Source organism: Thamnophis sirtalis, unplaced genomic scaffold (assembly GCF_051295495.1).
Source record: "Thamnophis sirtalis isolate CommonGarterSnake01/CBP01778 unplaced genomic scaffold, rThaSir2_p1.2 scaffold_3, whole genome shotgun sequence".
NCBI classification, from domain to species: domain Eukaryota; kingdom Metazoa; phylum Chordata; class Lepidosauria; order Squamata; family Natricidae; genus Thamnophis; species Thamnophis sirtalis.
In genome coordinates this window covers 153,036,139-153,096,425 of record NW_028261383.1, presented here as the reverse complement: position 1 = coordinate 153,096,425, position 60,287 = coordinate 153,036,139, and the positions used below count along the sequence as shown (strand labels likewise).

At 43.0% G+C, this 60,287-nt stretch overlaps 2 protein-coding genes across 6 annotated transcripts; both read left to right on the top strand.

Annotated features, from left to right (window-relative positions):
• The first annotated feature begins 5,935 nt into the window (after window positions 1-5,935).
• WNT10B (Wnt family member 10B) lies at window positions 5,936-27,621 on the top strand. 4 transcript variants are annotated; one of them, XM_087710477.1, is made up of 5 exons: window positions 5,936-5,999; window positions 7,985-8,147; window positions 17,840-18,102; window positions 22,438-22,790; window positions 26,115-27,621. In XM_087710477.1, exons 2-5 carry the CDS (start codon window positions 8,017-8,019, stop codon window positions 26,571-26,573), a joined length of 1,206 nt encoding a protein of 401 aa, XP_087566603.1. In that variant the 5' UTR covers window positions 5,936-5,999; window positions 7,985-8,016; the 3' UTR covers window positions 26,574-27,621. The 4 variants fall into 4 exon arrangements, with proteins under 4 accessions (XP_087566603.1, XP_013922415.1, XP_087566604.1 ...); XM_014066940.2 differs by lacking the exon at window positions 5,936-5,999 and adding an exon at window positions 6,384-6,503; XM_087710478.1 differs by lacking the exon at window positions 5,936-5,999 and adding an exon at window positions 6,526-6,737.
• Window positions 27,622-36,548: 8,927 nt separating this feature from the next.
• ARF3 (ARF GTPase 3) lies at window positions 36,549-49,244 on the top strand. Of its 2 annotated transcripts, none has more exons than XM_014066941.2 (5): window positions 36,549-36,696; window positions 39,770-39,974; window positions 41,497-41,607; window positions 43,400-43,524; window positions 47,397-49,244. In XM_014066941.2, the coding sequence occupies exons 2-5, from the start codon at window positions 39,827-39,829 to the stop codon at window positions 47,556-47,558; spliced, it is 546 nt and encodes a 181-aa protein (XP_013922416.1). In that variant the 5' UTR covers window positions 36,549-36,696; window positions 39,770-39,826; the 3' UTR covers window positions 47,559-49,244. The 2 variants fall into 2 exon arrangements, with proteins under 2 accessions (XP_013922416.1, XP_087566600.1); XM_087710474.1 differs by lacking the exon at window positions 36,549-36,696 and adding an exon at window positions 36,821-36,844.
• The last annotated feature ends 11,043 nt before the right edge of the window (window positions 49,245-60,287 follow it).

Here is a 60,287-nt window from a genome sequence, read left to right as displayed (position 1 = left end):
ATGACCCCAATGGTGGTATTTCATCATTTCCAGCCATGTGAAGCTCAGACGGAGTTTTTCTGGAAATTGCACACCTCCAGCCTTGTTCCAGATCTGTGGTGACTGTAAGAGAACCACATTTTTCCCCACTCAGTCTCCATTAGGAATTTCCTCCCCCACTTAGTCTCCACAGCAGGAAAAGCTTTCTGTGACAGAAATTCTCTATTAAAGAACTAAGGAGAGGGGAGTGACACAGGTAGTGCCACACTATGCAATAAGCCCCAAAGATCCTTCTAACACAGAGCAATCTTTGCCACAAAAGGCATCAAAACAATGCTCAAAAAATGATAAAATAGCAGTTTCTGTGGTCTACACACCACCTCTGGGAGTCAGTTTGGTGTACAGATAAGCCTTGCTCACTTGTTCACCAACCCAAAGTTACAAGACTGCTAAATGAGGAGATTTACGACCAATCCTCATAGTCATGACTGTTGCAGAATCCCCGTGGTCGCATGATTACAACGAGGATACTTGGCAATTGGCTGATGCAATTATAATGGTCACGGTGTTTCACAGTGATCATCATTTGCAATCTTCATTGGCAGCTTCCAATAAGCATTGTCAATGGGAAAGCCAGCAGGATGTCACAAATGACCATCAAGTGATGCTGTGCTTAACAACCATGCAGAAGTCACTTAACAATAGCTACTGGAATCACAAGGACTACCATTGTAAGTTGGCATAGTCCCATGGCATCGAGCTTTACAATCACATGGCTTAGCGATGAAGTTACTAGCCCCAATTATCAATGGTAAGCAAATCTAGACAGCATACTAAAAAGCAAAGACATTCACCCTGCCAACAAAAGCACGTATAATCACGGCTATGGTTTTCCCAGTTGCAATGTATGGCTGTGAAGGTTGGACCATAAGAAAGGCTGAGCGCCAAAGATTTGAGGCTTTTGAACTATGGTGCAGGAGAAGACTCTTGTGGACTGCAAGGCGATCAAACCGGTCAGTCCTTGAGGAGATCAACCCTGACTGCTCTTTAGAAGGCCAGATCCTGAAGATGAAACTCAAATACTTTGGCCACCTAATGAGAAGGAAGGACTCACCGGAGAAGAGCCCAATGTTGGGAAAGATTGAGGACAAAAGAAGAAGGGGACAGTGGAGAATGAGGTGGCTGGATGGAGTCACTGAAGCAGTGGGCGTGAGCTTAAATGGACTCCAGAGGATGATAGAGGACAGGAAGGGCTGGAGGAATGTTGTCCATGGAGTTGTGATGGGTCGGACATGACTTCGCAAGTAAAAACAACAAAGCAAGGTCTACCTGTAGTGGTTAAAGCATCAAGGTAGAAACCAGCAGATCATGTTTATAGTCCTGCCTTAGGTAGAAAGCCAGCTGGATGACATGGGGCCAGTCCTCAGTTCCGGGAAGGAGACCAAGGACAAAGCATTTACCAATCTTACCAAGAGAACTGCAGTCTTCTGGCAGTCTCCAGCAGTGAATATTGACTTGAAGGTGTGTGCACCCATATAAACTGAATAAATCCCACCACACATCATACTCACTAATCACAGATCCACCACTTACATTGAGATGTTCTCTACTCTATTTTTAATACCACATCTGGTTGTCCCTTGTTAGCTTCATTTCTACAGCAAAATTGAAGTCAGCCAAATCAGGTCTGGAAGAAAAGGGGATTTAAATCTTCCTTCTACAATCCTGATAGGAACTATCCTTTTCTTCCAGTCTTCCATACAGGATTGACAGAGAGCAAAATCCAACTGGATCTTGATTATGACCACAAAGATGAAACAAATTTAAGGCTCTCTGCGTTTGTTCCACTTCCAGCATGAATGTCCCTACCAGAGATGGGTCCCTACTGGTTCGGCCGAGTTCAGACAAGTAGGTAGTAACTCAGCCATCCACACACCCGAACCGGTTCTATTGTCGGCGGTGCCATCTTGATTTTTGGTTTTGTGCATGCACAGAACAATCTGCTTTGCAGAAATGTAATTTTTTCCCTTTTCTAACATTCTGCACATGTACAGAACTGTGTTGGTGTAAATATGCACGCGCATGGAGCAAAAATGTTTTTTGCAGCAACCCACCCCTGGTCCTTACCACTGGCAGCTACTTGTTAATGAAAAATCAACCATGTTGACTGACAGGATATATTTAATTTGGTCCCCCATTAGTTACTGGTTCAGGTCAGTTACTGGATAAACCACACCGCTGGACTGGTGCCACGTTCCAAGCCAAACTGGTTTACATCTAGAGAAGCAAGCCGTGAGCAAGCTGTGGTTTTAGGCCTGTTTCTTTATCACACAACTCTTTGAAGCAGCAAAATGGTTAAAGGGAGGGGGGTGGCCATAGTAATCCATGCAGGTGTTGGGGGGGGGGGGAATGTCAATACAACCAGAATGAGTTTATTTTATGAGAATGGTGATGGGAGGTACAGAAGAATACTGACAGACTTGAACATTGGGCGCTATCTAATAAAATGAAATTCAGTGGTGAAAAGAGTAAGGTTCTACATTTAGGCAAGAAAAACAAAATGCACAGTTACAGTATAGGTGATACCTTGCTCAATATTAGGAACTGTGAGAGGGATCTTGGAGTCCTAGTGGACAACCATTTAAATATGAGCCAGCAGTGTGCAGCAGCTGCCAAAAAAGCCAATATAGTTCTAGGCTGCATAAACAGAGGGATAGAATCAAGATCACACGAAGAGTTAATACCTCTTTATAATGCTTTGATAAGGCCACACTTGGAATACTGCACTCAGTTTTGGTCGCCACAATGTAAAACAGATATGGAGACTCTAGAGTGTAGAGAAGAGCAACAAAGATGATTAGGGAACTGGAGGCTAAAATGTTGCAGGAACTGGGTATGTCTTAGTTTAACGAAAAGAAGGACTAGGGGAGACATGACAGCAGTGTTCCAATATCTCAGGGGTTGCCACAAAGAAGAGGGAGTCACACTATTCTCCAAAGCACCTGAGGGTAGGACAAGAAGCAATGGGTGGAAACTAAGCAAGGAGAGAAGCAACTTAGAACTAAGGAGAAATTTCCTGACAGTTAGAACAATTAACCAGTGGAACAACTTGCCTCCAGAAGTTGTGAATGTTCCAACACTGGAAGTTTTTAAGATGTTGGATAGCCATTTGTCTAAAGTGGTATAGAGTTTCCTGTCTAAGCAGGGGGTTGGACTAGACCTCCAAGGTCTCTTCCAACTCTGTTATTCTATATTCTAGATATTCTGAATAGTGACACTACTGACCAATCTGTAAACAATCCAGAATACAGTCTTGGAAAACTCCACACCTGAGCCTTCAGCTCTGAAACTCAGCCCTGTATCTTTTTCCTGAGTCCAGGCAAAACATTCAAGAGTTGGGTCTTCTTCCCCGGTCCGGTATTTCTAACTCCTCGCTCGGTTTTACGGACCGAGCCTAGACCTGGCGCCTAAACTCTACAGGTCACCTACACCCGGGCAGAGGGCGAGCCCGTCCCGTCCGTCCCTCAAATAATCCCACCCTTGGAGCCTCACCTTTCCTCCCGACTGACTCACACATAATCATCCCCCGCAGCCAAGATAAGCGGGGGGGGGGGAGGGAGGACGGAGGAAGCAACCGCTGCGAGCGGCGCAATTGCAAATAACTGCCGCGCGCGCCGTTAAACAAGTACCCCGCTCCGCCCCTGCTTCAAATCTCACGCCGGGAAGGCCCCGGCTTGTGGGGAACCGGCACAGGCAAAGCCCACCAGCAAGCCTGGAGATTAATCGACCCCGCCTTGGAAAGTCCCTGTCTTGCAGATGAAGCGAGCAGGGCGGTTTTTCCCTTCACGCCAGCTCGACTGTTGTGGAGAGTGGAAGAGGGGGTGGGGGCGTCAGGAGCTCGTGTGGCCGGGGCACGCCCGGCCTCCAGCGGCCTGGAAACTTGAAGCGCATCCCGTGGGCAAAGTAAATAATAAAGCTGCCAACGGCGGAAAACATCCACCCGCGACGCAACGCTTTTCACGGTGCAATAATGCAAAACCTTTGCCTCTCCTTACTACTTAGGGTGGCTTCCTTGCTTAAGTCGCCTAAAATGATTTTAAAAGTGCTCGTTAGGCAGAGCTACATCCGAGCTGCACCCAGTGGTGGATTAAAGCTCACTGGCAAATCTTGGTGCCCCCCTCCTGTGTATAATGCTTTGGTACAAATCTTCATTGGGTTTTTTTTCCCCTCAACTTTGTGATGCCCCCTTTGGGCCTGGTGCCCTAAGCACGTGCTTAGTCTGCTTAATGGTTAATACACCACTGGCTGCACCTGTCCCACAGATAGGATGGGAGTCTATGGTGCTCTTGAGAGACGATGTTGGGGAGGGGGGAATTATATCTGGAGGGCGGGAGGAAAGCGGGCTAATTGGTTTAGGCTTCCATATTCTCATTTGCACGTGTACTAAAGATCCTCCAAATGCAGTATCGACTGTGGTGAAGTAGCGTTGCCTTCGCAAAAGAGTTTATACTTGCTTGTCACTTAACCAAAAGCAGGCAGCGCCTGGAGAGCCGGCTACTCTCGCTTTGCAAACCGATCGTGCCGGCGCTCTAGAAAGCAATAACTCGGCCGCCCAGCTAAAATCGCCGATTGGAGGCACCAGCTCTGAACGCGGGAGCTGTTTGCTCTTCCACTGTGCTTCGTCAGAACCAGGCCCACATGTCTGACGCCTAGTCTTGATACCCACGTGCCAGTTGAATAAATTCTTATTTAGGAGGCCACTTTTCCTCTCCCCTCCTTTCACCTCGACGACTGCACAATAGTCCTAAAGAGAAACGCTTTTCCCCTGGGTAAAATTCTTGCAATTCTATACAGTTAATATAAAACATTGGGAGCGCCAAAAATGATGTTTTTAAGTGCCCGGACAATAGAGTAATACTTCCAGCGGTGCAGAAGAGTGTAAGAAGACCTTCGCTTCGATCTTTTTTTTTTTTAAAGCAGAAATAAGAAAAGCGACTGAACAATTGCGGGACCCTCTCCTGCTTGTAAAGCGAGTGGGGGGGGGGGGTTGTTCGTGTCCTTTGCAAGTTTTGCTACGGTTTTTCCAGCAGAAAATCCTCGAATGCTCGAGAACAAGCAAGTCCTTCCTAGGTCCTTCGCAGCTTTTTTATCTGAAAAGACATTTGCAAGATTGCCCTTTTTTGTATTGAAAGCTAAAGGTTGCAAATTCCACCTAGCTGAGGTTCGACACGTTTTAAAAATTGAAGCTAAACGGCTCCGATACAGGCACATTAGATAAGTGTAGACGATCTGTGCTTACTCTCTATTTCATGGTGAGATTTTATACACAGCTTTTCGCGTGGGATGGGATTCCCAACGAACCAGAATTAGCACAGCATAGGTATATGAAGAGTTGTATATACAAATACAGTATTCCTGTGTATCCCGGTAAGGGTGGCTATATTCCTGGGCGCCTGGATGGCTATTGGAGGCTTGTTGCGCAATGAGCTGCGGTTCAGAATTTCATATCATGCTTTTATATTTCAGGCTGTTAAGATAACCATTTCTGTAACTTGGGTGTAATGAGGCAGCGAGGGAGCATTTAAGTACCAACCCCCTCCCCCTCCCCACGGGACGCGAGAGGCAGAACTCCCGGCTAAAACGTTGCGCATCCTTCGGAGCACCGTCGAAGCTGTTCTCCGCAGACGCGCAGCAAACTCTCCTTTGCTTTCTCAATGGCTCCTACTGGCCTGCTTGAAGGGGAGGGCATCGCAGGTCTCTCTGGGTTACTCTTGGGAGGGGAAAGGGGTAGACTAGATGGCCTTTTGATCTCGCCTCCCTTAGGCGACTTTGTGTGACTCCCCCGTTCAAGAGGGGAGGGGAAAGCCAGGGTGACCCACACGTGAACAGGGTGGGACCGTCGACAGAGACGAGGGGGGGGGGACTGCGAAGCAACCTCGAATAGGGGGAGCAGGGACTTGAAGCGGAGGATGAGCGTGCAAGTGTGTGGAAGTGAAGCGCTTGGATTCGGAGTGTAAAAGGTAAGCGGGCGAGTTGAGACGTGAGAAAGCCTAGGTAAAATCTGCGGAGGAAGCGTGCAGAAACCTCCCCCGCGAAAAGGGGGATCTGATGAGGACTAAGGTCTCTGAAGAAAGTGACACACACACACACACACACACACCCCAAGAGATCCCTACTGGGGGACAAGGGGCAGAGAGGCCGTTCGGCAGGAAGAGTGGGGTCCCGCGGCCGGCTTTGCGCTCGGGAAGGCTATAGGTGCCGAACGCTGCCCATGGGACCACGGCGGGACAGCGTTCACGCCCGTGGGTGTGGGCATTGCGCTCGAACCGCACCCGAAGGAATTGAACAGCTGCTTCCCGGCTTCGGCTGCCCCCGGATGGGGAGGGGAAAACCTCGCCCAGGAGAGGCTTTAGTGAACTGCGGAGCGAGCGAGCTAGAGAAGGGGCAGGTAGATGAGGAGGAGGAGAAAGAGATCGACCGGGACACGGGCGAAAGGGGAGGGCGTCTCCCTGGTTGCTGCGACGGTAAGCTTGGCGAGGCAGGGGCGCGCTTGTGCGTGGACAGTCGGGTAGAAGAAAGGGAAGAGGAGCGCGAGGATCGTTCGGTTACATCGGGCATTCTGGGTTGTGGAGGGGCGATCTACCCTGCGGGGGTGTCGGGAGAGATTTTCCAGCTTAAGCTGCGGTAAAGGGTTTGGGCACAAGGTCCCTGGAGGAAAGCAGCGATTGCGGGAGCCTCAAAGGAAGAAATAAAGACAGGTGGGTTTCCTGCCTGGGTTCATTGTTGGATTCCCATCCTCCCTCCCTCCCTCTCTCTCTCTCTCTCTCCCTCCCTCCCTCCCTCCCTCCTCTTCTGTCGGGTCACTTGTATCTTTAATAAGGTTGAACAGGCAGAAGTGCAACCGGTGCCCTTCTTTGTTGTACCCATCATATAGGAGATATTGGTATCTAGGGAATTTCTGACTGTCATCCAGAGTTCATTCAAGAAAAAAGTTTGGAAACCTTGACTCAGGGGCCATGGTGTGCATATGATTAGGGTTATAGATTGGGGACAGCCTGTCTCCCAAAGCTAGATGCAGCAGGGCACAAAGAAGAACGGGTGTCTTCTTCATTTTCTGCCTGTGAACATCTCAGGGCATCTGGTTGGCCATTGTGAGAAGCAAAGTGTGGGACTAAAATCAGTCTTGGTCCAATCTAGTTGGGCTCTTGGAGTCTTAAGGTCTTGTTTTTTTCAGTTGTTGGGAAGAGCTCTATCTACCATACTCCTTTTTTTCTTCCTTGGAAATATATATCCAGGCTAGTCTATGAAGCAGATGTGGTTTGAGTTGCATGAAAAAAGGGAGCTTCTGTCAGTAGCAATAACGATATTGCGTGTAGAAAGCAGTGTAGAAGCCATGATTTGACTTAAACTGGAGGGAATCCAATCCAGGAGGGTGAGGCTGGGCTATTTCCTTAAGGGCCCTCTTTATTATTTGTTTTCATGTTTATGAAAAGTTGCCATTGACAGCAAATGTTCTGAAAAGAAGACTCCATAAGATACTCACATACAGTTATATAATAGTCCCCCATTCCAATAACCTAAGAATAATCCATAAGACAATGACAGTTTTGGAAAAGGTTAATTTTTTGCTACATGTATATCCCCCTTCTGAAAATTAAAGGAGTGCCTATCTCTTCTTGTTTTATCCTCATAACATTGTTCAAAGTAGACTGGGGTAAACTCCATAAACATAACTTCTTGGTCCATTCAACCACTGTCCATTATTCTGTGCTATCTACCTTTATATACAATAACACTTTCAGTTGAATTAGCGTTTTCTTATGAATTAGCACAAAATAAGATAAACTAACCCAACATACCACATGAAAATATATAGAATTTTAAAACTAATCCAGCTTAATGTGTTTTCTAGATGTGGCCACCAGGTCTCTATATTGTATGTGAGCTCAGCCATTGATTCTAAACAACTTGCTTTCCACCTGGTTCTTAGCTTTCCCTTTTCCAGGTTCTTCACCCCCATCCCTCCTTGGCAGGGACATGAGGGAGAGGGCGTCATCCAACCACACTAGAGGACCAACCCAACGAATCCAGGTGGAGTACAGTATGGCCCCAAGGAACCCCCATGTGAATACTTGCCTTTTTGCTGCTTGCCTCTGCCTTTGGAGAGGGTAAGTAATATGACTGTTGGGAGTGGAGGTGCCTGTTCTGGAACAGGTGGCCTCAAGAGGATGTGGGTTTTGAAATCACTTGGAAGAACTTTGGGATCAGGGCAGGAGTACCAAAGAAGAGCAGTCTACTTTAAGCACATTTTCCCACCTTCCCCTCTCTACAGAGCCAATAATAGGGTGATAACAACCTCTGCGGCTATAGTCTCAGGCCAGTTTTGCTCTTTTATCCTTCCTCTGCCTGTTAAATATGAGCACAATTCCTAAATGCCAGAAAAATCTGGGTTTATAATTTAAATTGAGGGAAGCAGGAAGTAGGGCTCCCCAGAATGTGATCTTGAAGATTATTCTTGAAATGAGCTAATAGCCTCTGAGCATGCTACAGATAGCCCTCTAAACATGAGAAGGCTAGAGGGGGTGGGGGGGAATTGTAGGAAAGTAGATTGGATGACGATGCTCTTACCGTTTTTATTGTGGGAATAGTTAATAAATGTTAAGAAATGTGGAAGGTTGGTGGAATCCTCCAACCTTCTTAACAAATACCAATCGCATGCCTATCAGGGATGGGACACAGTTGGGTGAGGGAGAGTACATTTATCCACCTGCCATATTGTCAGGTGGATGACATCCATGAGCCAAGGATGGTTGCTAATGATGCTGAATGTAGGAAAAGAGTTGTATGTCATATTTCTTCATCTCAGGTGTTAGCAAGCAGCCATCATTAAGGGTGATTTTCATGTTGGCTACAATGGATGCTGTAACAGCCCTGTGTATAACAACTAGGGAAGTATTTCTGATATACATGTCTGGCGTCTTCTGCAAAGCCAAGAATTAGAATGAAGCTGAAATCGGTGTGTTGTGGCCCGCCAGTGGAGCTGGCAGCAGATTCGGACGGTGAGAAGGTTGGGGAGGAACATGGGCCAGTCTGGAGTCTGGAAAGACTCTGATGAAGGATCTGTGTCAAAGGCAGAGAGGGGCCCAGGGCCGTATGCCAGTTATCAGCTGCCTTCAGAGTCAGACATCAGTGAGGCAGACAGCTGGAGCCTGTTCCCAGTGTGCGCATGCGCAGAGTTGCCAGACAAAGGGAACAGCTAAAGAACAGGGGTCGACTTGAGAGTAAGGCCATAGGTGGATGAAGAATGACCCCTCCCAGAGGAAATAAAAGAGGAGCAAAAGAAGAGTAGAGTTTGCAGGATACAATTAATTCGCTTAATTGGTTCATGACTCCCCCAGACACCTTGCCAAATTTTGCATATATCGGCCTGGCAGCTCTCCAAGCCAGATAAGGTCTGTGACTGTAAATCCTCCCTTGAAAGATTTTGCTGGATGTGAATGAGCAGAATTCACAGCAAATTAATAAAAGGGGTTTTTTTTGGGACCAGGAGTTTGCTTTGTGCTCTTGGGAAGCCTAGGTCAGAACATAGTGCTCCAGTATTAAGTCAGGTATTTTTGTGAAACTTTCCAGGCTGCTCACCTTTATGCATTCATAGAGCCTTTCTCGCTCTAATGCCCCTCCCCCCCAGGTGCTGTACCCAAACTCTTATTATCTCTGACAGCCCAGTTACAGGTAGTGTTTGACTTATGACCACGATTGGAACCAGAATTTCCATTGCTAAATAAAGTGGTTGTTAAACAAGTCACACTAAATGTATGACCTTCCTTGCCAGTGTCATTAAGTGAAACTGTCATTGTTGTATGAAACCGGAAGTCATTAAGCTGATCCATGACTTGGGTTGTTGGAACCAAGGGCGTAAATGGTGATCACATCACCCTGGGATACTGCAACTATCATTCGTTCCCAAGGGCCCGAATTTTCATCATGTGATTGTAGGAAGACTGTGATAGTCGTGAGTGGGATGACCTGTCGTAAGTCACTTTTTTCAGCGCCATCATAAGTTTGAACTGACACTAAATGTATGGTGGTAAGTCAAGGACTACATGCATTGTGCTGGTCCAACACATTTAGCTAAAACATTTCAGATGGCCAAGCTAAGGATTGTAGAAAGTTCCTGCTTTGGGCCTTCGAATGCTAATCCAGTTCTAACACTAGAATAAAGGATCAATGGCCTAATGATCTGTTCCATAATTCGGGGCGCAAGCACCACTCTTCCCCTTTTACAGACCAAGGACCTCTGCTTCTGAGAGTTTTAAACCTTGTTGAAATTTGGAAATGGGTGGCATGGGGGTTTCCCCTTTCTGCTTCCTTCCTCTCTAATCTTGAAAACACAGCATTGCTTAAGATACTCTTTCCCAGCCTGTTAACCAGACAGGTAGCAAATGAGACGTGTGTAGCCTAAGCCACGCACATTTGGAAGATACCCATTGGGAAAAACCAAAGCTTTAAAGTTAACAGGGAGAAAGAGGCATAAGGCAACCATATCTGCATTGAGTCACCTGCTTGCCACTGTTGATTGACTAGACAAGGGGCACAACGCAGTGGCGCTTGAGAGATTCTCTACTGGAGTGTTTGTGTGAGTGGGTTTCAGAGAGAGAGAGGAATTTGAATGATCCTTTTCTGATTTTTTAGCTGTACAACTATTCAAGGGTCACCCTTGGCCTTTTTGTGGCACGTCAAGGGTTGCATTCCAAAAAGTGGGTAGATCTGGGATGGAATTCAATCTGCTTTAATTTAAACATTAACCATTTTTCCCTTTGCCCATAAAAAATACAATTTGGGAAAGTGTGGAGGGTTTCGGCCGGTGTGTGTGTGTGCACACGCAACTTTCAGACCAAAGCCATACCCTCAGCTGATGGCCTTCTCCCATCTCAGATGCTTTGAGGATACTCCCAGCTTCAGAGAAGAAAGAAGTCCTGCGATCCTTTGGAGATTTACGGGCTCATTGCAGCTTCTGTAGGCTTTAATTAATGTATGCAAGGACCGAAAGCTCCAAAACCCCTCCCTCCCTCCCTCCCCTTTTTTTTGAGAATCCAATCCAGTGCATCTCACAGCAGAAGTGGGATTCCAAAAATTTTACTACCAGTTTTGTGGGCATGGCTTGGTGGGCGTCGCAGAAGACGGATACTGTAAAATCCCCATTCCCTCCCCACCCCAGGGGAAGGTTACTGCAAAATCCCCATTTCCTCTTGATCAGCTGGGACTCCGGGAGGCAGAGAATTAATGGGGGCGGGGTCAATCAGAAGTGGTATTTACTGATTCTCCGAACTACTCAAAATGTCTGCTACCAGTTCTCCAGAAGTGGTCAGAACCTGCTGAATACCATCTCTGTCTCACAGCCCTAATAGAAAATACTAGGAGTGGATGTTTTCTACTCTGCAGAGGAGGAATAGAAGCCATCACACCACTCCCATAATTTATCATGTGATCACAAAAGCCTTGGGGAACTTAGCTCTGGTTTATGAGTAGCCACTGTAGTTTATGATGAGCCAGTTACAGCATAGTCCTCAGCTTGTTCAGTCAGATGCATGTTCCACTGGATTCAGACAGGTTTTATCCCCAAACTGTAAGAATGCAGTCTTCGGGTACAGGTCTGCTCCCTTAAGTTGAAACCTCACTGCTTAATGTAGTTTACTTTCCAAGAATGCAACCTGCTTTTTCGATTGGCTGCAGCTATGCTTCTCTTGCACCCCTACTATGAATGAGAAACACAGATATGGCATATTTTATATTCATATTCCTGTCCCCAGTGAAAAACTGTTTTTGAGAGGGCTGGTTTGATCAAGTGAGAAAGACTGAGGCAGTGTTTGGTCTTCAGGAGAATTTGTCTGTAGGCGTTAAGGCAGAAAGCATTTGTAGTTGTTGTGAGATACTTTCCTGGAAGACTATGTGTGATGGCAATAACACAGCATGCAAGAATTGGTAAAGCTATACATCCAATTGCTACGAGGATGTCCTGAGTCCATTGGGTGGTTGCTATGGTGGCCTCTTCTCATCAGGAAACCTGGCTCCATTCCCTTTTCCCACATTCATATGTCTGTGTCTCCCACTGCCTGGGCTACTCCCACTCTACTCCCTCTGCTGCAGAGACACCCTGCTTTAGATCTGGGAGGAGCGCTGCCTTTTGTCATGGGAACATCCTTCCACTCCCCCTCCCCCATTTTTGGGTGCTGAGCCTTGGGGGGATACTTTTGATCTCCAACCTTGCTTTTATCTAGTGCCAGAGGGGGCCCAGGTAGGGAGTTTCCCCCTGCAAACTCAACCACCCAGGTGCAGCCCTCTCCCTTAGGTGGTGGAGCCTGGCTGGATGGCCAGAAAGCTTTTTTTTTTTTTTTTAACAATTCTGCACACATGTTTGACAAAATGCACTTAGCCCGACTCTGTGTGGAGAGAGAAGCCTATGTGGAGTAAAAATTAAAATGCAGGAGATATGATTTTTCATTGCCTATTTCTCCCACACACTCCATCAGTTTGCCTTCTGCCCCTCTGTCAGAATATAAAACCATCTAGAAGGTTTTATAGTGGAGCCAGGGTTGGTGGCCAGGACATCTGCGTCCGCTTTTCTCTCATAGCAGAGAGAAGAGGAAAGTATGTATGTATGCATGCATGCATGTTGGATGTGGTGGCTCAGTAGCTAAGATGCTGAGCTTGTCGATCAGAAAGGTCGGCAGTTCACCGGTTTCAATCACTAGGGCCGAATAACGAAGTGAGATCCCATTACTTGTCCCAGCTTCTGCCAACCTAGCAGTTCGAAAGCATGGAAAAAATGCAAGTAGAAAAACAGGGACCACCTTTGGTGGGAAGGTAGCAGCGTTCCGTGCACCTTCGCCGTTTAGTCATGCCGGCCACATGACCCCAGAGACGTCTTCAGACAGCGCTGGCTCTTCAGCTTTGAAACGGAGATGTGCACCGCCCCCTAGAGTCAGGAACAACTAGCACATATGTGCTAGGGGAATCTTTACCTTTACCTATGCATGCATGTATGTCAGTGTTTCTCAACCTTGGCAACTTGAAGATGTCCGGACTTCAATTCCCAGAATTCCCCAGCCAGCGAATGCTGGCTGGGGAATTCTGAGAGTTGAAGTCCAGACATCTTCAAGTTGCCAAGGTTGAGAAACACTTATCTCTGTACTGTATGTGTGTGTATGTATATAATATGTGTGTGTGTACAGGTAGCCTTTGACCTACAACCATAACTGAGCCCAAAATTTCTGTTCCTAAGTGAAGCATTGGTTCAGTGAGTTTTGCTCCATTTTATGATCTTTCTTGCCACAGTTGTTAAGTGAACCACTGCAGTTGTTAAGCTAGTAACACAGTTATTAAGTGAATCTGGTTTCTCCATTGACTTTGCTTGCCAGAAGGTCACAAAAGGGGACCCCCGGGGTACTGTAACCATCATAAATATGAACCAGTTCTCAAGCGTCTGAATTTTGATCACATGACCATAGGGATGGTGCAATGATTGTAAGTGTCAAAAAAGTCCCTTTTTTTCCCCAGCACCGTTCTAACTTCAAAGGGTCACTAAGTGAACTGTTGTCAGTTGAGGACTAACTGCATTTAAATTTATTCGCCGAGCAACTCCAGTGGAGTTTCAGAACAGTTTAAGAGCCGAGGTGGCGCAGTGGTTAGGGTGCAGTACTGCAGCCACTTCAGCTGACTGCTAGTTCTGCAGCTCGGCGGTTCAAATCTCACCGGCTCAGGGTTGACTCAGCCTTCCATCCTTCCAAAGTGGATAAAATGAGGACCAGATTGTGGGGGCAATTTGCTGACTCTGTAAACCGCTTAGAGAGGGCTGAAAGCCCTATGAAGCGGTATATAAGTCTAACTGCTATTGCTGTTGCTATTAACTTCCTTCTTCAATTCTATCCTGGAAGTGGAGAATATATCTCCTATCTGAATTTGGTGAAAACACATGGAAAAGAAAGAATTGTGGTGCCTGGGAAAAGAGGTGGATATGGTGCCGCTCCAGCATTTTGTGTGGCATGTTACAAAGTACACTGGCAAGCCTTCCCTTGATTCACAAGCCTCTCCCTCTTTCTTGGTATTTAAGCCAGAGAGCCACTACCATTTCCTGCTGGGTTAGATTATTTATAATACATATAAATATCCTCTAATAAAACAAAGCGTAACACAACAAGCAGCTACTACCAGCTGTTACAGCTGGTCAATCAACCAATGGAACAGAAGTTGCCTTCAGAAGTTGTGGAAGCTTCATCACTGGAAACTTTCAAGAAGAGACTGGACTGCCATCTGTTAGAAATGGTGCAGGGTCTGCTTGGGTGGGGGGGTTGGACTAGATGACCTACAAGGTCCCTTCTAACTCTAATAATCTGTATCTGTATCACAAGCCGAGGTGGCGCATTGGTTAGAGCGCAGTACTGCAGGCCACTTCAGCTGACTGCTATCTGCAGTTCAGCAGTTCAAATCTCACCGGCTCAAGGTTGACTCAGCCTTCCATCCTTCCGAGGTGGGTGAAATGAGGACCCAGACTGTGGGGGCAATATGCTGACTCTGTAAACTGCTTAGGGAGGGCTGAAAGCCCTATGAAGTGGTATATAAGTCTAACTGCTAACTATTCTGTTGTGTTGACTGGTCTGGTGGTTAGGAATAATTTTACTTAGTCAGTGACTGGCTCCTTAATTGGAGATCTTGGGCATAGCCAAATGACCATATTAAAGTAATATTCATCAGTTACTGCTCTGGCAGAAAAGTATGTCACGGAATGCACCTGCTCAGATTGATGAATCCTATTCTATCTCAGTAACAAGTGTGGCAATTGATGCTACCATTACAGTTTTAATGTGGGGATAGTTAAATGTGATTGGTGGAGTCCTCCAACCTTGAACCTGAGCCTGTGGTGGCAAAGGAATTAGAATGCAGTACTGCAGGCTAATTCTGCCAACTGCCAACAGTTCGATCCTGACCAACTGAAGGTTGACTCAATGAGGAGCCAGATTGTTGGGAGCAATAGGCTGACTTTGTAAACCACTTTTATGAGTTGAGTGAGTGTAGGTGAGTGTTTGAGGGAGTACATTTATCCACCTGTCAGATTGTCAGGTAAATGTCAGATGCACAGTCTGTGACCCGTTGGCTAATTTTGAACACAGGTCTAGCACTTTTCTGAAAGAGGGTTAAGTGTGTGTCCATGGATGGAGGCAAAAGGACACTGTATAAAGCAGAGTGGCCATTGATTGTGAGCTACCTGTATCTTCAGCTAGACTTGCAATAGAATTCCAGTGATGGCAGCTAATCCAGTTTTGTTCCCATGGCTGGCCGTACCTGAAAGTAGATGAAGAACAGCCGTAGTATTAGAGCAGAGCAGGCAAAATTGTGCCATTCCAAGGGCCAGGTAATTGAAATAGTAATAAAGACAGCCATTTGAAATCCCTTGTTGGCAGAAGCATGGGGAGAAAAATTGTCATGTGACAAAAGCCATAACAGGCAGTTAGCAAAACTCTACTTTTTTTTTACATTGTAGATCACTTGAGAGTGTTCGTCCTAATTTTTAAACATAGATCCAGAGCTCCTTTGAAAGAAAGCTCAACTCATATTTTTTTTAAAAAAGGTCTTTCAAAAGCGTGCTAGAGCTTTACTTACTAGGAGTGTACATAAGACCTTGAGAGGAAGCTGGTTAGATTTTTGAAAAGTGCTGGTCAACCATATGTGAGTAACCAAATACCTAGGTCAGTGACGGCTAATCTTTTTGTTGAGGGGTGCCAAAAACGGGAGGAATGTGGGGAGGCCACGCACGGACATGCCCACACTCAGTTGCCCATTAGGCCATTTTGTTCCCTCCAGAGGCTTCAGGGAAGCCTCCGGAGGTGGAAAATGGCCGGAAATCAGTCTGCCAGCACGTGTATGTGTGCTAGCACTGACAGGGTAATGCCTCGCATACCTTCAGAAACGGCTCTGCGTGTCACCTGTGCATTGGTGGGTTACGACTGGTACGCCCCAGTATGGGCGTACCAGTGCCTGCCGGGAGCACCAGATACCGTTCCAGTACGGTGCTCTGGAGGGCCCACCCGCCCACCCATGTGCCTTACCAGTATTTGACCTGTTCGGGGCTTCCGCGCACCAAGCATACGGCGCCTGCGCGATGCCCCACCAAGTAGCTAAAGCATCACGGAGTGTCGCAGGCAGTAAGTACACGCGTGCTGCACACGTTCAGGTGGTGGACACCCAGCCCCGTTGCACCGTACCGGTTGCACCGGGATCTGAAACCCACCACTGCACCTTGGCAGGCGTATCACAGGTTGTCCATCATGGACCTAGATCAATGTTTGATCTCCTGGAATTCTGAGAAGTTCACATCTCTTGAAGCTGCCAAATTGTAGCACCAACAATTTGTAGAAAAACACAGGTGGTATCCGGTTTTTCCTGCAACCTAACCCAAGGGTAGGTTAAGGGTAGGTTTTCAGCAACGTAAAGCTGCTGATATGATCTTGGCAGATCCCAACCCTGTCGACACCCACATAGCCATGCTAGTGATGAATCGTGTTAGGTTGTATCAGTGGTCAAAATGATTTCAGGAGAGGAGTCCTTTCACTGTTTGGAAACTAGGTCAGCTAAAGATGACTCCAAATCAACTTAGCTCTGTGCTGAGGAGGCGGCAAAGGCAACCCTGGTCTATGGTATGTGGGAATTTGCCTTGGGAGACAGGGGAATGATGAGATGCTGCCTAGGGAACAGTTAGATAAGGGGAGGAGAGGGAACCCGCGGTTGCATAACAGGCAGAAAAAGCGACTCAGAAAGGAACTCCCTCTAACGTATCAGGCTGTTAACGGAGACAGCCAGAGATTTATACTTTCAGATTTGTAAGATTCTGATAATGTAGCCTTGCAATAAAGTAGAATTACCTCATCTGGTTGTGTTTGTTGTCTGATCTACCTGGGAAGCCTGACACCCTGGGAGGACACAGGATAAAAAAAGTGGTTGCCGGGCATGTTGATGCTACAATTAGGATGTCAGCCTTCCCAGACAAACCAGATAAGAAATACAACTAGATAAACTAATTCTGCTTAATTGTAAGGTTACTTTAACAGAATCTTGCAAGTCTGAGAGTACAAACTTCCCACTATCACTTTTAATTGCTTGATCCATTAGGGCAGGTCCTTCCTAAGTTTCTTTCTCTGACCATTAAGCCTAGGGGTGGGATTCAAAATTTTTGGCAAGGGTTGCTCCACAGTTGCTGGGTGGACATGGCCATGGTGGGCGTGGCCTAGTCAGCCTCCTGCACCCCGATGGGTGGGGGCATTTTTGCCGTCTCTGGGCTCCAGAGGCTTTCCTCGAGCCTCCAGGAGGGCAAAAACAGCCTCCCCAGCCTTTGGAGGCCCTCTGGAGGCCAGAAACGGGCTCATTTCCAGCCTTCCTGAACTTTCGGTAGGCCCATTTTTCACCCTCCCCGAGTATCTGCATGTGCCCTGCATTTACCTGTATCCAAAATGGGCCGCATGGGGACTCCTGGGGGGGGGGCAGAGTGGGCAGGGCCAGGAGTGGGATTTGAGGGTTCTCTGAACTGCACAGAATCTTAGCTAGAGGTTCTCCCAAACCCCTGCAAAGGGGCTCCTGCCTCTCTTGGATGCTCATTTTTTCCAATGAGCATCTCTTTGTCTCATTTGCCAAGGTGAGCCACACATTCCATTGCATCAGGAATGCACAATTGAATCTTCCCCCCTCCCTCCACCACTCTCTCTTTCCCTCTCTCTTTCCTAAGCCTAAGTCATTCTTACTCTGAGATCAAGCAATAAAATGCTTCCTGCCCAATTTCTCTTTTCCTCTCAATTTTTTCTTTCTCTTTCAGAATGCTGGGCCACAGTTCCTTGGGACCCAAAGTGCTGGCAGAATCTGTTCTGAATTCTAATGCCATGTGCATGACCTTGCCCTGGCTGAGCCGACGCCAGTTTGGACTCTGTGTACGCAGCCCAGAAGTGATGGCTTCAGCCTTACAGGGCATCCACCTGGCCCTCCACGAGTGCCAACACCAGTTGCAAGAGAGGCGCTGGGATTGTTCGGACCTGAGTCGTGGGGGCACTGTGCTTCTTAACAGTGCCCTTCTGAAGAGAGGTGAGCGGAGGATTACGTGGGAGAAAATGCTGGGCAGAGGACTGAGTTTTTTCCCCATCTTCGTTGGGGTTGGGGTGGGCAATAAAATTAGGAGTTGGTTCATCTCTCACTGTCCATGATCCCCATTCTATCCTCTCCTTTCCCCCTTTACTGATCTAGTGCCCACAGAAAGGAAGTAACATGGGATTACAGAAAAACAAGGAAGAATGTCAGCATAACTGGGCAACTTGGCGTGAATAGATCTATATTAAAAATGTAAATGCAAGCACCCCAAAGGAAGCCATGGCAAGACCATGCCTGTGGATCTTTGTGTGTAGAAAGGGAACCTGCAGTATTTTGTTTCAGGTTTAGCTGGTCATCATTTAGTTCAGGGGTGTCAAACTCAAGGCCCACGGGCCACATCCGGCCCGCGGGGTGCTTAAATCTGGCCCGCAGGGCCCACCTGGAAACAGTGAAGGACCAGGTCGCTGTGCCTCTGCCAGTGAAAACACACAGCCTTTCCGAGCCCCATTTTTTCTGTTAGAGGTTGTAGCAGGCTGTTGCAGCTGAAAGTGGAGCTTGGGAGCCTGTTTTCACTGGCAAAGCACTCGGGCCTCCACAGGCACCCCTGATACGAGTGACGTCAAGCTGATCATGCCCATCCTGGACACACCCACCCCAGCCCCACCAAGGTGAAACCCAACCCTAATGCAGCCCTCAATGAAATCAAGTTTGGTGCCCCTGATTTAGTTACTAAGCCTCTTGGATAAAATCCTTTCTTTCCCCCATGGCTCCTTAAAGGCTTCAATATAAATTGTTTTGAACATTTGATTTGTTTCATGAAGATACGTTGCAGGTCATTAGAAATTTAAAAAGTGGGAGAGCAGGGCTGGTGAGTGAAATTGACCTGGCTCATGAGCTTCTGCACCTAGAAAGTTTTGTGAGAATAAAAATCAAAAACCTGTCATCATTTAAAAACATTAGCTTTTAATTACTCCTCCTGGATTATTTTTAAAATGCTACAGTAGGCATTAAAAGAGCCATGGTGGCACAGTGATTAGAATGCAGTACTGCAGGCTAACTCACTGTTCACTCCAGGAGTTCAATCCTGACCGGCTCAAGGGCGACTCAGCCTTCCATCCTTCTGAGGTGGATAAAATGAGGACCCAGATTGTTGGGGGCAATAGTCTGACTCTGTAAACCACTTAGAGAGGGCTGTAAAGCACTGTGAAGCGATATATAAGTCTAAGTGCTATTGCTATTGTGTGCAAAACACTGAATTAGGCAGTCTTTTTGCCTTCCTGCAAAAAGAAAATGTGAAGAAGAACTTTCTCTGCCCTCGGTAAGTCACGGAAATAAGGAGGGCAAAAGGGTTCAAAGAACAACTCTATAGTAAAGCTGATCCTTTTACAGAGACTTTGCTGCATCTCTGCACTGATGCAAACTCCATTTATGGACCCTTCAAACAGCTTCACTGGATTTTTGGAATTATGGGTAACACTTTTAAAAAAGGAAGAACAGGGAAATGTAAGGTTTCCCCTAAATTAGGGGTATCGAAAGGCATGAGGCTAAATGTATCACCCCCTGGATATTTTTATGATTGAGAGTAAGGGCGGGGTGTATTTTAGTGACTAAAAGGGTACTGAGTAAATAATGTGCCTTAGTGGGTTTAGGGCACCAATTTTGCTTCTGATTTCGTCCCGGTCCCTCCAAAAAGAAAAATCTGGGATAATTATGCCCTTGAAAACTGTTGATTTGTCAACACAGTTTAGATGTTCTCTGAAAGCTGAAAAGTGGATGTAGACAGCTGGGCCTTGAGTTGCTACCCCTGATTTAACTATTAATCCAGTTTGGATGTTGAAACCAAAAGTTTCTGGGCCATGGCCCAGGAATTGGAGTCCCCTGGTCTAAGCTATCTGAAATGAATTCTTCCTTCATTGTACATTGTACTATACAGCCAACTATTTTCAGTTTGAAAGTAAAATTGGTTGAACTAGGAAGAGGAATAAGTTAAGGTGGTAGGGTGAGATGTAATTCCTGTAGGGCTGCTGTCAGCAAATAGCTGACAGATTTGCTTCAAACTGGGAGATGGCAGCAAATAAATTTGATAATAATAATCTTTGCCCCATCACCTCAAAATGGTGTCTGGCTAACTCCCACTAACTAGGAGCAGCAGCAGCCACCAGCTGTTCCTTTTCCTTGCATCAGTAAGGATCTGCTGCTGAGCCTCTGGCTTCTTTGCTGGCTCGCTCTCATTGTCTCCTTCCTCTGTGCCCATATCTGTGTTGTGGAGAGGGGATCCTTGGCTGTGAACTCCAACTCCTAGCATCCCACACCATTAGCCATACTTGGGGGAACACTGGGAGTTGAGGTTTGGCAACATTAGGGGGGGCAAAGTTAAGAGGACCATCATCATCCTCTTAAGGAATGAACAAACCTGACAGTAACTGCTTGGGCACAGTCTTCAGGAAAGGGGTAATTTGTAGAACGTGACCCGTCAAAACCGCGCTCGACTAAGCCGCGCCCGATTAAACCGCGTCGCTGACGTCATCAACAGGGCGACAACAGCCTGCGCGGAGAAAGAAGGGCACTTTAAATAGCGCTTTGAAAGCCAGCCGATTCAACTTAAGGTAAGGGTTAGGTTTAGGGTTAGGTTTAGGGTTAGGGTTAGGGTTAGGTTTAGGGTTAGGTTAAGGGTTAGGGTTAGGTTAAGGGTTAGGTTTAGGGTTAGGGTTAGGGTTAGGATTAGGATTAGATTTAGGGGGGTTAGGTTTAGGTTTAGGGGTTAATTTTAGGTTTAGGGTTTACAGCGTGCTTCTGTCTCCGCGCTGTTGTCGCCCTGCTGATGACGTCAGCGACGCGGTTTAGTCGGGCTCAGTTTAGTCGAGCACGGTTTTGTGGTGGAACCTTTGTAGAAGACACTTGACCACAAGTGGAGTTGGGAAAGAAGGCACCCTTGATGGTGGATTCCTGACTTGAAAAGGTATGAGCAGGAGGAATCCTGCCAAAAGCCACAGCAGCAATTCATTGCTTTTGCTCCCTTTTCTCCCTAGCTGGACCAACAACTGGGAGCAGTGAATAGCAGTGATTCTGATGCCGTCCGCATCTGTGTTCTGTGGGTGGCATGGCAGCAAGCATCGTCTCCCAGGTGGAGGGAGCAGCTGAGAGCATTTTGCTAAAGCTTGCCTGGTCATGGCTGCCCTTCTTTCCGCCCCTGCCTTTCTTCCCAGGTGCTGCCTCACCCAGGCCTCTTGCCTTGGTTGTGTTAAGAGTGGCCAACACCTGATTCTAGAGGCAAATTGGCAGGCATCTCTTTTCTTTTGTCCTTTGCATCTCTTTTATTAATTGAGCTTTGAAGGAGCCGGTTCTAAATTTAAACCCGAGTTCAAAGCGAGGCCTCTGGGCAGGCAAGAGCTGGAGCAAGCTCCAACCCAAGCACCTGGGCTGAGCTGCTGCTTGATGTGTCAGCTGCTGCTTGATGTGTCATGAGTTTGGTAGGGCTCATCTGCGTGCACAGGAATAGGAGAAGCATCAGGAGACTAATGAAGAATGGATTAGGAGGAAATGCCTAATAGGTACCAGGGACTAGAGGCATTGTGATGATAGATACCATGGCTAATTTACATTATAAAGCAAGTCTGTATCAATTTATAAACAACAATCAAGAAGAAAAATACCAGCTCTAGGCACGTGTGATGCTTGGCAGTCCTAATGAGTTCAACGCAACATAAGTAGGAATATGGCTGTTTCTCAACCTGATGTTCTCCAGACGTGTTGAACTGAAGCGCATTAATTCCTAACTTGCCCAACAGTTGTGTGATTTTACAAAATGTTGAGTCCACCGTATCTGGAGGCATCAGCTTACAGAAGGCTGTAGACAAGGGCATATTTAGGCTGTGGAGTAATTTAGGAGTAATTGTTTTTCCCAAGGGAATCCTGGGATTAGTGCATTAGTGAGGCAGGAAGATTCAGAAGTTCTTTAGGTAAGCAAGCTGTAATAACTCATCCATACTGTGAAGATAAATAGTTTTAGAGTAGATTTTCAGAGACCACCCACAGCTTTAATTCAACTTGAATTATTAGCTGTTACATAGGCATACATGCTTTATTTGATGAAAGGGTGACAATCCATCTTTCTTCAACCCCAAATGAGGGAGGATGATGTAAAGTGGACAGAGTACTGTAGCCCTCAATTTTTTAAAAGCGAAGGAATTGTGGTGGGATTAAGGAGACATTGACCCCTGCTGATTTTACACCTAAATGCCCAAAAATCAACATCCCCTTGAACACAAATAGTACTTCTAATGGCTTGAACCTCTAGCAAACTTTCTACTCATCACTGTGTCTGCTTCCTAGGCTTCCGGGAAAGCGCCTTTGTCTTCTCCTTGCTAGCAGCTGGTGTGACCCATGCAGTGGCAACTGCATGCAGTCTGGGGGAACTACAAAGTTGTGGCTGTGCCAGACAAGGCACGGAGAACCAGAAACTGAAACTCAGCCAGCTGCAGTCTCTAAGCCGGGGCAAGAGCCCGCCCCCTATGCCATCCTCGTTGTGGGGACAGCCTAGCCCGCAGGACACCTGGGAATGGGGTGGCTGCAGTGCAGACTTTGGATATGCCCAGAGGTTTGCCCGGCATTTTTTGGACCCACGAAGAAAACCCCGTGATGCCCATGCTCGGATGCAGCTACACAGTCACCGTGTGGGCAGAAAGGTAAGACGTGAATCTTGGACGGGGTTTTGGAGGATGGAAGTGTTGTCCAGTAATATGTGGCATAATGAAAGCTCTGCGAAAGGGTAATCATGAAGACAAATCTTATTGCTACAATTCTGCCACAGTTGCATTACTTGGTGTTAGTAATAGTTAATCTATTTCTGTTATCTGGTATAGTTTTCAATATTCTCAGAATTCATTGGGTTTTTTTTAATGTTTATTGCTAATGTGCAGCTATCATGGCCATGGAGGAGTTGGGTTTGGGAACATAAAGTTGATAATGTCAAATGTGGCTCGACTAAATTCAGATTCTTTGCCCAAACCATGTGTTGAGACACTGGTGTGCAAGAGAAATACATTCTAACAACCTACTCTCAAAGGGAAAGTGCCTGCTGTGTTTCTGCATGATTTACCATTCTAATTATGCTTGCTTCCATTCAGGAATTCTACTGTATTTCTGCATTACATGTAGAGATTTAGCATAATTATTTATGTTATTTATTCCCAATACAGGGAGGTATTAGGATTTTCTTCTTTTGCATGAACCTCTGATGGAGCTTGCTTCTATTAATCAAGCAGCATGCTTGGAGTAGCTGAACTAACAGAAATACAATTGCTTGGCTCCTCTAAAGAAACTTTCTCATATGAGAGATTAAACCGTGCTAAATTGGTGCAACCCTCTGGATAATAAGAAATTTGGGAGCAAGTTTATAGATCTACTTTAAAAATTGTCTGCATACATCATCATCCAAAATGGAGGCATTCTGCAAAATTCAAGCAAGAAAACTGGAAAATTAGTTATTTTCTAAAAAACATGAATGTGGGTTTATTTGACTCCTGTCTGAGAGTATGTTCTATTGTAGAACATTTTCCAGATTTGTCCTGATTTTCCTTATGGGTGCATTTAAAATATTGAGACCAAAGGTGGTATTCAGCTGGGTTCTCTTCAGTTCAGGCGAACCAGGAGCGTTGGCTGAGGGAGGGTCCACCCACCCACCCCAATGTAATGCGAGAGCATTGCGTATGCACAGAAGGTAGTGCGCATGCACAGATGAGGCGTGAGCGAAGCATGCACGAGCGCTTGCATTTGCAAACTAGTAGGGAAGGTAAGTGAATCCCAACTCTGATTGAGACTATAATGGATAGAACTTGGAAAAGCAATAACATAGGTTTTAGAATGAATTAAATGCACCATTGCCTATGAGCTTGGCGGCTATGTAGGAGACATGCCTCTGAGAGGCGGAGCCATGCCACTCTCCAGCCATTGTTTCCCTATTAATATTCCTTGTAGTTGCACTGTAGAGAAAATGTTAGGTCTCCATGATCAACTGCTTTGGATAGACATGTCCAACATTAAATTAACCAGTACCTTTACAAGTCACCAAGTAAATGATCATCATCATGTCTTATGGCAAAGAATTACTCAAGTTCATGATTCACTATGTGAAGGAGTGCTTTCTGCGATCTGTTTTAAATCTTCTCATCCACCTCATAGTATTTGTAGTATTTTTGAGACAAGTTGAAGAACTTTTCATTATGCCAGGAATGTTTTTATCCATCTATTAGATCCCTCTTTTTCCCCAAGCTAAAGAGTTTGGAAGACTAGGTTTTGTCCTCATAGGGAAGATGTTTAGGTCCTCCTCTTAACATATTTTTCCCAGCTCTGTTAGATATTTTTCCCGCAAATGTGGCAACAAAAAACTATCCACATCTCATTCCTGATGTGCATGTACTATGCATTTATATAGGGTTATGATAGGGTTAGCATTTTTATTCTGTTTCTTTTTTAATCCTCTCTCGCATGAAATCTGTCTTTTCTATACTGAGGAGTCAACACTTTCACTGAGCTACTCTTTACAATCCCAAGATCATTTTTCCTGGTTGGTTAAAGACAGCTCAAAGCCCATCAGTGTAAATGTGAAATTAGAGGGGTTTTTGTTCCAACATGTATCACTTCACACTCACTTAAATTGAATTCCATTTGCTGTTTGGCTTACCATTCACCCAGCTTGAAGAGATCCCTCTGGTGCTCATCACAATCCCGCCTAGTTGTTTTTTACCTCTTAGAATATTTCAGTGTCATCCATAAACTCAGCCAGCTCATTGCTTATTTCTCAAGATTGTTTATGAATATCCTTGTGGGATTCCACTTCTTTCCTCTTTGAGAGATTTACCCATTCAATCCTATTTGGGGGATTTAAAAAAAACCAGTTAGTTTTTAAAGGATGCATCCTCTTATCCATTGATGCTAAGTTTACTCAAAAAGTTTTGAAAAGGAAACTTCTCAAAGGTGTTTTTTTTTAATCCAGGTACAGGTATATTGTGTTAACAGAGTCAGCTGTAGTTGGTACTCTCAAAAACCTCTAAAAGGTTGGAGAGGCAGGTGGCATACATATCAGAAGTAGTATTCATCTGGTTCTGATCAGTTCTGGAGAACCGGTAGCGGACATTTTGAGTAGTTCGGAGAACCAGGAAATACCACTTCTGACTGACCCTGCCCCCATCTATTCTCTACCTCCTGAGTCCCATCTGATTGAGAGGGAATGAGAATTTTGTAACCTTCCCCTGGAGTGGGGAGGGAATGGAGATTTTACAGTATCCTTCCCCTGCCACACCCACCAAGCCATGCCACACCCACCAAGCCACGCCCACAAAACCAGTAGTAAAAAAAATTAATCCCACTACTGATACATGTCTACATGAAAGCTACTTCTAAATATATATATACACATATACTCATGGATAAGCCCATTCATGGATAAGATGACTCATTTTTTTAACTAAATACCATGAAAAATAGATACTGTAATCTATGGATTACCCAAAGATAAGCCAATTGTGGAAATTAAAACATGCCAACATTTTGAGCACTAGCTTACCTATGAGTGACACATTTTTGGTTAAAAGTTTGAGGGACGGTTTATTCGTGAATGTGAGTACTTGTAAGTTATATACAACGTTTTGGTATTGGAAACTCAACTAGAAAGGTAAGGGAATTCTGTAAGATTCCAGACTAAAAAATGACTGGCTTGTCTCACAGACTAAAGATAGTTGAGATAACACCTCCAACTTATTTGGCTGATGCTTTCTTAGCTTTCTCATGTAAGTGCATGGTTAAATTATGGATTGGCCTGATTAAAAAAATTCTATGAAATATATGCTGACTTTCGATTCTCTGGGGAAAAAATAGATACATTTCAATCAGCACCTCTGCTCCCTTTCCACAGATACCAGGAATTTCAACTCCTTAGTGGGGTCAAAAAAAGCAAGGGATTTCAACCTTTTTTTTAACAGCTAACCTTCCCTTCTGGTCTCTCTTGGCAGGTGGTGTCAGAGCTGAGCAAGCGCAGGTGTAAATGTCACGGCCCTTCTGGGAGCTGCCAGTTTCGGACATGTTGGTTAGCAGCCCCTGATTTTCGCCACGTGGGTTCCATCTTACGGGATCGAATGGACCATGCCACACTCTCACGGCTGGACAACAGAAACTCGGGAGCCTTTTGGCCACGACTCCACAGCTCCCACCTGGCCAAGCACCTCATCTTCTATGAATCCTCCCCTGATTTCTGTGAGCCAGATCCGAGCCTAGGTTCCTCAGGCACCCACGGCCGCCCTTGCGTCAAGAGCAGCCCGCAGCCGAATGGCTGTAGCAGCCTGTGCTGTGGGCGCGGCCACAACATGCTGCAGGAGATGCGAGCTCAGCGTTGCCAGTGCCGCTTCCATTGGTGCTGCCATGTGCAGTGTGAGGAGTGTCCTTCCACAGAGTGGGTTAGTGTCTGCAAATGAATAGGGAAGGCCTGACCCCTTACACCGTGCTCCAGCCAGCCATGTGACAAGTGCCTGCTGCAATATCAGTCATAGTGATCAGAAGACGAACTTTGGGCTGCTGACCTGCTTTCGGTGGGTCCCTTGCTCCATCCTGGAAACATACCTGATCCTTCCAAGAGAAGAATTGCTTCCAATAGAGGGTGAACAACAAGGAAGAACCCCTCAAAGAGATATTCTTTTTTTCTTCTCTTGACCGCCAGCTTGGTCCTATCCCAGTTTATTGCAAACTGCCCTATATGATTTCATGGGTGGAGAATAGGCTTGATCCTGTCCTGCCCTGCAGGAAGAAACAAACGGAACCAAAGTGGTACAAATTCTATATCGGGCCTAGATTTTTCACAGGCTAGAGTCAAGGAAGGGAGACATGTTAAAACCAGCACAGTCCCGGAACCTCAAAATTTCTTTTATATAAGGACTTGGAACATTAAAGTTTTAGTTGGAGGTTGTTTGCTATTTGCAGCTACCATAGTAGGAGAAATAGACTGTCATTTGGGGGCAACAATTAGCAGATTTGCAAAAGTTGCAGCTGTTGCTAATAGCACAGCCCACTGGCAAAATTGAATCTAGGGTGCTGTATTGCAAGATTAATTTATTATTTTGCTCTTTTACTAATCTATATTTGTAAAACTGTTTGTTATAGTTAATGGAGGGAAATATGGTCTCTAGTTTTATCTGGGAAACCTACGTCTATTTCTTTTGTCAATCTGCATATGCTATGTGCTTCCCCTCAGTAAACATGAGTTCCCCATCTCAAGCCCATATCTTCTGTTTGATTAAAGATTTCAGAGTCCATTGGCCAGGACAGATTTTTTTTTTACTACCTTTCTCATACAAGTATTTGTTTCTTGGTTAAAATAAAATGATTTTCACACCAAACACTACTCGTACATAATGTATAGTACAGTTGAGTGTTGTAACCACATAATCAATCCTTAGATGTAAATCCACAATAACATCAATGCAATTAATAAAAATAGAGTTTGGCTTTAAGAAATTGCTCCAGTTAGAATTCAAAAGATTGAGATGTTTTTTTTTAAAAAAACAAAAAACTCTGTCCATGAAATCAAACTATAGACTAGCTTAAATGGATTGGAAAGCTGGGCTCCAACATAGAAAAATAAACAAACCAGTTTCCATGAGGTCAGAGCACATTACCTGGAGAACAAACTATTAGGGGTGGGGCGTGGGGAGGGAAATCAGTACCTCCACTGCTAAACTCCAGAAACTAAGCTGGATCAAAATCTATATTTCCTTTATATTAGAGGGTTTCTTGCCTGGCAGGACTTAAAAGCCAATCTTGGATGCTTGCAGAATTTTTAGTAATGGAGAGGAGTTTCTTCTACAGTTGTATCAGTGGTGAAATTCAATTTTTTTTAACTACTGGTTCTGTGGGCGTGGCTTGGTGGGCGTGGCAGGGCAAGGATACTGCAAAATCTCCATTCCCACCCCTCTCTGGGGCCAGGCAGAGGTGGTATTTGCCGGGTCTCTGAACTACTCAAAATTTCTGCTACTAGTTCTCCAGAACCTGCTGGATTTCACTCCTGCTTTGTACCCATGAAGAAAATGTTTTTCAGGACTGACCCTCCTAGCCATGGAGTCTAAAAGCTGTTTACCTGCCTTTAGGTCAACAGAAACTTGATTGGCATAGTATTTGGCTTCCCTATTCATCTTTATTCTGCTTGTTTCAAGTCACTGCCATCCCATAAGTTCCCTTCAGGGGAATGGGTGACAAAGCCTAATAGAATTTGCAGAAATGAAGCTTATCCTGGGGTGGTGTCCGAATAAAAGGGGAAATGCTATATTAGCAACTGAGCTGAGGGTGAATTAAGCTTTTTCACAAGCTTACAAGGGGCCTCCAACATGCTGTGGTTAACTCTGAACAGGAAAAGTTCTTAGTTTGAAAATGTCTGAGAAATGTAGTCTTGGGCAGAAAGGTAATAAAAAAGTTTGAAGCCAATTTCTAGAGCAATGTTTCTCAACTAAGCAACTTTAAAATATGTGGACTTTAGCTCCCATAATTCCCCAGCCAGCATGCTAACCAGGGAAATCTGGGAATTGAAGTCCACATAGCTTAAAGTTGCTGAGGTTGAGAAACTGCTCTAAAGTAACATTAAGATTGATGAGATGCCACTCCAGGTAAATACTGGGAAAGGGAAAAACATACCCTATACAAATAAACCTGTCGCTCAAAATATTTGTTATGGTTTGGAAGCAGTAATGCAACCAGATTGGCTTAGGAGTTACAGGCACATGCCAGGAAGTGTTTGCCTTCTAGTAAGGGGGGGTGGGGGGTGGAGCATGGACTGTAATAATATATGTGGTTCGTATGGTGTGTGTGTATAGATATATATGTGTGTGTTTGCAACTAGCTTGATATACGAGTGCATGGATTCAAGTGCCAAAACATCGCCGCCTTTGAGTCGAAACCACAGCCTGTGGAAATTCCTGTTGACTTCTGTCAGATCCTGGCTCTGGTCTCTGAGAAAGACGTTTGCTGCAGCCAGTTCTATGGGGTGATTTACTACGGGGCTGCTGCAAGGTTGCAGCCCCAGTCAGCTCAGGATGCTGCAGTTACCTAATGGAGGAGCAGATGCTCCCCAAAAGCTACACTACAGCATACTGCCACTTGAACAAGAATATGTTTGGATTGTAGTGGTGCTGGTGAGAGATTACCAGCTACTAAAATGTAAACATATAACAGCCTGAGCCTCTGAATGACAGGCAACCTCCAGAATCCCTCCAAACATTGCCATCAGGCTCTGCTTTTTAATGTGTAACTGTAATAATGCCTATCCCATGTTCCTTATTGAGAAGGAGAGGTTGGACAAAGTTGCTCCTTTTGATGCCTAATTTGCAAATCACACTCCTTTCCTTTCCTGCTAGCTTTGAATGGAGGACATATCTACCAGGGTCAGTTTGTGCCAGGGATGGCGAACCTTTTGGGTCAGCCTGTCAAACATTTGAAAAATGCCTAATTTGAGAGTGCTGGCATGTCACATACGCACCTCAAACAAAAGAGAAACAATTTTCTATCTCTTCCACCCTCAAGACCTATGTCATCCTGAACAGTGGCACTCGGCAACAGGCTTGAAGTGAAGGCCCAGACCATCACTGCCACTCAAAAAGATTGCCTTGTGCCATTCCCCCAAGGCACCTGAACCTTGGAGAATGGTGCAATTGCTTTGCAGCCTCCTGAGGATCTGCAATAGGCTGCTTACCCTTCAGGTCCAATGCTGGAAGTCTTTAAGAAGATGGATTGGATAGCCATTTGTCTGAAACGGTATAAGGTTTCCTGACTAGGCAGGGGGTTGGACTAGAAGACCTCCAAGGTCCCTTCCAACTCTGCTATTGTATTTGTATTTGATCTTTCCTTTCTGTTGACAGGCCCTTGTGGCCTATGTGAGGCTGCTCCAAACCTCATGAAGCCCTAATTTTTGAAGCAGCTTTGGAGAATGCTCTTTTTGCAGCCTCTGCAATCTCCAAAAATGGTGTGAAAGCATACCCCATTCTCACGCATTTGTGGGGCTCTGGAGGCCATGCAAGAGCATACTCACTTCTAGTGCAGCCTCTGCAGCCTCCAAAAATTCCATGAGAACAGGCTGTACTTTCAAGAATAGTTGTTGAAGAATGCTGGTGTTTCATCCAAAATGATGTGGCATATCACCTTTGCCACACACATCATAGGTTTGCCATCGCTGGTCTATACCAACTCTCTTAAGGCCCCATTTATTTAATGGGAACTGCCCAGAATATACCCTATAGGGATTGTTTTTCCCGTTCAGAGGGATACTTTCCCCATAAGAGTGCATGTGCTAGTAGCTGCCTCACATTGTTTCAAGACAGTGCAACTTCTACATGGAAATAGCTTCTTCACAATCTACCAAGGTATGCTTCCTAATGGCACTAGGCTTTCATAAAGCTGAAATTATATTTGCAGCATCTTTCCTTCATATCTATATGTTAAATAGTTATTAAAGAGAGTTTTTTTGACCTCAAGTGTTTACTGATTCATTACTGAGAGCATTGGGTGAGTAAGGAGTAACATTTTTACATTCTTAGGGGCACTTTTTTACTCAAATGTTGGGACTCAAAGTCCTGGTTTAGGAGAGAAATCCTTGTTGATGAGGATTTTATCTATAAAACCAGGATATGAATGGAAAGAGAAGTGGGCAACTGTCTAGAAAAGAAATTGAGTACTCTTTACGTGTGTGTGTGTGTTTCACATTTTACATGGAGAAGGAGAATAAAATGGGGAAAAAGAATAGTACCCACCAATGTCTACTTTATGCAATTTCGTACAATAAATTACTCATATATGAGCACCCAAATAAGAAACGTGAGCAATGAAATACATTTTTGAGAACTTGGGATATGTCCACAAGGCACAGAATACATTCCCAATTCAGTGATGTTCTATCAGATAGCTGAAAGTTTAGAAAACATTAGAAAAGGTAAAATATTAGCGAACTTCTAACTTCTGTTAAGAAGACCAGAAGCCACTTTATAACTTTTTTTTTTCTTTTTCGTTTTTCTATTTTTACTTGTTCCTTTCCTTACTTTTCTCTTTCAAAAATTTGTATTGCTTTTATTCTTTTAGAAATGTCTTTAATAAAAAATGCATATATATGCATTACACATAGAGATGCTTTGGTCGAGATGAGCGGCATATAAATATGATAAATAAATGGTATATAGACACACATATTAGAATATATGTCTGGATAGAGCAAGTTCTTTCTGCATGAGAAAAGTAATGAGGAAAACATGGGAAGAGCACTATGTTGGTAGAAATAGATTTTGAAGTAGACCTTCTTTATAGGATACAAGTTGATGTTTTTCCCTTTCTTGCATCTCGTAGTGGCCCTCAAGGAGAACTAGCTGCTGGCCATCTTTAGTTCCTTAAATTAAGACATTTCATCCGCTGACAAACCCTGGAGGCTGAGTCCATTAAGCCAACCAGAAGAGGCTCTTTATGAAAGAAGGCAGAATTATTTAGCATTCCCCAGTTTCCTCATTCTGGTCCCAGCCCAAGAGGGACCCACAAGCTGTGAGTCAAGCTGGACCAGGTCTCCTTGCTGAACTCAGCTTGGTCTCCACCCATAACCATGACCTCATTGCATGACTTTCCCTGCACTTCAGCAGGGCGTGGTTTGGTTTGCACACAGTCAATTATGTGTGATGGGGCACTTAGTAAGAAAGAGAGGCATTTTAATGTAGGTGACATAGAGAGACAAGTTAGCATATAGCTATAGAGAGGGACAGAAAGTAGCTTGTCACCCAATGACTTCTTGGATTTTGTCTCTTGGCTATCATGCTTATACTGACATGTTTCTTAATTGCTTTGTAACTGACTAGATCACTACAGGCTGCCTTTTCCCCCGTTGCAGCTAGTAGTAACAACTGGCTTTGAATGAAAGTCTGTGCTGTATCTGATACAGTCTTTCCCATTTCTCTTGTGGTGAAAGATTTATAGAGTGACTGCGTATTTTCTACCATTGAAATTTGTCCTTATACTTATAGGGAACAAGGAAGGGGGCTTACTTCCGGGTAGACTTTTCAGGGATTTGTCTGTTTCAACAGATGTTCAACCTAGTGGAAATTTTAAAGACTGAGTAGTTTTGAGAGAGGATTCACTTTCTGTGGTTTGCATATATATAATTCTCACCCACTGTCATCTCCGGTCAAACATGTTTTGCAGGTTTTAGTGTTGTCTCAAAAACATTTTAGTATAGGTGAAAGTGAGATAGGTGCAGACAAATTGAGCAACTATTCCAATAGAAGTCACCTTTAATTCTTTGGGAAAAAAATCTGGTATAGATATGTTTCCTTATTTGTCCACACCTACTTCCAAATATTTGAAACCCCTTCAGGCAACATACAGAATGAAATCTGGCTATAGAATCTTGTGGTGGAGTACATTTATTAGAATTTATATCATTCCAACAGTACAAATTTTCTGACAATCTTATTGTCCTGTAGCCCAGGAATACTACTTTATGAGTAAGAAGAAACAATTCAGTGATGATCTGTGTGCGAGAACTTCTGTCATTTTTCCTTACTATATTTCTCAGCATGCTTTTGTGTTAGCTATGTGCATGATATAATGGTATAACACCAATACAGAATGAATTTGAATATTAAGGCCATAGCCTGCAATTTTATGCATACCTGGGAGTAAGTAAAAACTCAGTAAGATTTTCTTTTAATAGATTTCTCTAGAACTGTTCTGTCAATCATTAATTTGCTATAGAGTTCAATTATTCATATTCAAATTATGATAATGAACTAGTCAGAGTTAAAGATATATGTCAATAACTGGATTTATCCATTGAATTCAGTTGCTATTTCAACTGCTTATCTAAATTTTTGTCTGCTTCACTGGCAAAAGCTAAGCACATCTTTGTCTGGGCACTATGCCATTAGCAAACTATATGAATTTTGTGCCACAGAATCTGACATACAGGACATTATTCTAATGTCTTCACAATCTGTTGGCATCATTAAATATAGCTTCAGAACTTCATGAGAAGTAAATAACGGTTTCTGCTAATCAGTTGTCAGAGTGGGATCAGATCCAAAATCTTGCCATTGCAGCAGGAAGAATCTACGACTTGGAGCAACGCATTTACCTGCAATTGATCAACAGGGAAATGGCTCAGTCCACTTTGAACACTAATCTAAAGGCATGTCTTGTGAGAAGTTGCTACATCTTAACTACAGTATATGCTTGCTTCAAATCATAGTTGAAGAAGAGGGAAGGTCCCAGTGAACACAGGAAATAATAATCTATGACACAACAGAACGCTAAATGTATTCACTTTTAATTAAAATTAAACTTGTTTTAATTAAAACAAGAACATAAAGCATTCAGAGACCTTACTTGCTATTTATCCACACATTATTTCAGCATTGTAATACAGACTGTTTTGGACTGATGTAGGACCTATTATGTTCATCCCTTCTTAACAGCATGAAGACATGAAATGTGATTTGATGCAGTACTATAATATTAATTTTTTTGATGTAGAAAGTAGAAGAGAATTCAAGTTTTTCTTTCCAACTTTACTGTTAAAAGGGATATAAAGCTATCTGGCTGGTGGGTGCAATGCTCATAGGTTTTTGTGGCATGTGTATATTGAATAAATTTCTCAACTGAGGCTGTTTTCTAAACCATCTATGTAAGTCATGTTTTCCTGAAGACTGTTGCTTTCTTAGTCACAATGTAGAAGTAGCTTGCCACTGTTTGTCAACTCAGAAAGTTCAGATTGCCTCGGAAACTGTTGATACAGTTCTGTGGAAGAATTATTGAGTCAGTCATTTGTACTTCTTTAATTGTCTGGTTTGGTACAGCAACCAAACAGGACAGATACAAACTTCAATGGATAGCATAAAGAAAATTGCAACTAGTCTGCCTGCCATTGAGGATCTGTATACTGCATGGGTCAGAAAGAGGGAAGAGAAAATATCTACAGATCCCACACATTCTGGCATACCCTATGACTATCATTAAGTGTTGTACCTTAGGATTCTACATGAATGTATCTTTTCATGTATTTTTATGTACACTGAGAGCATATGCACCAAAGACAAATTCCTTGTGTGTCCAATCACACTTGGCCAATAAAAATTCTATTCTATTCTACTCAACTTCTCCCCTCAAGACGCCACTACAGGGCATTGCATGCCAAAACAATCAGACACAGAGCCAGTTTTTTATATGAACTTTAAACAAAAATAAATTCATGATCCCTTGGATTATCATTTCAGAGGTATTTCCTTACCAGATGTACTCATACTACAGGTGAAACTCGAAAAATTAGAATATCGTATTTCAGTAATGCAACTTAAAATGTGAAACTAATATATGAGATAAGACTCATTACATGCAAAGGAAGATAGTTCAAGCTGTGATTTGTCATAATTGTGATGATTATGCATACAGCTCATGAAAACCCCAAATCCACCATCTCAGAAAATTAGAATATTACATGCAATCAATAAAACAAGGATTGTATATAGAACAATATCAGACCTCTGAAAAGTATAAGTATGCATATGTACTCAGTACTTGGTTTGGGCCCCTTTTGCAGCAATTACTGCCTCAATGTGGCATGGCATAGAAGCTATCAGCCTGTGGCACTGCTGAGGTGTTATGGAAGACCAGGATGCTTCAATAGCGGCCTTCAGCTCTTCTGCATTGTTTGGTCTCATGTCTCTCATCTTTCTCTTGGCAATGCTCCATAGATTCTTTATGGGGTTCAGGTCAGGCGACTTTGCTGACCAATCAAGCACAGTAATCCATGGTCATTGAACCAGGTTTTGGTACTTTTGGCAGTGTGGGCAGCTGGAAAATGAAGTCAGCATCCCCATAAAGCTCGTCTGCAGAAGGAAGCATGAAGTGCTCCAAAATCTCCTGGTAGACGGCTGCGTTGACCCTGGTCTTAATGAAGCACAGTGGTCCAAAGTCCTATTGCTCAGTGATCCAAAGTCCTCTTTTCTGATGAGAGCAACTTTTACATCTCATTTGGAAACCAAGGACCCAGGGTATGGAGGAAGAATGGAGAGGCCATTGATCAAGCACAGTAATCCCACGGTCATTGAACCAGGTTTTGGTGCTTTTGGCAAAAGTTGCTCTCATCAGAAAAGAGGACGTTGGACCACTGAGCAACAGGACTTTGGACTCCAGAGAGATTCAAAAATTTATCTGCCTTGAAACTTGTGGAGTACTGTGAAGCCATTACCATGGCAACTCCATTGCACTGTACAATAGAAACCATTTTAAGGCAGTACAGTAGAAGCCATTTTAAGGCACAACAGGCTGTATCTTAACAGAACAAACACACCCAGTGGAGTTAGGGGACATAGACACACACACAAATATATATACACACACACAAAGATAGATAAGAAATGTTGGAGTAGGAGAAACTGAAATTCAACCTTAACAATCTCAAATAAGCTGATATCATTTTGGAAGCGAAGAAGAAAGACTGTTTGGACACATAAAGCAGGAGTCATTGGATGGGCCCCAAAATTTGGAAAAACTAAAGTAGATAAGAGGCTAGCAAAACAGATGACACAAGTATAAACTTAACTGATTATTTGCTAAGAAGTTATTGTCAACTCTTAAATACAAAGAGGGAATGACCTATCCCCAGCCTGATCCTTTGGATCTTCCAAAAGTGCATCCACCCTCACTGTGTCAAACTTCAGAGGAAGAAAGCATAAGCTGACAAGAATTTAAAAACCAAACTGATCCATTGGAACATGAAAAATTGGTAGTAACCGAACAATTGTCTTGCTGGGTGTGGGTGTGTGGTGTGTGTGTGTGTAAATCTCAACAATGGATCAAGACATTCCTGATAGCACCTACATATTATTAGGTCCAGTGGCTCCAGCCTCATCTATGATAACTAAAGTGTATATAGTCGTTCCCGACTCTAGGGGACGGTGCTCATCACCGTTTCATGTGGCCGGTTCATGTGGTCGTCATGACTAAACACTGAAGGCTCACGGAACGCTGTTACCGTCCCACCAAAGGTGGTTCCTATTTTTCTACTTGAATTTTTAACGTGCTTTCGAACTGCTAAGACAGAAGCTGAAACAAGCAACGGGAGCTCACTCGGTTACGCGGCGCTAGGGATTGGAACCACCGAACTGCCGATCTTTCTGATCGGGCACAATATCTCCAAGCCATTCTGCACACACAGCAGCCCTCCGACAGCTAATAACATCCATTGAAACGACCATCCAAGCCAAGATGCAACTCAAGAACGCCCCTCCATGCGGCAGTGTTCTCTGTCCCCCCCCACCCCCCCGCCACCGCGCGCGCAGCACAGCAGCTGCTACCATGGAGACGACGGCCACACAGAGTCTCGCGAGACGAACGCCTTCGACCCGACTGGGCGAAGGAGGAGGGGTGGGTGGGCGAGATCTCGCGAGAGCGTCGTGTCCACGGGCCTGCTTGATTGCTGCTTGCCGCCGCCGCTGCTGCTGCTTCCGGCTGGAAAGGGGGACGACGCAGAGTGCAGAGTCAGCTGGGCAAGCAGGAGGCGGAGGACGCGCGCGCGCGGGGGAGCAGGTGGGTGCTTCTCGAGGGCCCGCGGCTCCCCTTGGCGGGGGCGGCGACCGAAGCGGCCGCGGGTGAACCGGAAAGAAAGCGGGGGCTGGGAAAGGTGGGGAGGGAGGCGCGGCGTAGAAGGAAGAAATACCGCCGCTCAAAGGAGAAGGCAAGCTCGGCTGCAGCGGGGCTGGCGTTTGTGGGGGGTGGGGGGAGGCGTTGAAGAAGGCCGGTCGGCGTGGGGCTCCAGCGGAAAACAAGTCATTCGGAAACCCAAAGGGCGATGGGGAGAGGCTGGGCCAAAGGCTTTGCACGGAGGCGGGGGAAGCGGGGTGGCTGCCGAGGCGGTTACCGTGTGTGGGAGGGAGGAAGGCAGTGCCAATTATTGGGAGTAGTAGGGGAGGGGGTCGTTCCTTTGGAAGCCGAACAATAACAGGGAGGGGAGGACGTCCCGACGGCTCCAGCCCGCAGCGCCGGGGCCACGGGAGCGCGCGTGCGTGCGCTGCAATTGTGGGGGTGGGGGTGTCGCAGGCTCGGTGGCAACGGAGCGATTCCCAGGCGCGGGTTTCCCGGGAGGAGCAAGGGGGGGGGGCTGCGTATTCTACCACACGCGGGTGGGTGGATGGCACCCACCCACCTACCCCTTTCGGTGGGTGCCACTCAGACGGGGCCTCGTAAGCTGGAAGGGGAAAAATTCCGGGTGGGTAGCCGGACTGTTTTAAGAAGGTTGGTGGAGGGAAAGGGAAAGAGAGAGAGAGTAACGTTCAGCCTCCCGACTGCTAAGGCCCGGGCGTAATTTTTAAGGTAAGGAGGGGGAGGGGGAAAGGCTGCAATAATCCCACCAGCGTCGAGCCGGAGCGTCTTGAAGAAAAGGGGGCGCCTGGTGTCTCCAGTCTAAGCCGGAGCGGGGATTCTGGGAGATGGTGGATAGGGCTCCCGGGCTCCGGAAGCTGCCAAGTGAAATCAAGTGGGGAGGAGGAGCAGCTGCCCTTTCCTTGGAGTGGGGAGTTTGGGCAGGAAAGCTGAGCCCTATTGGGACTCCCTTGTTTCTGAGCACCCATGTTTTTGCGGGGTGGGTGGTGTGGTGGAGGGAGGGAGAAGTGGGATAAGGAATCTGCCAAAGGCCCTATGAAGTGTGTATGCTTGGCATGGGTTGTGTGACAGGCAGTGCCTGGCACACGTGTCCCTTTGCCTCTGTGTTGCTTTTCACTAATGTGACTCTGGAGAAAGGGTTCCTCACAGGACTGAACTGTCCCTGTGTTGACAAGCCTATCCTGCCCCCATCACCATCTGTGGATTCGTATGTGCTGCAATTCTCATTATATTGGTTTTATGTATGTTCCTTCCTCAATCTGTAAGGATTCTACATTTTTTTTCTTCGAAGACATTTCTCATCCAAGAAGCTTCGACCCACCATCCAGTCAGAACTGAAGAAGCTTCTTGGATGAGAAGTGAAATGTCTTCAAAGAAAAATACAAAAAGTCCAGTTGCCTCCTAAAAAAGCAACCCGTCCTCAAAATAACTTTCTAGTGGGATGAAAAATAAGCAGCTATCTCAAGTGTGAAGACCCTGAACTCTTCCAAATTGGATTGCATCTGTGTGAAAACATATCACATAATCTGAAGCTTAAATGCATTTTTTTATTGTCTGTGTATCTCTGTCTACTAAGGCATACTGGCTTTGGCCTTGTACTCATATAGGAATACAGACTGGAATATTCCTTTTATTCCTTAAATATTTGGGCCTGGGTTTGCTTGTATTAAACTCATGTAATCCACTACTGTATTTGACCTTACCCAAAGTTGCATACTTGATGAAGTATGTATAATGAGGATTGGTTTTATTTTGTTTTACTTGCTTTTAGAAGTTAATATGCACTTGATAACTTAGGCAGTGAATTGTGTATATCGGAGAGCTTTAAAAGAAATGAATGTTGTTAAGCCTCAGTGACGAAATGCTCAAATGGTATTAATATTCCATGGTTATTAAAGGGAAGGCAGAGAAATTATGGGACTATTGTAATGAGTTGCTACTTCCGTTTTTCTTTGACCAAGAATGGCCTCCAGTTGATCAACTAAGAAAAAAATGTCTCACCATGTAGAATTGATATATTTCTCTTTCAAGCTACTCCAATGCCGTAAATATAGACAATATTACAGTAAAATGAATGGTAGATAAATAAGCTTTGTTAAATTTTATTTGCAGAAGGTTTTAGGAAAGCAAGCTTTCAGTTCATATCATACTTTTTTCCTTTTTCTTGAAATTAACAGATAGCCTTGGAATTTATTTATTTTTTGCAGCCTCCCAAAGTTTTGGACATGCCCTAGAGCTGCTTGAAAAGTTATCAATTTGTTATCAATCTTTACTATCATTGAGTGAAATGATTAAAACAATACAAACAATATATTAATTATATCGTAATTCCACTTACATTTAAACAAAGTCAAAGCATTGTTTTTGTCCTGTACCTATATATTTGTCTTGGCTCAGAGCAGTTTTTGGAGGTTAGCTTCCAGGTGCTACTCCCTTAAAGTAAGCCCTCAGCTTGAAAACAATTGTGCACCCTTATATAAGAGATTTTCTGATGGCAACTTGTGTTCCCATGTTAAATATGTGTGTGAGCGAGTTAAAAGAGATGCTGCACCACAGAGAGAATTTCCCTATATGTCTTTGTATTGTCTATCACTGAGAATGTTGTTTTGATTTCAAGGAGTGCCTATTGAATTTGAGTTAAAGAGTTTTGTGCTTAAGTGTTTGAATGTATTTGGTCTGCAGAAATGTTTTAGAACCAGGAAACCTCATAGACGACCTATAAGAAAGTGCATATCTGCTACTCTAGCCTACCTTCTTGTAGGTCTGCTAATACAAAGCTAGATGCTCACTATTGTCAGTTCTAGCCAATCTATCAAGTGTAGGGGTTGATGGGAAGTTTTATAGTATTTGAAGAGCCATATGTGCTCCTCTCCTCTGTGCTAGCCTATAAGTCCTTAATTCTCTAGTCTCAAGATCTGTTCCTGTGGTTCTGTTGATCACCCTAAGACATTTTAGAGAGCGTTATTGCTTCTCCAGCTAATAGCCTTTTCCACATTTGTAGGACTTTGACACCAGCTGGACAGAAGAAGCCTAGTCCTGCACCGTTGAACTTGCTGCCATGGGGAACATATTTGGCAACTTGTTGAAGAGCCTGATTGGCAAAAAAGAGATGCGAATCCTTATGGTGGGTCTTGATGCTGCTGGGAAAACCACCATCCTCTACAAGCTGAAACTGGGAGAGATTGTCACCACTATCCCTACTATTGGTATGGCTGCCTTGTTTTTGGAAAGTACTTTCCTTTCATTTCGAAAGTGGAACTGCGAGCATGCAAATGGTTGCAGAATGAATCTGGACTGTCATTTCAGGACAGTAGCATAATAAAATATCTTATTTCCCATGGGACTTTCCCTACGTACTTTCCAGGGATATTGTGTCAATTTCTGTAAAGATTGGCATGCTGTAGGCATGTAATCCAATAAATTTAAACAAACTTTCTCTGTCCTGTTGATTGAATTATGGGAGTTTAAATCCAACACCTCTGGAGGGCACCAGGTCAGGTTAAGGCTGACTTAAAGTCATTTCCTTGTCATCTGTCATTTGAACTACTCTTTTTTTCTCTCTCCGTGATGTGGCACACATTAGACTTAATGAAGGTGACTCACAGTACTGGCAGCAGCTAGATGAAAAATGAAACACACGCATGGGCAAAACCTGCCTGTGATGCTATTGGCTTGCCTATACTTGATTTATTATTGGTATTTTATGAGGACTACTAGGGCAAGGTCTGCCTAATAGTGAATATTTGGCTTCTAATCACAAAGTCATTCTAAAAATACCTTTGTGTAGTAAGAATGTCATCCAGATCTTTCTGAAATGATCTAGAGATCTATCTGGTCTGAATATCTTTAGGGGCTTACCTTCATCTTTTTAGAAAACAAAGAGCATGCAACCCCCATAATGAAATACCCTTCTTCCATGCAACTGCTGCTCAAAGATATTCTGTTTTGCTGCTTAGAGGCTCCATTTTACCCATCATAGCCAATTGCTATCAAAATGCCATTGTTGTCTCTGAGTGAATGAAAATGAGCTAACGTGTTTGCAAAGAGAAGTTTGGAAACATAGCATTGTCATAAACTAAAGGGCCTCCAAAGGTGTTTGGAGTGCAATTGGCTATACAATGTTGCTGCACAGGCTCCATTCATTAGAAGTGCTTATGTTGGACCCCTGTGAACAGATTGCATAGCAATGGTGCTTCATGGATTGCATCTTTTGATTTTTATCCAAGTATGTGGGAAAAAATGACTCACTTGTGAGATTACTGGGAGCTAGTAATACTATGGGGCTTCTGGTTGCTTGAAACCTGCTGTTTTTCCACAGCTGGGATTCTGATTGGGGATGTGGTACGCTTTTAAGATCTCTCAATATAATGTGTTTATCAGCAAGTACTTCTTGTTGATGAATGCTGAAGCTTAAGGTCCTCTTTTTAATTCTAAATGTAAGCAGGAGAATTATCTCCTTTCATTTTTACATAGAGATGGCATTAGATGGAAAAACAGGTCTGCCAACTTAATCCTTGTGCAGCACATCCATCTGCACTTTTATAAACATAGGCAAAGTCCTGTTAATACTAGGGATGTTACTTCTGAATATGAAGACTAGCTGTGACCTCTGTAATGCCTGATTCTCAGTCCTGCTCTTGGATGTCCCTTCGTGCTCCGTGTTAATTGCCAGAGTGGGCTACATTTCTACTGTGCAGCCCAAATCCTGACCATGTTATTCTTCCTCAGGGTTCAACGTTGAAACGGTTGAATACAAGAACATCAGCTTCACTGTATGGGATGTTGGTGGCCAGGACAAAATACGCCCCCTCTGGCGACACTACTTTCAGAATACCCAAGGTATGGGAAGGGAAGACTAAGAGGGAAATCTTTTCTTTATTGGGACTAAAGTGCTTTCCCTTTCTCCCTGCTCTTCACACTAGCAGGTATTTAAGGCTCCTTTGCTTCTTAATTAGAAATCCATTTGAAGTTGCTGTTTTCAGAGGTAAGCTCTTGTGCGGCACTTAAAGATGTGCATCCACCAGATAATAATAATTTCAAAGGCCAGTTATCTTTTAGCTGACATGGCTTTGTTAGGCGAAGAATTGTTTTATTATATGGCTTCATTGTACCGGTACTGTTTCTGTTTTGAAAAATGACTTGAACCCATATAGAGGCAATACACACAATAGGTCCAAACACAGTTACAAGTAGTCTGTTAGCTTGCTTCTCTTTGCGCTTTCGTGATTTTTAAAAGCTTTCAATTGATCGGTCTGTTTTGTAAGCCAGCTAGAGAATGTTTTATTAGGAAGAGCTGTCTAAACAATCTTAATTGCAGGGTCCATTTGAAGCCTTTGACACATTCTTCACAAGGGAAGCAATGATTAAGCAGTAGCTGTCTCTCAGTTTCAAAATGAAGCAGTGATTTCTAAGCAGCCAAGATGCTCGGCAAGTTTATATGTCTGATAACACTGCTATTTGTTTGTTTCTTTTTTGCCCCCCCCCCCCCCAGATAATTATCTTGGAGTCTGCTGAGATTTAAACTTATGCAGTGGTCATAAGTTATACAATGGTATGCTTAGATTAAGAATTATGAAGTCCTTGCTAACTGTAAGAACAATGTGGCGGTGAAATAAGCTTTGCAACTCAACCAAAACAAACCCTCATTCCTTTAATTTTCAAGGCTTTAAATAGCTACTCACTTCAGGCAAATTATTGCATCTAATTGACCAGATGCCTTTTTGCATTTTTTCAGACTTTATGTTCTGTCCACAAATTACTTATTCAGGCATGTGTGAGCAAGCTAGATACATGGGAAAAATATTTGAACTAGTTGCTTTTTTGTCTATCTTGCAAAACTGGTGTAGAATAACCTGCTTCATAGTGGTTCTAATCGGAGTTACTCAGTATGATCCAGTGGAACATTTCTAGCCTGCAGAATTAGGGTTTTATTATAATCTGATACAGTTTGAAATCCATGGACTACAAAAGAACTCTTGGTTTCTTAAATTTGGCAGCATAACATGGGCTTATTTGTTAAGGTATGAGATTAATTGGCTGATTTAAACACCTTGTTTGGACTTTTATGTTTGCAGTTCTTTTGGGGGATTGGTTTGTAAGGCAATGTCCTTATTCACATAAGGGAAGAGTTAAAAAGCTTGTATTTTCATTTAGTGCACAATTCTGCCAGTCAAGTGTGAAAACTAGGCCAATTCATGTATTTAGGACAAGGCAAAATTAAAAATGTGGTGTGGTTGTCAGCCCCAAATTACGGTAATTTAGTACATTTATTGAGTCTAAGCTTTTGAAAATGTGACTTGAAGTCCAGTGGATTTTTTTCTTCTTCCTATCTTTCTTGTTTAGTAAATAACCTGTGGGCTTCCAAGGGAAAGCCTTTTCTTCCTCCTCCCATTAAAGAATTCAAAGTGGAGGCTATTTCATATCCTTGCTTTTCTTCCTAAGTTTCCAGCACTTTTGAGTGACTGATCTGCCCATTGTAATAATCAGAACTTCTGATGTGTTAATTGTGTTCTTTTGAAGGAGTCATAATTCCACCTTCCATGTCTTCATACTTTGCATTACAAAATACCCAATTTCTTTTAATCATATATTTCTTCTGTACTCTTAAATAAACAGACATGTTCTCTTTCAGGCCTGATTTTTGTAGTGGACAGCAATGATCGAGAACGAGTAAATGAGGCACGTGAGGAACTGATGAGAATGCTGGCAGAGGATGAGCTGCGAGATGCCGTTCTCCTTGTCTTTGCTAACAAGCAGGTGAGTCTGGAATGGGCTGACTGCCTTGAAGATTAGGCGGGTTGGTTCCAAGTCAAGTCTGTTTGAGTCAGAAATGTTTGGCAGGTCTCCCATCTATGGAGAATAGTTGATAGTTGCATCCAACCTAAATACATTCTGTCTACCAGTTTGCTGTGGATCAGAAATAATTTTGGTAATGAAATTTGAAAAGGGCACGTAGCATCTTTTTCTGTTGATGGTTGAGCTTGGGATTCATAACATGTTACCCACCTATGCACTAATTCAGAAGAAAACCTGTTTGGGAAGATGGTGGGTGTCTTGAGAATCACATTCCTTCAGGAGAGAGGATTTAGGGTTCATTTGTGAGGTATGTAAGGAAGGTAGAGCACCATAGCTGTAACTACTTGTTCTCTATTCCATTCAACGCATACATCCACACTTGTCCATCTACTTTTGCTCTGTAGAGAGTCCAGTAGAAGCCTTAAGGGAAATACTCAGAAAGGATTAGAAAAATAAAAAAGGGCAGAAAGATTCCTTGAGTCCTGGGAGATGAGTAGTGTTGGAAAGAGGCTTAGGCTGGCCCAGAAGGGAAGGAAAAACACAACGAATCAATCCCAGTAATCTAGGCAACCTTAAAGGACTGACATTTCCCCCATTCCTCCTTGTCAGATAAGGTTTTATTTCTTTTAAAAAACACAAATATTTCATCATTCGTCAATCATTAAAACATTGAAGTATAATTTTTTTGTATGCCCCTCCCTCCCTCCAACCCCCCTCCTCCTTCCCCCCCCCCGACTTCCCAGAACCCGTACACGGTATGGATTTTTAACTAACAGTCTAAAATCTATTGAGAAAAAGGAAATAAAGAAATTAATGACATTCTACGTTGACCTTAGCTTCTTCTTACTGAACTAGCTTTTAACAGTTTAAATCATTTCTGATCTTAAGCATAGGCTAACTGGAATTTCTTGGTCCCGTATTTATTTTGTATATAGTCAATCCATTTTTTCCAGTCTCGTTTATATCTCTCATTTGAGTGATCTTTAAGATATGCCGATATTTTAGCCATCTCGGCTAAGTTTGTGACTTTCAATGTCCATTCTTGGATTGTAGGCAAGTCTTCCTTCTTCCAGTATTGCGCCACCAACAGTCTTGCTGCAGTTATTAGGTGCAAAATCAAGTTAGTCTCTACCACTGTAAAGTCAGTACATATACGAATCAATCCCAGTAATCTAGGCAACCTTAAAGGACTGACATTTCCCCCATTCCTCCTTGTCATTCTCTTCTTTCCATTCATACTTTTTCTCCCATACATTATGAAGCAAGTCACTATGAGGTAGTCCTCAACGTAAGGCCACAATTGAGCCCAAAATATCTGTTGCTAAGTGTGACGTTTACTAAGAGAATTTTGCCTCATTTTATGACCTTTGTTGCCACAGTTGCTAAGTGAACAATTGCAGTTGTTAAGTTAATAACACTGTTATTGAATGAATCTGGCTTCCCAATTGACTGCTTGTCACAAGGTCATAAAAGGTGATCACGTGACCCCAGGACACCATCATAAATATGACTCTACTGCCAACTGTCTGAATTTTGATCATGTGACTATGGGGATGCTGCAACGGTCATAAGTGTGAAAAACAGTCGTTACTTTTTAGTGCTGTTGTAACTTCGAATGGTCGCTAAACAAACTGTTGTAAGTCGATTACCTGTATTAGATGTCCTAGCTATGAAGCCATTCATTATAAATGAAGTACATATCACCAAATGAAGTGCATATCGTCTCTTCCCCAAGAAGAAAATAGGTGGACCTTAAATGATACCTTATTTAAAAAGTTTGGCAAAGAAAGCTTGTTTGTTTCCTATAATCTGGTGCAGTGTCCACTCACAAGTTCCCAAATGAAACCCTTGCATATCTACAATCTCAAAGTTGAACTCAGAATTCTTCAACTCAAAGATGCTTTTACTTAATAACACGCACAAAAAAGTTTCTGTATAAGGTGCAGTTAATTAAGAGACATTCATATTGATCTATTTAACATTGGCATGTGCAGTTTCTTCTTGGTAAGGAATATCATTCCATGTACGTTTCCCTGTCTTATGAGTGTTGAAAAGCAAGCCCAACTCTTTCTTTGTGGTTGCTACATTGCATAGAGCCTCTTCCCAGGTAACTTAATAGGGCGACAGGGAGTAAGGCATGCCCTGTTCTAAGTCACTGCTTTAGTGAGTCCTCTTGATAAATTACTGACCCATTTGGCTATAACACAAGAATGATCAAGAATCCTCTTGTTTGCAGCCCAGGGATATTTCAATTCCCACCATCAAAAATGTTTTTTTTTGTGTATGTATTATCTTAGATTGTAAAGCTTTTCCCTTGCTACATTGTATAGCTGGCCAGTATGCAGGTGTGCTTATAACTTACACTTCAAGTGATGTGGGAAATGGGTGCAAATAATTCTTTTCCATGGCAAAGAGTTGATAATAATTGTGCCAAACATGTGCAGATGTGTTTGCTTCTTCCATCAGTTGCTATTTCTATTAAGAGAAGTTGCTGCTACCTTGCTTTGGTGCACTCTTCTCTGTTATTCTTTAAAACGAATGGTCATGAAAATACTGCTGTGCAAATGAGGACAACTGAAAACTGAGGGAAAACAAATCTCACTCCTTGTCAGCTGTGTGCTGTAGAAATGCCCCAAGACCAGCATTTAAAATCCTGTGGGGTTGACAGTTAAATTTGGTTTCTGAAGGGGAGTCTAGGGTCTTTTCAACACTGTTTATGATCCCCTTCCATGGGGAAAATATGCTTCAGAGTGGGTGCTGTAACTTTGCTATTCCTTGGAAATTAAAAACAGATACTAAACAAGGTTTAATTTCAGGCTCTGATGCCCTATCATTAGCAAAAGCAGTATAAGTTATGCAAAATAGTATTGTTTGAACTATGTCTGCCCTATTCCCCAGCTTGCACATATGAGTAGAATGAAAAGGAGCATGTTGATACGAGTTAACATTGAGCTATCATCAAAAGTTTCTTTTAAAGTGAAGTGGGGTGGGGATTTGCCCAGATGCCTCTTCCCCCCGTCATTGACTTCTTCATGTGTCACTTGGACAGAAAGTTGACACATGATTACTGTGTACAGTTAACAGTTTGGGCAGCTTCTATTCTGTGACAACACCAAATATCTTTTCATAGAGTGCTTGCTTGGGAGTAAATCCTCCGGGTAAAGCAACTGGATGTGGTAGTAGGAAGGCGAGAGCTTGAACTAGGAATTCATAAAAAAGGATTATAAATGTCATCTGCTCACATCACTGAGTAGTACAACGCATTAAGTAAGTGCAAACTTCCTCCATGCCAGCAATTGGTTTTTTAAAATATACAATCCTTCCTAACTAGGAGAGGGAGGGGATTGGTTGTGCAATTCTACAATGTGGGCTGGATATTTCAGGCCTTTGTGTAGGGCAGAAGGCAATTCCAAGAGCAATTCTTATGAAAGGTATTTTAAGGTTGATATCTCTGCTTTGGTGAGCTTTGTGCCTCAAAATTGCATGCTTAGGTTTCTGGGATTTGAACTCAGTAGAGACCTGGAGGCCATGAATGAACTCCCCAGTCTACAGAACAAGAAAGCTAAGAATGAAACGGGAAAGAGAAACTTATTATAAGGAGCAGTTGGAGAAGCTCTGCTGGCCAAAAGTGGTTTCCTTCAGCAGATTCCTACCAGCTCCCTGCATGGGGCTGGTTCAGCCCACCCCAAGCAAAAGAAGGCATAGGCTCCTAACCAAATCCAGAGGTTACTTTCTGAGCACCCCTTTTGTTCTAGGGTCTTCATTTTGAAGGTCTTGGGGCACCATTGGCCATATTTAGTTTCTAATCTCTTTCATTTCTTCCTCCTTTCCAGGACCTTCCCAACGCCATGAATGCGGCAGAAATCACGGACAAGTTGGGCCTGCATTCACTGCGCCATCGTAACTGGTACATCCAGGCCACCTGCGCCACCAGCGGAGATGGCCTCTACGAGGGCTTAGATTGGCTGGCCAACCAGCTGAAGAACAAGAAATGAGTGCAGGAGGGAGAGTGGTGGGCTAAGCCCCGCACTGTTGGTTCTACTTTGGGTTGATCCCCTCCCTCCTGTCCTCCCCTGTCACACCCTTTCTTCCCTGTTGGGTTTGCTTTTCTTGCCGGCACCGGTTGCTGTTGGGGGTAGGGGGTGGGAGGGGGATGGTTGGGGCTAACTTTTGATTTCTCTCTCTCTCTCTCTTTCTCATGTTCTGGTTCTACCAGGATTTTTTGCACGGTCTCTGTGTGTGCGCGTGCGTGTGTGATAAATATATATATAGAGATAATAAAATATATGGGTGTGGTGGGAGGGTTGGGACAAGTGGGAGTTGGATGCCAATTCTGTGGCCTTTCTTTCTTTCTTTCTTTCTTTCTTTCTTTCTTTCTTTCTTTCTTTCTTTCTTTCTTTCTTTTTGTTTTCCTCTCCCCTATCTTTTAGTTGGATCAATTTTTGTATTTTTGGTGGTCTGTGAAATTTGGCTCTCTTTGTTCGGAGGTGACCAATATTCCTCAGTGGCAGCTGCTTCTTGCTTTTGTGTGCTGTTGGTGCAGGTTGGTGGAAAACTTCTGTGTCATGAGGCCAGGAATAAGGGAAATGATGTGTAGCCTCCACATGTACAGGGGCCGAGGGAGACAATGAAGGAAGAATTGGGGGTGGGGGTGGGTGTGGGTGGGAAGAGTAGAAGGATTTTAGATTCCCCAGACTAGAGTATGTATTCTTGCTGTCCTATCTGTATTAGCTAGCTCCCCCTGTTGGCATTAATGAGATTGCAATCATATTGAATGTCCTGCTCTATTTCTTGCTACCCATTTTATCACCCTGTTCACAGTCTTATTAATGACTCATGCAGTTAGCTCTGTTATGCTGCTGATGAGCGGGATCATTTGCATTCCAACCTCTTAGACCAAATGGCACTAGAGCCCTGAATAATGTCTCCTAAGCCATGCAAAAAAGAAAAAGAAAATCCGTTCTCCACCCCTCCCTAAAAGGGAATCGGCATTGATGGGTTGCTGCAGGAGATTTTTGGGACCAGTGGCTATCAAAAGCTACCTGAGCAGATGTTAATGCCACCCTTGGCTACCTGGCCTGGACTTTCCATCCAAGGGATGTATATGCACACCTGCAGGGGCATCCCAGCTGCTAAATGTTTCCACCAACCAACTTGCTATTTCTCTTCCCCTTGGAACTCACAGAGGAGGGGGCTCTCTCATGGCTGCCCTGTTGCATGATATGACCCCAGTGGAGAACCCTCCCTTCCTCCCTCTGCCGCCCTTGGATTTGTACTCTGGCCCATGAAGGTTTCGTTTTCCCATGCTGGGGGAAGTGGCAGAGTCAGGGTTTTTTTCCCCCTCCCTTGTTAATTTTGGGTAGTAATGATTGCCCAGGTCACTGCATGTAACTTTTGGGTCACTCCCTGCCTCTGGACAGTGTTGGTACTGTGTATTCCCCTCCCCACTTCGGACAAATGTGTATTTATTCCTTTTTTGCTCTCTCCTTGCCACTTCCCCCTCAAAACCTCAGCCCCCTTTGCTTGGTGTAAGTGGTTTCCTTTCCCCTTAGTTCTGATTTCTTCATACCTTGGGCCATGGCTCCCTGTTTGTGTTTTTCTCGCCCCTCGCCCTTCTTTGAACAGTTGGATGCACCGTGACCTCTGTGCACTCCCATTGGATATTAAACTCGTTTTATGTAGCTACCGTCTCCTATCTGCTCTTTTTCCATTGGTTGGTACGGGGGAAGGTGGATGAGCGTGACACCGTTCATAACTCAGAATGGTTGTTTCCTTTCTATTTCTGTCGTTGGAACACACAGCTTAGAGACTTAAATCAAATCAAACATTCAGTAGGAAATGCAAGTTCTCTGAATTGAAATTTGAGTATCTCCTGTCTTTTCTCAGCTTGAGTTGAGAGTTGAAAAGTCTGTTTTAAGAGTTTTCTTAACTTCTGGGAGCATGCCATGAATCAAAGGGCTTGGGTGGGTTAAGGGGTTCCATGTAGAGGATGCTGAGCTTCTACACATGACCAGAACACAGTGATCTTTGCTTCCTTCTGTCTCTCCCGCTGACAACTCCATATTAACTGGTGACTTTCATTTTGAATCTTCATTTCTCTTCCCTGTCTCCCCCCCCCCCCATTTCCTGCCTTCTCTTTAGCATCAAGGTCCTTTTGGCCAGAGTTGGGTTGCTCAGGAGCGGTGATGGACATGCAGGCACTATTTTAATTAGAAACAGCTTAACAGAGAGCTGCATTTCTCTGAGATGGGGGTGTCTTTAATCCAAAGTGGCATTTAGCCCCCTCTCTTCCTGTATTGAGGAGAGATATTGGATGAGTTGCTAAATCCCATTAGTTACTAATCCAAGAAGGCAGCTTGTCCACGCTGAGGACATCAGATTGGGCTCTCTGTTCCGCTCATTGCTCCAAAATGAGGGTGCATCAGGCCCTAAAATTGCTTCCCATACCCAAACCTGCTTGTCTGCATAAGAACCTTGTTTCCTTGTTTGGTGCCTGTGAGAGAAGCTGATTGAGGAGGCCTGAAAGGGAGGTAACAACTGTGTGCTTAATCTGTGGAGACAGAAAAGCTTTGTTTCTTCGTTTCCTTGTGTCCTGCCTTCCACTGTCAATTGTCAAATAATCATGAGACACTGGAATGCCAAGGTCCCTGAATTCTGGGACCAGCTTTCACTCTTAGAATTTCCTAGAAAATTCTTTTTCCCAGGAGGGCTATCTGTCCATCTGCCCAATTAAAACTGGCATTGGGATTGTACAACCCCTGAAAAGACCTTTTCTTTTTTAAAAATCTATCAGAAAGGCCCCAGATTGTCCTTGAATTCCCTTTGCATAGCATGAAATTCTAGGCAGTGTTAAATTGTGTGCATTTGAGCTGTGTGGCATGTTAGCGGAATCTACGGACTAAATACTTGAATATATCCAATATATATCCTTCAGCCTGCCCATTACAGGGAAATATTCTGGATGTATGTTATCTTAAGGAAGCTTAATTATTTTTAGGAACCTTGTCATAAATGGGACACTGGCTAAAATCATTTATTTCCTATCCATTCTGCCTTCTCTATTAGTGCAGGAAAATATCATCTGTTGACAGTAAATTGGGTTATGTCCAGGGAGTTCACATAAGCACCCTCAAGGAATTGGAAGAGTCCTGAATTTGGCAATTCACACGGTGTCTCTTTTCAGCAATCTTGAATTATGTTTTTGGAGTTAAAAGTTTGCTGCCCCTTACTCAGGCTTTTGAGCTACCCTGTTGCAACTGGAGAGTTCATCCCATTAAACATTGTTTAAAATAATTGAATCTTGTCTCCTTATCACATGGAAGTAATTGAAGTAGCCTGCTAAAAAGGCTGTGTTCCTCAAATAACAAAGAGCAGCATGACATTTAATTAGAATGCTTGTAGTTCATTTCATGATTCCAGGACAGCGTGCAATATTTCTATACTCTCTGCATCATTGAAAATGCTTTAAGCCTTCAAGAACAATGGCTTGTTCTTTCGTCACAAAAGAAAATTTAAGAAGGTGTGGCTGAGTTGGTTCCCAGCAGCCCATTCATCATATATTATGAGAGAGAGGGCCGTAATTCAGTGGCACTTGAGTGGTCATAGTTTCCCACTTTAAATTTAGTCATGAAGGCTCTGCGTTATCCATTGTGGCTTCATGTTGGATTACAGATTTTTTTTTTTTAAATCATACAAGCAGGGTCAGGGATGGTCCTGAAGCTATCCATGTTTAAAGAGCCCCCTTATCCATTGACAATAGGTCCAGTCTTCCTTTTGTATAGCGAATATGCCCTTTGTTTCTATTTAAATTGTTTCCAAGATTAAATCTTCCATACATTTGAATTGATGAATGAAAATATCCCATACTTGGTGTCTCCTTTTGGCAAACCATAAATTGCAATTGCAGGCAAAGATGAGCCAGAATTTGAAAGTGACATTGGAAGTATTTGATGGCTTTAAATAAAGCAACAATCAGGAAAAGCTGGTTCGGAAATTTGGGAAATAAATTATATCAATATATGATATAATAGTGCTGGCTTGAAAAGCAATTGTTAACTAGTGCTCTAGGAAATAATGAGTGGCCCTGAACATGCATTTTCTTTACTCCTGGGCTTTTTAGTGGCAACTCTGAATAATTGCATTTTGATAGTGGTTCCGCTATGCAAAAATCCCTTTTATACACATGAGGCTATGACTTAACCTCAGCAGGTGATGAAAAATGGAGAGTAGCAGCCAGGGCTGGTCCTGCACATTCATTCATTTATGGTTTGGGAGGTGAGGGAATATAAAAGAGAATTCCCATTAATATCATTCAGACTATTCTGATAGTCTCGCATATTGTAATTTAATGTGCAATTAATTAGGTTCCATTTGTCTGTTTACTTAGCATCAAAAGAAGAGAAGAACCCTGCTTAATGTATGGGTGATTTAATAATTTTCAAGGAACGTTACACAAGTATTGTTTAGAATGAGTTGTCAGATTATACTATTAGATATTCAAGAGAATAAAGAATTGAAATATCCATTACATCTATATCAATAGGAATACAATAATTCAACACTAGTACTGTGCATACCATGGATGTCTCTGGAAGGATTCGATTAATGCCAGAGATAAGCTCAAAACACAATACAAGTTCATATAATGTGTCATCATTGCTTCTATGGCTGCAAGGTATGTTTTGTTTTGAAAAACCCATTTTTTTGTGAACACTCCTATTCCAGTTATATTGATAGTGCATAAAATAACACAAAGAAACGATTATTGTTCCTAAAACTATTACAAAATGTTCAATAGGACAAGGTCTGAAGGATTTCCACTTCTTATATAGTAGTCTGGAAAACATTTATTTCCATATTTGAATAAACATTGCCTGGAATCTAAAATGGGAAGCTATTCAGAGCTTTAGTCTGCGTACGTTATTCTATGTATCTAATTGTCCATCACTGGCTTAAGCTAGTCAATGCAGTGGATGACATTTTCCTGTCATTGATATTGGAATAACGTTCAATTGCCAAGTTCATATGTACAAGGTCTCTTTTCTTCGCTCTGGGTATAGTCAAATGCTGTACAGTCAAGGACTCTACCCTGTGTTTCACCTCAGGCAATGAAGTGTTTTGGGCTGTATGTGTGGGTGTACATCAGGCACACACCAGTGAGTCATAGCCAAAGAGACCTTGATTGGCATCCAAACCAATTGCTGTGCTTTCAAGTAGGTGTCTCCCTCCAGGCAGGCTTAAATTACTTTGAGTGTATGCTGCCTCCTTGTGGGAAAATCAGGGGGGTTAATTCCTGGATGATTTTGATTGCTAGGCACATGACATGGGAATGTGTGACTTTCTCTTCTTTAGAAGATGAAATAATACAGAGAAGATGAGCTGTGTTACTCAGAGAGCACCTGCTTTGCCTATGAAAACTTCGGTCCACCAGATCTTAATATTTTAAAGATTTTTTTTCACATTAAAAATTGAAGGGAGAAGTAGCATGTTGTAAAGCATCAAACTTCTATTTACAAAAACGTTACTTTAGCTGAGCTCAGTTTATGACCTGTCAGGTCTTACATGTTTGACAATTATTCACAAGATGTGCTTTGAACCTCACACAAGCTTGATACTCTTTCTGGTCATTTAAGACAGCCTGATTTCTCTCCCCCCAGTCTTTTGAACCTGGAGAATAAATTCTTCTTTTCCACTGCCTTCACTTCTTTGGGTCCTTTTTTGGCCAGGCTTATGTAAAACTAGGTGTGAGGGGCAACAGAGCCAAGGTGGCGCAGTGGTTAAAAAGCAGCACTGCAGGCTACTGCTAGATCAGCAGGTCAGCGGTTCAAATCTCACCGGCTCAGGGTTGACTCAGCCTTCCATCCTTCCGAGGTGGGTAAAATGAGGACCCAGATTGTTGGGGGCAATATGCTGACTCTCTGTAAACCGCTTAGAGAGGCCTGAAAGGCCTATGAAGCGGTATATAAGTCTACTGCTATTGCTATTGCTATTCATTGTATAGCAAAGAGGTGCTGCATTCACCTGAGATCTGAAGCATTTCTTTCAAACATTGGAAGAACGTCATTGTACAAAGAGTGCCTGCATTTCAGTTCTTTCTTTGGAAATGTGCCATCACCTCTTGGGATGGGAGCAGTGTAGGGAAACCAAATATAAGGAGAAATGTTGGAAAGCATCTCAAAAGAGAGAGTCAGTTTGGTGTAGTGGTTAAAGCACCAAACTAGAAATTTAGGCACAAAGCCAGCTAGATGACCTTGGGCCAGTCGTCGTCCCCCTCTCCCAGCCCTGGGAAGGAGGCAGGGGCAAACCACATCTGAACTCTTGCCAAGAAAACTAGAAGGACGTGCAGGAAGTCGTCAGGAGTCGACACCGACACAAAGGCACACACAGTTTTCTCATTGGCTGCCATTTTGTGAATAGTGAAGAGCACCTCAAGCATGCCCACTCAACCACAAAGTTTCTAAACAGCTGTTGTTGCTCCAGGTGGTCCAGATGCATTCTTGGAAATGTTTTCTAAGTTAAGTTTTTTAAATGTAAAAAGTCAGAATATGGTGGCCACATTGTATAGTAGACCTTAAAATATGGATTAGATAGGGCAGTGGTTTGGTTCAATGCACAACAATGTTATCACATTAAAAGCATAAATGGAGACAAGAATTAATTCTATGCATGTGAGTGGAAGACATCTCCTTTTCAAAGAAAGCTTGCTTATCTTACCAGTAGGAAGCACTGATCAATTAAAAGAGAAGACAGTTTGGTCTGGTGGTTAGGGCACCCAGAGACTGAATTCAAATCCCACCTTAGCTATGGAAGCCAGCTGGGTCTTGGGCCAGTCACTCTCTCAGCCTAAACCACCTCATGGGTTGCTGTGGGAAAAATAGGAGGAAGGAGGCAATTGAAACATTAGTTCATTGCCTTGAGTTATTTGTAAAAATAATAAAAGGTGGGACATAAATTAAATTACTATAGGGTAGACCTATCCAAGCCATGTTTCAAATCTGAAAGTTACACTATAAGCAGGTGATAAAAACTTAATTCTGCTGTTTCTGATACCCCTTTCTCCAGTGAGCCTAGTTAACATATTTCAAATAAGTGCTACTGGTGGGTGAATTCACACCTTGTGTTAAATCATGACATGCTGAATAAACCATGAGTGGTTGGGTTTACTTATATGCCAGGAATAAAGAACTTGTGGGCCCCATCAAATATGGTAAAATTATGACCTTCAGCATTCACCTTTGGTCATAGTGAGTATGGGTCCTGGTTATAGTGGTTTAGCAATGTCTGGAGAATAATAGATTTCACACTATTCCCTAAACCATGCTTTATAAGACATAATAGAACATGAAAACCCTGGTTGTGGTGAATTCTGGCTACTCATCTCTGCCAGATGGATTTCTCCAAGGAATGTCTCTCCCCTACAGAGAAGCCACTGGTCTTTAGCCTCATGAAGTCTGACAGTGTCAACTGAAGAGACAGAGGCCTCCCTCCTTCCCAAGCTTGGGCTGGAGCCTGCCTCTTGTTTCTCACCAACCCTGGGCTCATCCATCTTGCGAAGTCTCTTGGCAGGGGTGGGGTAAGTCCTCATAATCCCATTAAGAGCCGCCACTCCGTCTTCATCACATCACAGCAACCAAGGCTGGTATGCCAGGATGGAGGGAGGCAGCCACAGCCCTGGAATGACAATGGAGGCAGCAACCCAGCAGGAGAAATAGCTGGCATGCCTATCCGGTCACCAGGGACACCAATCAACCATCTGTCTGTCTGTCCCTGCGTCCACCCACCCTGTCAAGGACTCTTGGTCTGACTCTTCTGTTGGAGAACCAGTTTAGTCTGGGTCTGCCCACAATAGAATAGAATAGAATTCTTTATTAGTCAAGTGTGATTGGACACACAAGGAATTTATCATTGTACGTATGCTCTCGGTGTACATAAGGAGAATAAAATACATTCATCAAGAATAAAAAGATACAACACTTAGTGATAGTCAAGGTTACTAATAAGCTATGAAATCGTACTAGGAAACAAAAACAATATAAATTGAAAGATACAAACAACATGATTATAGTCGTAAGTGGGGAGAGGTAGATACTAGGAAGGAAGAGAAGAATAATAGTAATACAGTCTTAGTACCTTAGGTAATAGGACAGTGTTGTGGGAATTAGTTGTTTAGCAGTGTGATGGCGTTTGGAAAAAAAACTGCTCTTGTGTTTAGTTGTCTTGGTGTGCAGTGCCCTATAGCGTCATTTTGAGGGTAGAAGTTGAAACAATTTAAGTCCAGGATGTGAGGGGTCTGTAGATAGTTTCTCATCCCTCTTTTTGACAGTACAGTGTCATCAGATGGCCAAGTGTCCCAGAGCAGCAGTGGAGCAAAGCAGAATGGCTTGCATGAAACCAGGGAGAATACCTAGAAATAGTGTATTAGCATTGTTAAATATACTAATATTGTTAAATATGCTACTGTAATATTGTTTATTAGCATTGTTAAACATACTAATATTGTTAAATATGCTATTATAATATTGTTTATTAGTATTATTAAATGTACTGTAAAATTGAATTTTTATTTTGAAGCATTCATAAAATAAAATAAATGGCTACAGGTAGTCCTCAACTTACAACAGTTCTCTTAGTAATCGTATGAAGTTACAACGGCACTGAAAAAAGAGATTTATTACCTTTTTTCACACTTACGACCATTGCAACATCCCCATGGTCACGTGATTTAAATTCAGAAGTTTGACAGCTAACTCACATTTATGACCGTTTCAGTGTCCCGGGATCATCTGATCACCTTTTCCAAACTTCTGACGAGCAAAGTCAATGGGGAAACCAGATTCACTTAACAACCATGTCACTAATTTAATAACTGCAGTGATTCACTTAACAAATGAGGAAAGAAAAGTTGTAAAATTGAGCAAACTCACTTAACAAATTTCTCACTTAGCAACATCAATTTTGGGCTTAATTGTGGTGCATAAAAGAAAAAAAAATGATATAGTGGATGGAATTATTTATTTACATATGGCAGTGGATGGAAAATAAAATATCAGCATTTCTATTTCAAACAGCATTTAAAATGGTGCTTTTTCAAGAGGCAACTGGACTTTTTTTTTTTTACTTGAAGACGTTTTGCTTCTTGTTCAAGAAGCTTCTTCAGGTCTGACTCAGAGCTCAGTTCTTGAAAAAGCACCCTTGGAGCTACCATGACCTGGATGACTGAGAATCTCCATAGACAACAGCATATACCATTGTCATCAAATTTAAAACTCACTATCTCCCCAATTAAATAAGTAGGATATATAAAGATAAACTCATATCATCGGCAGAAATAATTGTTCATCTCATGGAGCATCTGTCCCCTGTCTGGAAGTTCTCATGCCATTTTCCTATAACAGAATAGAAATTAAGTCCTTGTAATCTATGCCAGAAACTATACTACCCGTATTATAGTAAGGGAAATGTTTGGGATGGACAGCTCAGGGACTTTTTCAGGACAGGGATAATGACACTGTCAGCCAGAAAGCCACCAAAGACCTTTGCTGGCCAGTGAAGATCAAATCACAAGATATTAAAAGTATTCTTTACTTTAAAAAATATTACCCCATTTTTCTTCTTCTTAAGGATTAGAAGGAGTTATTAATATAACAAAGAATTAGAAGAGTGTGTAAGACAATTAAACACATTTCTTCTCTTTGATGGTTTCTTCCTTAAAGTAGACACCATTAACAATTTACTCCTAATAATACTGTTTCACATGACAGTTTGCATTCCTAATTAAAAATTCAAGGATACCTTGCAGCTGGTTGAAGGTCTACATTGCTGCAAACTCTTCCTACACAATAAAGGTAAAGGTTCCCTTCGCACATAAGTGCTAGTTTGTTCTCACCTCTAGGGGCCGGTGCTCATCTCCGTTTCTAAGCCAAAGAGCCAATGCTGTCCAAAAATGTCTCCGTGGTCATGTGGCCAGCATGACTAAACGCCAAAGGTGCATGGAATGCTGTTACTTTCCCACCAAAGGTGGTCCCTATTTTTCTACTTGCATTTTTACATGCTTTTTTTTTCAAAAGTTTTTTTTAATTTTAATTGAACAAAAACACAAAAAAAGAATCATCCTTCATTGCATGTTGTAGAAGGTGTGTCGATTGGTTACAGATAACTCGTGCATTTCTTCCACAGTCATTACTTATAGTTTATATGAGATTATACACTTTAAATCAAAAATCTTTGTATATCTTACTATCAATGTACCACAATTCTCATTTGACTAGAATCATTTGAACGTGCTTTTGCCTCAAATCATTCATACTTAAAGACACAACCACATAATGACATTCATTAGTTATTTCAAAAAAATCCTCCAATAACATTACACTTTTAGGACATCATCTAAGTAAAAGTCAATTAATAACGTTTCTAAACCTTTCCCCCCCCTTTTCCCCCCAACTCACTGTTTAGAATTTGTATCCAAGTTACTTTTGCCAATACCATAGCATGTATATATTATTAAACAATATCCATTGACATTTCCTTGTTGTTATTATAATTGACTAAAAAACATTTACTATTTATGTCCCATCTCCTCTCGTCAGAGCCCCCCCAAAAAACCTTACATCTTTATGACAAGATCTAAATAGAAATTTGTTAATGAAATTTATAAGTCTTTTTCCCAGATCGCAATTTGCAATTTATATCCAAATTTCTTTTACTAGTTTGCCAGTATATGTATATATCATTAAGCTGTATCCATTATCATTTCATTATTGTTATTATAGTTAATTATTTGTTAATGAATAAACATTTAATAACAATCTAAAACAATCTAAGAATTACTAAATTCCTACTTATTGATCACCAAAATCAGCTATTTTTTTATTTTCAACTTTCATTGTCAACCTGTATCTTTCCAGTAACAAAACAGTCTTATCTCTCTTGCCAATTGTGCTGTCAGTTTTCTTTTTATCTCCTTTATAAGGTTTTTATAGACTTCTCTCCGCACTTTGTTGCTTGAAGGATCTCTCAGGTAATCTCGTTGCCCTCCAGCTGTTACTAAAATTAGCTTGTCTTTGGTTGTCAATCGTGCTTCTGAAAAAATTTCTCTTCTTAAGTCCATCATCATTACCATTTTTTTTTCATTTGCTCCATTAATAAATTCATCTATTATCTTGTCTTTATCTTCTATGTCTTCATTCTCCCCTTTAATTTTGCAGGCTTTTTTACATGCTTTTGAACTGCTAGGTTTGCAGAAGCTGGGACAACTAACGGGAGCTCACTCTGTTACGCGGCACTAGGGATTCGAACTGCTGAACTGCCGACCTTTCTGATCGGCAAGCTCAGCATCTTAGCCACTGAGCCACTGCGTCCCTGTCCTACACAACAGTAAGCCCCAATAAGTTATGTTTTGTAGTTATGTGGAATGTATTTTTAGATAGTAAACACAGGTGGAAATCATATTTTTAAAAAGTTTTTATTTTTCAAACAAATATAAACAAACCCAACACATAACCTTAAAACATCTTCCATTCCATACAGTGTGTCGATTGGTTACAAGGTTTTTGTGCATCCTTTCCATAGTCATCCCTTAAATTTTATATAAAGTCACATATTGTCAATCAAATATATTTGTATACATTATTATTATATTATAATAGTTTCTCTAACATCATATGTCAATTTATGCATTTCAGCACATTCCATTGCTCATATCATCAATCTAATATACATGTATATCTTTTATTTTTTTAAAAAGCTTTTCCACAACATTTCCATGGTCTTCACTTATAGCTTATATAAAATTCCATATTGTCAATCTAGTATATATAAATGCATTATTATCATTATTAATCATTTGTTTAACTATAACTATTATTACATTGTCTTATACATAATACACAAAATTTAACTACGTTTAGCTTAATTTTATTGTGACATTTCATTTCATCATCCTGTATCCTTCCGGTAGTAGTGCAGTCCAATATCTCTTGCCATTTGTAGAATCTGTATTCTAAATGTTTTCTTGATAAGTCTTATGTAAACCTCTCTTGGCAACTTGTTGTTCATTGTATATTTTGTAAAGACTTGAGACCCTCCATCTGTTCCTTTCATCAGCTGGGCTTTGGTTATCACTGGTGCTTCTGCCAAAAATAATCTCATTGTTTCTGCCAAATTTTCTCCCCTTTCTTTATCTATGTTTTGAAGCATAAGATAGAGTTCCAGTTCATCTACCTCTCCTTTTAGTGTTTCACACGTATCATTTCCGTCCTCTCTTGGTTTACTGTCAGCATCAACAATTTTCTCGTCACTTTGTTCATGTTTTTCTGCAATTTTTTGAACTCTATCTTCAAGTTTCATCATTGTTTCATCAATATCCTCAGCTCTTCTCTCCATTCCTTCTGTTCTTTGTTCTATAAACTCCAGATTCTTTTCTATTCTTTCTGTGCTTATTAGGATTTTTTGAATTTCTAACATAATTCTTTGCAATGTTAATTCTTCTTCTTCTTCTTCATGTTGCACCATCTTTCCAAGTTATAAACACTGCCAGTAGGACATCCAAGACTTTTTGCTAAGTTTCAAATAAATTCAGTGTAATCTTTCAAGGCAGGGCTTTCTCTTTACTTCAAAAGAACACCTGTATAAACAAGACGGGTTTTCTCTTCGTCCGTTTCGGTAAGCAAAGCCAATGGCCTTGAGATAACAGATGGAACCAAGCCTCCAGGCTCTAGATGGCA

Bases quoted from the DNA above. Each gene is read 5' to 3' on its own strand.
- WNT10B (XM_087710477.1), top strand. From the start codon at position 8,017: ATGAGGGAGAGGGCGTCATCCAACCACACTAGAGGACCAACCCAACGA. The intron at 8,148-17,839 runs GTAAGTAATATG...TTTCTCTTTCAG, and splicing joins TGCCTCTGCCTTTGGAGAGG to AATGCTGGGCCACAGTTCCT. The intron at 22,791-26,114 runs GTAAGACGTGAA...CTCTCTTGGCAG, and splicing joins GTCACCGTGTGGGCAGAAAG to GTGGTGTCAGAGCTGAGCAA.
- ARF3 (XM_014066941.2), top strand. From the start codon at position 39,827: ATGGGGAACATATTTGGCAACTTGTTGAAGAGCCTGATTGGCAAAAAA. The intron at 39,975-41,496 runs GTATGGCTGCCT...ATTCTTCCTCAG, and splicing joins CACCACTATCCCTACTATTG to GGTTCAACGTTGAAACGGTT. The intron at 41,608-43,399 runs GTATGGGAAGGG...GTTCTCTTTCAG, and splicing joins CTACTTTCAGAATACCCAAG to GCCTGATTTTTGTAGTGGAC.